At 36.3% G+C, this 72,089-nt stretch overlaps 1 long non-coding RNA gene and 2 other non-coding genes across 3 annotated transcripts; 1 reads left to right on the top strand and 2 right to left on the bottom strand.

The window, feature by feature from the left end:
- Positions 1-4,762: 4,762 nt before the first annotated feature.
- Positions 4,763-8,398, bottom strand: LOC141684810 (uncharacterized). Its single transcript, XR_012560696.1, has 4 exons — positions 8,120-8,398; positions 7,352-7,422; positions 5,732-5,799; positions 4,763-4,940 (listed from the first exon to the last, which is right to left on the bottom strand). It is a non-coding gene; the product is annotated as an uncharacterized LOC141684810 (long non-coding RNA).
- A 30,097-nt stretch (positions 8,399-38,495) lies between these two features.
- LOC141688714 (small nucleolar RNA R71) lies at positions 38,496-38,602 on the top strand. Its single transcript, XR_012562147.1, has one exon. It is a non-coding gene; the product is annotated as a small nucleolar RNA R71 (small nucleolar RNA).
- Positions 38,603-52,650: 14,048 nt separating this feature from the next.
- Positions 52,651-52,757, bottom strand: LOC141688085 (small nucleolar RNA R71). The gene has a single exon (XR_012561552.1). It is a non-coding gene; the product is annotated as a small nucleolar RNA R71 (small nucleolar RNA).
- Between the last annotated feature and the right edge of the window lie 19,332 nt (positions 52,758-72,089).

Genomic DNA, 72,089 nt, shown 5'->3' with positions numbered 1-72,089 from the left:
TTGAAGGTCACTTCATTCATCCAATTTTCCTAATTTCTTACTTTCTTGTCTCCTCAGTCTATCCGCGTCTCCTTGTTTATCCTTCGGACTATCTTAAGGTTTCCTCGAATCCTCCCAACTTAAAAGGGATAAAATATATGTATCTTACATGCCTTCATCCATCAGCTTTAACTCATGGTGAATCACTCTCATCCTGACGATTACATACTTTTCTATTTCTATTGCTACGAGTTTTAAGGGTTTCCTCATATCTAACTCCCTTATCATTCCTACAACTCTATTGCCTTTATATTCCTTTCTACTTCAGTTTCTTTTTATCTACCTCTCTCTTGCAATCATTTCACGAACCCACTAATCATTGACTTCAAATATCACGTTGTTCTGGGATTCTAGTCCTCAGAACAAATCTTGACAACTTTTACAATCTTAGATTCATAATTCATCATATTCGTCCACCTTTGTTGTGGCTCTTAAAGCTTTTACACTATCTCCATAACCTTGGGATTTACTTTCTCGAAAAAAATTTTGACTAAACTTTTATCAGTTTATCATAACCTCTTGCTCCGTGCCTTTCTTGGTCTTTCACCAGTGGGTGGTCTCTCTCTTAGGAGGGTAAGTGACAAAAATAGTCTTTTGTGATTCGTCAATCATTTAGAATCTCAAATGATTCCTGTATTTTCTTTAGCCAGGCTCTTGCCTCGGCTGGGTTAGCTATTTCCTTGGAACTCTGAGAGCTTAGTGACTTAAAGGTCCTGAAAGAATTTCACACCACATTGTTTCCTCAAGGTGGTGGTTAGGGTAAAAGTATAAGTTTTGTTTTAGGCAGGTCCATGGATTTCCCAATAGGAGTACCATCCTGGTTCTTCCTATCTTGCTCGACTTCTGTTTTCTCAGTCTAAATATTTCTTCCTACTCCCCATAATTGGGGTCATCTTTTAATTTAAAATCCTCATTTTCCACTTCATTATATTCTGGGTTCCTTATATCTTAATTGCGACCTCCCTGATTATCACATTCAAGGTTTTCCCCTAATCTTATTCCTCGTGGGGGCATAATGCTTAGAAAAATTTTGAGAATCTCGGGATATTTGTCTTACTTACTTTGCTTAAGTCTTTCCCTCGTTCAATCCTTGCATGATTGCAAATTATGAATTCTCAAGTTCTATAAACTTCACGACACTCTCTTAAGTGTTAATAATGCAATTAACAATATGAACTTATCACAAACAAACTGATCTGAACTGAAATTAACAAATATATACTTAACCATTTGTTCGAGGGTACAACAACTAAACACATTAAAGAGAATTACATCATTTGATCTGATCGCTTCTATCCCAAAAGTACTACCATAGATAATCATCTAGTCATCAAAACTAATCATTCATAACTTAGGCTAATCCTCCAAAAGCGGTGCTACATGAAACCCTTGTCTGATCGCTCTGGCTCTGCACACTACCATGGATCAAGAAATGCGGGCACGCACAACATCCCTAACCTGCTCCATCACAGAGGTGATGAGGTCTAAGATAGTCGCAAGTAGAGCTGGATCAACCTGATCCTCAAGATGGCCTCTAGCTATAATTCGGGTGGTAGCCTCAATCCTGTCCATGCTATGAGCTAATCCTGCCGGAAGTACCCCGCCCTCAATTCTTGGTGCAGTAAGTCAGTCCAACAGATCACTTCTAACATTACGGGCCTCAGACAGGCCACCCAAAGTCATATGATAATTAGCGATAAGAGAAGCCTGAGTGGTAGCATCTAGCAGTCCATGGGGTACAAGTGGTGCAGACCCAGGAGATCCAAATGGATAACCTAGCACGGTATCAGGTGACAATGGTGCAGGAGATAAAGGTGGCATTTCCTCAGTAGGTGCTGGGCTCTGTACAGGGGAGGGAACAGGAATTGGTGGAACCTCATGGATGTCTACAGGAACCTCTGGAAGAGGGTCCGATACTGGTATAACCGGTGACGTGGAAGGCCCCACTTCTTCTATCCTCATTATCCTCTGTGCCCTTGGTAACTCTTCATCCTCTAGTGCCACCCTCGCGGCCATTCTAGCTCTTGTAGTCGCCCTGACTACGGTCATCAATTCCTCAACAGTCCTCTCTTTATTCCCGTCAGGACCCTCCACGAGATCCTCCTTAGCAACAATCCCTTCTAGGATAACATCCTCAACTGCAACATTCCCAACATGAATCTCATCCGGTCCCTCGCTAGGGTACTCTATCGGATTCACAATTTGATCTCCAACATGTAATAAAACATCCTCATGCTGATGCTCCTGAACCTCAGGGTTCGGTGCCCCACTACCCTATATGATAACGAACTATGTTACTACCACGATATTTATAAGGGTTCCCATAAGGGTTTTAACTGTCAGTACTACATTAGGTAGCCCGACTATGAACTTGTAAAGAGTTCTTATTATCTTAGTGAACTAATTATCATAACGCCACATCATCTCTGAGGTTTATAACGCTTGGCTCTGATACCATTTCTGTAACACCCCCAGATCCGGGGTCGGGGATCCGGGTCGTCACGAGTTCCATTTCCCTTAATAATACTTAATCTTAACAATCAACCAACTGCTGCGTACTGTGACCCCACAATATACACACACACACCACAAGTTATAGTCCCAGAGATGAATACCAAAAATAACACAAGATATTTTATTCCACAATTAAAAGCCATTACATCTTAAAAGGGTTCTGAATAAATTTACATATTCCTTACCATTATTACGATTCATATTATACATAAGTCTGGTTCATCAATAGTTGAAAACCTAGCCTATTGGTAGCTCCTACCTCAGCTACGGCGGCATCAACGCTTCCAGAAAACTGCGGAACGTTTCCTAACCGCTTGCGAATTGGGAGCTTGGTCCTGTTCATCCTTTCTATCTGTTGTTGTGTGATAAAAGAAGAAAGCAAGGGTGAGCAACAAGCCCACCGAAATAATATGCATAATAATTAACAATATATGAGCATTCTCATAGTATTCATGAAAGTCTTGGTCAAGAAGAAATGAACCAAGTTTGACCTCTTAATGCGACAAAGTCGCAAAATATTCAGTATATATACTTATATACTTTTCAAAATCTTTGAAATCTTCTGCCATGTATAATATACACAGAGTTCCAGTTTATAACTGTATAAAAATTTTGTTGCAAGGTGATCTCATATATCTAACCTTGTCTCAACGTTTTTCTGAAAATCTTTGTCATGCATAAGATAATCATTTACTAGATATAAGTTAAAAAGATGAAGTTACAAGATACTCCAATATACTTATATCCTTTCCGAATACTACTTGAACTACCACCGTTCAAGGTATAAATAGTTCATCACATATATGAAGCTACAAGGCATAACTTGTATAGAATCAATCTTTGAAATATCATTCAAAAGAAATGAAGTTACGAGATAGTTCATTTGATGGAAACATCATTTTGAAAACTCAACCCTGCCAACACTCAACAATCGCCCAGCCGTAGCCTTTCTATCGAAGTGCTCTGGGTAGTGTTGCAGAAATATCCAACTGGATGATGAACTCATTACGGGAGTTTGCCGCGCCAGGAATACCAATTACGATGATCAGTCATAGTAGTGCAACCCCACCATTTTTTACATGTAGAGGAGAACCTGTCGGATTTACTTGTCAACCGAACACTTGACTCCTAAGGAATGTACCGTCTTAGTGGAACTTCCAGGCCATTTGGGCCAATATAATAAGGCTGGGCCTGCGCCACTCGACCACTTACGCCACTCCTAGTTCAGATGAAATCCATGACTCTGAAACGTAAAGCTCGTCCCCCCTTTCCCCAAGTAGAAACTTGTTGATACGGCTCCACCAAGAAGTCGTATCTAGTTGGAAAGGAAAACTCACCGATATTTCCCAGGCGATGCCTGTTAATGGATTAACTTGTTCCAAGTATTTTACTTCCCGAGTGTTGGGTAAGTAATCAAAAACTCTTTGATCAAAATAGCAACCTTGTTGCGAATATAAAACACACCACAGAGCCGGATCCCTCAGGTTTTGAGCGAGTATTTAAATCCCCTTCGAAAGGAAGATCTTAAATATAAAAATGAGTTTTGGGATCCGCTCTAATCTTTTAAAAATCATTTTGAAGACTCGGAAACATTTTTAAGAATGTTTGGAGTAATGTTGATTTAAAGAAATAAATCAGTCCCGATGTGTTAGAAAGTATCTGAATATTATTATTTAAATAATATTCCCATAAGGATAATCTTTATAAAAATAATTGAAGTAGAAGTTTTAAAACTCATACTTGAAATGAATAATAAATAACCAAAGATATACTTATATGAAAGTACGATCTTTATTTAAATAATCGAAAATAAGTTTGATTATCAAACATCATTCTTTAATAAAATAAAGAATATTATTTAATAAATAAGTGGAGTCATAAGTCCTCGAATGAATATTCAAAATAATATTCATTAAATAAAATAAACGGAGTCATAAGTCCTCGAATGAATATCCTAGATAATATTCATTAAATAAAATAAAGTTATCGAATAAACCTTATTCGATTAATAGTTTTGAAAACTATATCCACATATATATATAAATATATATATATATTATACTCGGGAACATCGACTCCCGGTTTTTAGAAAATGTTCATCTTTGGGTCCCCTATACTAAGGGTATACGCAACTACTGCTTATCTCTAGCATAGGTATTATGCAACTTATAAGCAATGGAATCAACAGATATATATCAAGATTACGGAACAGACATGCATATATACCGTATCACATGCTCCAATATATCGCAAGATTTGCTAATAACAATCATGCACTTATCACAAGATAATACATATACATATATACATCACAACAACAGTATAACGGGTAGAAAACTTGCCTGAGCGACTGGGGGTGATAAATGGCTTGGGACGAGTCTGGTAACCTATAAACAACATATAAGTTGGAATTAAACCAAAGTCGCTTATGAATCTATACTTTAACCAATTAGACCCTAACGTTCGCTATTGCGCTTAACGATTCACTTAAGTCGCTCGAGTACCCTCGGCTCCACCATTTTTAATAAACTAACCATTAAGAATTTTAAGGCGATTCTTTCGCGAGTACTCTACCAACTGCCTAATCCACTTTACATAATTGTTTCATACTCCAATTAGTCACTTAAGGGCCTTAACCAAGGTTTCAAAGTAAGGCAAGGGGTAATGGTTCGTTCGCGAAACGCCGTTACTTAAAACGGTCGTTTCTCCTAAACCGTACATCGGATTCAAGCGAACCACATATCAAAACGAAGCTCGTAACATGAACTATCTAATCATGTAAATGGTCAAAACCTAACAGTGAGTTCATGGGTCCTGATGTTAAGAACAAAAACAGTCTAAAGTAAATCGGGCATTATGACGGCTATGTTTACGCGATTACCAAATTTTATCCTACTCCAAATCAACCACAATTCAATCACAATTCAACCATACAACCAAACTCCATCCATACATCACTACAACAGCACCAACACCTCAAGTTTTCCAATTTATATTATTTTCAAACATGAACTAAAACTATTCTTAAGTTCATTAACTAATAACCAAGATTTATAACTCCAAAAATATCACAAAACCAACTAATCTCTACATATTCAATCACCATGCTTCTCATGAACTATCCTACTCATAATAAGCTCTTAATATTCAATAACAATGCTAGGTTAAGAGATTATACCTTCCTTGGTGAGTAAGAGTAACTAAGGAGCTTGGAATCACCCTTGAAAGTCCTTACCAAAGCTTAATCTAACCAAAAACACAAGATCAAACAATTTAAATTTCTTGAAAACACTATTCACTCTCTTCTTAAATGATTTATTGAAAGAGATTGTGAAGGAATTTGGAGCTTAAACTCCTAGGATAGCCATAACTAATCACAAGGAACCTTGGATAATTATCTTGCAATTTAACAATGGTTGGATCTTGGATTTTGAAATTTTTTTCTTTGAAAAACAAGAAAAGCCGAGAGCTTCTCTTGAATAATGAGAGTCAACTTTGTTTTTGTGTTTTTTGATTTGTTTGGCTTGGTTGATCCACTTTTGTTTTGATTTATTACCTTTTAACCATGGTGAATTTTGTGTGGTTTATAATCAACCAACCTTCCTTCCTTTTTGGTCATGCTTAGGTCATCATTCTTATGTCATCTTCCCATGCTTGTCCTCTTCTTATTGGTTTGATGACATCATCCTCACTAACCTCTTTGATTAGCTCCTAATTACTTGGCTAATGACCGCAGATCTGTTATACGGTTCGCTTAACTTTCATTTTCGTTTATTGTTTGAGGGATCATACCCAGGATCTTATTACTTGGGTTCCCTTAACCTTTCTCAATACATTATATTCCTTTTATGATCCCCTCTTATAATTCTTGAATTTAAATCCTTTTTATCATGTTCCCTTATACTCCATTCTTTCGGTATCTGGTGGATTTTCGGGAAAAATCAAAGTGTTTGAATTTGGATTTTGACGATCTTTACATACACTTATATCCCATATAAAGTACTAATAAGATCTCAGAATAACAATAGAAGAACCTTTACATAGTGTTACATGGAAAGTTTTCTTATTCAGCATATCAGCAAAACACTATTCATAAGGGTTACTAAAAGTTCAAAAATTTTGGGGTTATTACAAGAGCTGTAATCATGATATCAACATTTTACAATGAAAATCGGAGATAACTAGATATCACTAACTAGCATGCTTTATCAAAACAACATAGCAGTGTGTTGTGTAAATACCAGAGTCCAATTTTAGCATGTTAATCACATTTATAAAACCGTTGTATCAACTACTTATTCCCTTACGGGAATCACAAATCCAAATCAGATACGTAGCGGATATGTGAAGACAGCTGATCAGGCTATCAACACCAGATGGCTCTAACTGCCATCCCATTTACCTGTTCTGGAACTCAGAGACTAGCTAGGTCTCTGATCTGCTGGACTAATCGGTTTTATATTGCGCGCAACCGAATTAGCCTCTTATGCCACCTAAATAGGCCTACTCTGGCCCCAATGTATCCCATATCTGACCGTTTTATCCAATTTTCAAAATATTTGTACCTATCTCATTTCAAAACCATTAATTTTACAAGCACACATATAAAATCCAGCTCGAAATTTATTTCATTCGAGATAGGTACCTTTCGAAGTTACTTTTCCCCAAAATAATTTGAAAACAGTGATTTATAACTACAAGGGATACGTAACTTAAAACGTTTCTGTTCCATTACGAAAATAAAGCATTTAGCTATTCATATGTACTGAACCATAAAAGAATGGTCAGGGGTACTTGCCTTGCAGTTATTCGGAGACTCTAATTTATTCTTCTAAATTGACTTCTTCCCTCGAGATGTTGGACTCAGATCTACAGAATAACACAACCTAGTTAGTCCTGTTGACATGCTTTATACCCTCAACCCTATCTGATATAATTTAAATACCCCGACTCGTATCTCATAATATTATTTATACTTATTCATGTATCGCGATTACAATAACATTAGCGATAATATAATAAGATACATTTATTCAAGTACCACTTAGCTACATAATGAATCAAAATTAGCTTTTTACATCAGAATGTAAAATATATAGATACATTTACATAGATAATAACCAAGTTTAAAAATATAAATAAATTTTATAAAAATACGCCATTAATTTTCAAAATAATTTTCCGGAAAAATTGGCAGCATCTCACTTAATTATAAACAACCAGTCGATATAAAATCGACATCAATATCATACAACATCAATTTCAGCCATCCAAATACTACTTATTCAACAACACTTATTTATACAATAATAAACAAAATCCCCAAGTCATTACTAACTTAAAATCTACATATCAACAGACCACTAATACTCATGTACTCCCTTCACAGCCCCGCAACCTAAGAAATAATGACTACAAACAATCACCGAGTCAACCGTTGCCATTTCGCCCCAAACACCCCAAAATACTTTCGTAAAAATAAGAAACCGGGCTGAATTTGGTTTCCCAGAGACCACACAACATACATTCCCACTAATTGCTTACATGTTTTCATGTATCTATCTACCTGATGGGCTGAAAAGATAAACGAGAAGGAAACTGGAAAAAAGAAGGCGGCTCGGAATTGGGCAGAAGGGAGGTTAACCGGAAAAAAAATAGAACGACGGAGTGGGGGAGGGAAGGGAAGACAGAGGCGGAGCTTTGTAGCGGAAGAGAAAGAGGTGGGTGTTTTCCGGAAAATCGAAAGAAAGAAGAAGTAGGGAAGTGCGGGTGTGGTGATTGTAAAAAAAAAGAATGGTGAAGTGAGAGAGAAACTGGGAGTGAGAGAGATATAGAATTTTTTTATGCTTTATCTAATAAGTAAATGTGACATTCTAACATGCTTTCTAATCTAACATGTAGCTGTGGTAATTGACACGTATCCATAATTAATTGACACGTAACACTTAAGACAAATACGTAAGTTTTGTGGTTCGGTTTGTCTTAAAATTTGAAATTAACGAACTGAGATGCATGAAAAACAATTCCCAAAAATTACAAAAATAATATCAAAATGTCATAAATATCCCGAAGTTTACAAATACATAAGTTTTGAAATTTTTAAAACACTTTTTAAGGTGCACTTTAACCTGCTTTTTAACAAATAACGAAATGACGTACGGATGAAACGAATCCTGAAAATTTCCAAAATAATTTTAAAATTCTTAGAATAATACGAGCTTAATAAAATATAAGTTTCATGATTTTTGAAAATTTCCATAATTAAATATGGATTTTACCATTAAACACACTCAGAAAATCATTTAAAAATGAATAATTAATGAAATATTAATTTCTCAATTTTATAAAGTCCTAAAAATAATTATTAAAATTATAAAATTATAAAACCAATTTTAGAAATAATCCAAGTATTTATGGAATTAAAACTAAAATAAAATCACTTTTACAAGCGAAATAAAATCATATAACTCACTAATAAATCACACAATTCAATCCCACATATCAACAGATCATAAATAATTAAATAACAATCAGTAACTGCAGCCAAAACTAATACACACCTTTATTTAATTATTCAAATCTTTATTACACTTTTAAATATTAAAGTAAAAAGAAAAATACACGAGTCGTTATATCCTTTCCCCCTTAAAAAGATTCTGTCCCCAGAATCTGACTTAACTAAACAGATGAGGATATTTATCAAGCATGTCTGACTCTAATTCCCAAGTAGACTCTTCTACTCAAGGATTTCTCCACAAAACTTTTACTATAGGGATCGACTTATTCCTAAGGACTCGTTCCTTACGGTCTAGGATTTGAATCGGTTGTTCCACATAGGACAAATCTGGTTGAACCTCAATCGGTTCATATTCTATGACTTGATTCGAATTAGGGATATAGGGCTTCAATATAGATACGTGGAACACATTATGAATGTGCTGCCACTGCGGTGGTAATGCTATCTCATAATCGACCTTTCCCACTTTCTTCAAAACTTCAAAGGGTCCTATAAATCTAGGGCTAAGTTTACCCTTCTGACCAAATCGTACTAACCCTTTCCAAGGTGATACTTTTAGTAATACCAGAGCTCCTATCTCGAAGTCCATATCTTTCCTATGCAAATTTGTATACTTTCTTTGTCTATCTTGGGTTGCTTCTAACCTTTTCCGAATCAACACTATGGCGTCTCTGGTTTGCTGAACCAACTCAGGACCTAACACTTTCCTCTCTCCTACCTCATCCCAATACAACGGTGTTCTACACTTACGTCCATACAAAGCTTCGTAAGGTGGCATCCCGATACTGGCATGGTAACTGTTATTATACGAGAACTCAATCAAAGGTAGGTGTTCATCCCAATTACCTTTAAAATCCAAAACACAGACTCTCAACATATTCTCGATGGTCTGAATCGTTCTTTCACTTTGGCGGTTTGTCTGAGGATGATAAGCGGTGCTCATATTCAACTTTTTTCCCAGGCACTCTTAGAATTTACTCCAGAACCTGGAATTAAATCTTGGGTCTCGATCTGGCACTATAGACACAGGCACTCCGTGTTTGGTAACTATCTCATCCAATTATAACTTAACTAGCTTTTCCAACGAATATCTTTCATTGATCGGAAGAAAATGCGCTGACTTAGTCAATCTGTCAATGATTACCCAAATAGCGTCGTGATTCGCTCTCTTCCTTGGCAATCCCACTACGAAATCCATAGCAAGCTCTTCCCATTTCCATTGGGGAATCTCCAAAGGTTGTTGCAATCCACTTTGTCGTTGATGCTCTGCTTTCACTGTAATATCCGGGATATATCGTGTAATTATTTTTGCTATTATATAATTATTATGTGTGTTCAGTATCTATTCTGTGAGTTAATTGTTACGTGTTATCTGTACTTGAATATTCAAAAAAATAATATTAATTGAGTATTTTAATTTTTATATGTCCAAAATAAAATATAGATAATTGTCATATCTCCCTAATTATTTTTATGTTAGTTTATGGATTTATAAGAATCATATGAAATTTCTAAAATCTTTTTCCGGGTAATTAAAATCTATTTTATAAAAACGGGAACCAACCGACGTCAACCGTTGTTACGTTTTTGGAACCCGAAACTCTTTCGAGAACTCCTTCCTAACCTAATTGTAATATTCCGAGCATATTCCATGTTTCGACTTTTTCGATCCGGCGTACGGTTTGTCCTGCGCGGGTCCCGGTGCAACATTTTCGATACAATATTCGTTTCGGTAAATCAATAAAACCCGTATTTTCGATAAACGGGAGCTTTTTATTAAACTATCACAATTATCACTTCGTAATACGTGTAACCAGGCGCTGAGACCAAGACCGCAGTACAAATTGTACTGATTTGGATAATTATCCCGAAAATCGATACCGTTTGGATCAGTTTTTACAAATAAACATACCGTTTTATATCCGGAATGATCCAACGGGATACTAATTTTCCGTAATTATAAATAGCCTTTTACCGTAATTTATTTCGTATCAAAATCAATTGCAGACAGATAATTATATAATTTTCAGAGAAAAACCCTAAGTTCCTAAAACTGTTCTAAGAATCAAACAAGCATTTGGAGGTGTTATTGAATTCGGTTTGGAAAGCTCGAGTAACCAATCTGAAGGTCTTGAAGGGCTCTACCAGATTCTGTAATCCATACACCTGCAGAAATCAAGGTTATTTTTCTAAAAATTTAATTATTTTTGAATTTATTTTATTAAAAATATGAATTTTTGTTCGGATGATTGTTTGTATGATTTGATGATTGCATGTTGTAGAGCTTGTTTTCCTGATGATTTTCATATGTCATACGTCTGATTTGGAGTTCAATAACATGTTCAAATTTGAGTTTGATTTTCGAATTTTAAAATTAGGGTTTATAACCCGTATGAATGTTCTTAATTGAAATTTGGGGGTTTCTTATTCTATGTTAGATTGATGTTGTGTTATAGTGGGTTATGTTCTCTGTGAAATTTGCAATCTAGTCGTATAAGTTTCATGAACCAACGAGGTCTGTAGAGAAGGGAGTTGTGTTTTGAATTTTTCCGATGTTCGCCGGAAACTGGAAAATTTTACGGCCAAATTCCGGCCAACTCAGGGATTGTTAGGATGAATTGATTGCATGGTTGTGTTCCTGGTGTTGTGTAGATGTGATCTGGAGGTGATGGTGGCCTGAGCATCCCTGGAACGTGTTCTCCGGCCATCCCCGACTGTTTTCCGGCGACCCCCTGGAAAATTACAGTTTAGTACCTATAGTTTTGAAAATGATGCAGTTTGGTCCCTGTAGTTTCCAGACTTTGCAAAAATTGGATTTCTGTTTTAAAAATGTTTAAAAATCATATTTTCTATTTATTTTTATTATAAAAATTCGTTTTTAATTTCTGAAAATTCTAAAAATTATTATTTTAATTTTGAAAATTATTTTTAATTCACAAATAAATCTAAATTAATTAGTTAATTAATTTCAGTTAATTTCTAATTGATTAATTGGTCAATTAATTCGAAAATTAATTGATTAATTGATTTAATTAATTATTAATTGATTTTAATTAATTATTTAATTAGATTTAATTATTTAAAAATGATTTAAAAATTCTGAAAAATAGTTTCGAGCTTTAAAATATTATTCTAAATTATTTCCAAGGCTCGATAATTATTCTAAAATTATTTCCGAGTCAGAATTGGCCAACCGAACCCTGTTTATTAACCCGAAATTGATCCAACGACCCGTTTTAATTCCGAAAAATGTTTTAAAAATCATTTTAAATACCAGAAAGCCTATTTATGACCCGAGACTTCTTTATAAATAATATATCATTGATTACGTGATGTATTATGTGCTATATGTGACTTGTTAATTGACTATCAGTCTATATATTCGGTGTTTACTTGATTATTGCATAACTTTCAATCCGTTAATCGGATTTGGGTAAAACGAAGGGTAGATAGAAGTATGTGTTGAATAGAATTCCATGAGTAAATTATTGATAGATGCTTATGATATGTGAGCAGAAGAGGCAAGACGTAGAAAAGGGAAACAGAGAGTTAAGGAGTAAGACGGTTGTGATTGGAAGCGAGTCCAGTGTAGTAAGCTAATATCAGGCAAGTATTCCGAACTTTCTCGAAATATTGTAATACGTGATAGTCTTGTTGATATTGCAAGTGCTTTGAAGCACTGAAACCTAAACCCTGATTCCAGTTATTGTTCTTGAGCCATGAACCTTATTCTTTCTAGACCATTGATTGTTGTATACCCAAACACGAACCTCAAGTATACGATACTACTCCACAAATACATGCAAACAAAATCCCAAACACTGAACTGAATTACTTGTACATTCAATCATTGTATCCTATGCATTGAAAGCCCAAATCTTTGAAACCCTGAAATGTTGATTTCTTTGTTATCCAATTCTTTCATTACCCAGCACCCAAACTTTTAAATTACCTTATTGATCCTTACAAGGATTGAAACCCTTTCAATGTTAAACACTCATTGTTGTTAATGATTCTGGTTATTGTTTATTATTGCATATTCTGTTATTATGTTAGAATTGGATTGTTTTTATAAAATTGTGGACCAGATTTGTGGTCAGACCATATAATGGTCAAGTTAGGCCAATGTGTGCCTTGGATCCAGTAGTTAGAGCAATGGTGTGTGCCTTGCTCGGGGTTAGTGCATGACTGATCAGCAGCCTAACCTTGGTTTTTAAATTAAAAGTATAATATCCAATTCTAAATCATAATCCAATGTTCACTTGATATCATAATCATATTCACCTGATGATCATTATTCTCAGTTTTGTCATTGTGACTTGCTGAGCTAGTTAGCTCATTTGTGCGATGTTGTTTATATTCTTTCCAGTTAAAAAGGAACCAGTTGGTAGCGAGGATCCCCAGTCCAGCGCGAGAGCTAGGGGTTCAGGTTGAGAAAGCTGAGCTAGTAGGCTTCTTTTGGGATAATTTAAGTTTGTAAAAGTTTGTAATAATGTTTAATACTCAGTTTGAGTTTGAAATAGTTGGGATTTGAACGGTTTGTAATATATTAGTGTGTATGGCTTGTGTGCATACTTTAACCTGTTGCGGTCCGTGGTGGTTGGTAAGTAGGGTCACTGCATATATTATTATTATCTTTATTATTGTTATAAGCAGGTTATAAATAAGGTGTGTGTGTGGACCCCAAACTTCTGACCCGGGTTTGGAGGGCGCCACAGGTTTGGACCAAAACGGGACCGAACCGAATAAACCGAATAACCGAATAGTCATTTTTTCTTGGACCGAACCGGACCGAAGTTATATTATGGACCAGACCGAACTGAACCGAAATAATTCGGTTCGGTCCGGTTTTGGACCGAATAGACCGAAATTTTTTTCAAAAATAAAATTACATTATAAATTAAATCATAAATTGTAAATTTTAAAATATAATTAAAGTAATGTGATATGTAGAGTTCTAATACTCCATAAATATAATTACAAATTAAAAATTTTGATTATAATTTTTAAGATATATGTAAAATATATATAATACAAAATTATAGTATTTATGATTTGGTTTATTCGGTCTATTCGGTCCGGACTGAAATATTTGTGAAAAGAACCGAACCGAACCAAATTTTATTTCGGTCTATTCGGTTCGGACCGAATAAACCGAATTTCTGAAAACTTTAGGACCGAACCGAACCGAATTAGCATGGTTCGGTTCGGTTTTTCGGTTTCGGTTCGGTTTTGCTCAGCCCTAGGTTTGGTATCAGAGCTACAGGTTATAAGTCACTGACACAAGCCTAGGTTGACGGGAATGGGTAGAGGGATAGAATTAGAAGTAAGGTATAGGATGATAGAACGTCGAGAGGTTGAGTGTTATGGTATAACCGGTATTAGTATAGTTTGCGTCGTGGTACGAGATTCTTATATTACGATATGATTTCAGATAGCAGAGATGGCCGACTCTTTTATTCCCGTATTAGCTGATCACTCAGAGCCTTCAGTTGGAGCACCAGCATCGGATCCACGTCCTGTTATTCCACCAACATTGGCTATTCTACCTCCACTGGTATTGCAGCCCGTACCATTGCAGGCTATTCCACCTCCAGGCATGAGGCCACCTGTCAGAGGACCCCCACCAGCTGATTCAGATTCCACTGGGCATTCAGTAGTGAGTGCCCCATTCCAGTCTATATTGCCCCCAATTCCTTATTACCGGTATGAGGCTCTTCTATTGGAGCGTGATTCCTTGTTGGCTTAGATTAGAGAGTTACAGCATATCATCAGGACTACAGATGTTGATCATGGTGTGAGGGAGCTTTGAGAGGAGATTCATGTGACACGGAGGGTTCTTGAGGCTAGTCTACATGGAGCTACACTACCTGGAAGAGGCCCTGATGCACTGCTGGGCTGGGCTACTGAGGTGATGGAGGACTTTGAGAGGCTGGCAGGACCAGAGTTTCCTTGGAGCTGAGTTAGAGATTCTGAGATGGAGATGCTGAGCAGTGTTGTTATGATTATGTAGTATGTACAGTAGTGTGTAGTGTGTATCAGTAGACTTTTGAGTTGTATTTATAGACTAGTGATGTTGACTAGTGAGTAGGTTATTGTACCCTTTTTGCTTTTACTTTCGAAGCGTCTTTACGCTTGTACTACCTAAAACTTTTGATCTATATATATTAGTACCTTTTTCCTTTCCAACACTGTCATTTACTTTATCGCACCTGTTTTACTTTACCTTATTTATTGCACCAGTAAACCCTGTGATACCATGTACCCTGTTTTCCATAACTGTTTATATTCTGTAAAGAAGCATGCAATTTACTTAGTTACAACTGTTTTCAAAAAGAGATATTCCTGTTTTACAAAACTTTTCTTTTATACAAAGATTTGATTCAAAAGCTAAATAAATTGATTGATTCTTTACAGAAAATGCCTCCCAGAAGAAATACCCGCACCAACCCCCAGAATGAAAAAACCAACAACAACAACAACAATAACAACCAAGATGATACAAACCAGAATGTGAACCTAGGACCCATGGACCCAGCAATAGCCCAGATTCTTCAAATCTTGGCCCAACAAACTGTTCACCTGGCACAACAATAGCAGAGACAGACCAATCCCTAGGTAACTTTCAAAACTTTTCAGGTAGTAAACCCACCAGAATTCAAGGGTTCCTTAGAATCAATTGAAGCAAATGTGTGGTTAAAGGAAATAGAGAAGGCATTTGCCTTGGTAAAAGTGAAAGAGGAGCAAAAGGTTGAATTTACAAGTTACTATCTGAAGAATGAGGCCACCTATTGGTGGGAGATGGTGAAGACATTAGAAAGCACATATGTTATTACTTGGGAAAGGTTTAAGGAATTGTTTTTAGAAAAGTATTTTCCTCAGTTTGTTCAGGATCAAATGGAACTGAAGTTTTTAGAATTAAAGCAAGGGAACATGTCGGTAACAGATTATGAGGGGAAGTTTGAGGAATTGTCAAGGTATGTGCCGTCGTATGTTGATACTGATAGAATGAAAGCTAAGAGATTCCAGCAAGGCTTGAAGCCATGGATCAGAGGGAAGGTAGCTATTTTTGAATTGGATACCTATGCCGGGGTTGTACAGAAAGCTATGATCGCAGAGACAGAGAGTGAGATGTTCCAGAAAGAAAAGGAAAGCAAGAAAAGGAAAGTTGAGGGAAGTGAGGGTCAGTCACAAACAGGGAAGTTTCCAAATTTTAAGAAGGGCAAGTTTCAGCCAGGGAGAAATTTTAATTTCAGGAGACAAAATGCAGGAGACGGAGGCCAGGGCAATCGTCCAGCTAATGTGAATCAGTCGAATCAATTGAGATTAACTTTTCCAGATTGTCAAGTATGTGGAAAGAAGCATGGAGGAGTTTGTAACAAGTTGAATGTGGTATGTTTTAAATGTAACCAGAAAGGGCACTACTCGAGGGAGTGCCGAAATCAGCCAGCAAGAGAGCCAGCAAATAAGGATCAGCCTATCCGGAATCCAGCAGTGAAGGTTCCAGTCATTGGATTTACATGCTTTAAATGTGGGAAGCCAGGACATTTGGCCAGGGATTGCAAGACACCAACCCCAGTCAGTAATGCATTGAGGATTATGGGATCTACCCTAACAGTGAATGAGACTCTGAGGGCTAGAGTTTTTGACATGTCGGTGAAGGATGCGATCCAGGATGCGGATGTCGTGGCAGGTACGCTTAATGTGAATTCTTTATGTGCCAAAGTGTTAATAGATTCGGGAGCAACTCGATCGTTTGTTTCACAAGATTTTGTTAGTAAGTTAAATTTTCTAGTTGGGTATTTAAATGAAATAATGACTGTGGAATTAGCAAATCAAGAACGTGTAACTGTTAACCAAGTTTGTGGGAATTGTGAGATTGAGATTTCTGGTAGTAAGTTTTGTGTAGATTTGATACCGATTAAGTTAGGAGAATTTGACGTTATATTAGGGATGGATTGGTTATCTAAGCATGATGCTCAGATAGATTGTCGAAATAAGAAAGTAATGGTAAAAACGCCAGACGAAAGAATAGTAACGTTCAAGGGACAAAAGCAGGTAAAGAAGTACTTAACGATGATTCAAGCCAAGAAGTTACTACGACAAGGATGTGAGCATTTCGTAGCATATGTGATCGACAGAAGTCAGGAGCCAGCAAAACTTGAAGATATTCCAGTTGTGAAGGAATTTCCAGACGTGTTTCCCGACGAGTTACCAGGACTTCCTCCAGATAGAGAAATTGAATTTGCAATCGACTTAGCACCTGGAACCGAACCAGTATCCAAGGCCCCGTATAGAATGGCGCCCGTTGAGATGAAAGAGTTAGCAAAGCAATTACAAGAGCTGTTAGAGAAAGGAGTAATCAGACCCAGCGTATCCCCATGGGGTGCACCGGTATTATTTGTCAAGAAGAAAGATGGAAGCATGAGACTGTGCATCGACTATAGGGAGCTCAACAAGTTGACAATCAAGAACAAGTATCCGTTGCCCAGAATTGATGATTTGTTTGACCAATTGAAGGGAGCCAAGTATTTCTCCAAGATCGATTTAAGATCGGGATATCATCAACTGAAGATTAAGCCTGAAGATATACCAAAGACAGCTTTTCGAACAAGGTATGGACATTATGAATTTCTAGTAATGTCTTTTGGATTGACCAATGCCCCGGCAGCGTTTATGGACCTGATGAACAGAATTTTCAAGGAATATTTGGACAAGTTCGTTATAGTATTTATAGACGATATTTTGATCTATTCAAAGACGGAGGAGGATTATGCGGAACATTTAAGGACAACTTTGGAGATTTTAAGGAAAAAGAAGTTATATGCTAAATTGTCGAAGTGTGAGTTTTGGCTACAGGAAGTTCAGTTCTTAGGACACATAGTCAGTAATGAAGGGATCAAAGTGGACCCGGCAAAGATCGAGGCAATTACGAATTGGGAAAGACCGAGAACACCCACTGAGGTAAGAAGTTTCTTGGGATTGGCAGGATATTATCGACGATTCGTTCAGAATTTCTCAAGAATTGCAACACCATTGACAAAGCTTACACGAAAGAATGAAAAGTTTATATGGAATGACAAGTGCGAAGAAAGTTTTCAGAAATTGAAGCGGAGATTAATCACAGCACCTGTTTTGTCACTTCCAGACGATCAAGGGAATTTCGTAATTTATAGCGATGCTTCTTACAAAGGATTAGGATGTGTTCTTATGCAGCACGACAAGGTGATTGCGTATGCGTCAAGGCAATTGAAACCACACGAACAGAAGTACCCTACTCATGATTTGGAGTTAGCAGCCATAGTATTTGCTTTGAAGATTTGGAGAAATTATTTGTATGGAGAAAAGTGTGAGATTTTCACGGATCATAAAAGTTTGAAATATATATTTACCCAGAAGGAACTTAATATGAGACAAAGGAGATGGTTAGAATTGATCAAGGATTATGATTGCTCGATTAATTATCATCCCGGTAAGGTGAACGTTGTAGCAGATGCGTTAAGTCGGAAGGAAAGGTTAAATGTGTTATCCGTACCTGAAGAGATATATAAAGAATTTCAAAAATTAGAATTGGAGATTAGAATTTACAAGTCTGAGGAAGCAAAAGTGTACAGTATGATTTTCTAACCGGAGTTATTGGAAAAAATAAAGAAATGCCAGAAAGAGGTAATGGATCAAGATATAAATAGTTTGGTAGGTGAGGAATTATGCACGCAACAAGATGATCAAGGTATTCTTAGGTTTTCTTCAAGAATTTGGATTCCACCAGTAACGGAGCTGAAAAATGAAATTTTACAAGAGGCACATATTTCAAGATATTCCATCCATCCAGGGAGTACCAAAATGTACAGAGATTTAAAGAAGAATTATTGGTGGCCAGATATGAAGAGGGAAATTGCGGAATGGGTTAGCAAATGTTATACCTGTCAGAGAGTTAAAGCAGAGCATCAGAGACCAAGCGGATTGCTACAGCCATTGGAAATTCCAGAGTGGAAGTGGGAACATATTACCATGGATTTCATAGTTGGATTACCAAGGACAAGGGCTAATCATGATGCCATTTGGGTTATAGTAGATAGACTTACCAAGTCAGCTCATTTTCTGCCTATAAATGAAAGATTTTCGCTCGACAAGTTAGTTCATATGTACTTGAAAGAGATCGTAGTTCGTCATGGAATTCCAGTGTCTATCGTATCTGATAGAGATCCAAGGTTTAATTCAAGATTTTGGAAGAGTTTTCAAGAATGTTTGGGAACAAGATTGAATATGAGTACGGCCTATCACCCCCAAACGGATGGTCAAAGTGAAAGAACGATCCAGACAATCGAGGACATGCTACGTGTTTGTGCTATTGATTTCAAAGGAAGTTGGGACGAGCATTTACCCCTGGTAGAGTTTGCCTATAACAACAGTTATCACGCCAGCATTGGGATGCCACCTTATGAAGCCCTTTATGGACGCAAATGTAGATCTCCAGTATATTGGGACGAAGTAGGAGAACGCAAAATACTCGGACCCGAATTGGTGCAGCAGATAAAGGAAGTTGTTGAAATTATCCAGAAAAGATTAATAGCCGCACAAGATCGTCAAAGGAAATATGCAGACCAGTCAAGAAAAGACATGGAACTTAAAGAAGGAAGCTTGGTATTATTGAAAGTATCACCGTGGAAAGGACTAACGAGGTTTGGGAAGAAAGGGAAGCTAAACCCAAGATATTTCGGACCTTTTGAAATCCTAAAGCGTATTGGCAAAGTAGCTTACGGGTTGGCGTTACCTCCGTACATGGAGCACATTCACAATGTTTTTCACATATCAATGCTTAAGAAATATAATCCAGACTCCAGGCATGTAATAGAATATGAGCCAATAGAACTTCAAGCAGATTTATCATATATAGAGAGTCCGATAGAGATTCTAGAGGAAAGAGAGAAAGTATTGAGAAATAAAGTGGTAAAGTTAGTAAGAGTATTATGGAGAAACCCAAAGGTTGAAGAGTCAACCTGGGAGTTAGAAAGTGATATGAGAGAAAAGTACCCTCATTTGTTTTCTTAGAGATTCTGAGGACAGAATCCTTTTAAGGGGGAAGGATGTAATATCCGGGATATATCGTGTAATTATTTTTGCTATTATATAATTATTATGTGTGTTCAGTATCCATTCTGTGAGTTAATTGTTAAGTGTTATCTGTACTTGAATATTCAAAACAATAATATTAATTGAGTATTTTAATTTTTATATGTCCAAAATAAAATATAGATAATTGTCATATCTCCCTAATTATTTTTATGTTGGTTTATGGATTTATATGAATCATATTAAAATTTCTAAAATCTTTTTCCGGGTAATTAAAATCTATTTTATAAAAACGGGAACCAACCGACTTCAACCGTTGTTACGTTTTTGGAACCAGAAACTCTTTCGAGAACTCCTTCCTAACCTAATTGTAATATTCCGTGCATATTCCATGTTTCGACTTTTTCGATCCGGCGTACGGTTTGTCCTGCGCGGGTCCCGACGCAACATTTTCGATACAATATTCGTTTCGGTAAATCAATAAAACCCGTATTTTCGATAAACGGGAGCTTTTTATTAAACTATCACAATTATCACTTCGTAATACATGTAACCAGGCGCTGAGACCAAGACCGCAGTACAAATTGTACTGATTTGGATAATTATCCCGAAAACTGATACCGTTTGGATCAGTTTTTACAAATAAACATACCGTTTTATATCCGGAATGATCCAACGGGATACTAATTTTCCGTAATTATAAATAGCCTTTTACCGTAATTTATTTCGTATCAAAATCAATTGCAGACAGATAATTATATAATTTTCAGAGAAAAACCCTAATTTCCTAAAACTGTTCTAAAAATCAAACAAGCATTTGGAGGTGTTATTGAATTCGGTTTGGAAAGCTCGAGTAACCAATCTGAAGGTCTTGAAGAGCTCTACCAGATTCTGTAATCCATACACCTGCAGAAATCAAGGTTATTTTTCTAAATATTTATTTATTTTCGAATTTATTTTATTAAAAATATGAATTTTTGTTCGGATGATTGTTTGTATGATTTGATGATTGCATGTTGTAGAGCTTGTTTTCCTGATGATTTTCATATGTCATACGTCTGATTTGGAGTTCAATAACATGTTCAAATTTGAGTTTGATTTTCGAATTTTACAATTAGGGTTTATAACCCGTATGAATGTTCTTAATTGAAATTTGGGGGTTTCTTATTCTGTGATAGATTGATGTTGTGTTATAGTGGGTTGTGTTCTCTGTGAAATTTGCAATCTAGTCGTATAAGTTTCATGAACCAACGAAGTCTGTAGAGAAGAGAGTTGTGTTTTGAAGTTTTCCGATGTTCGCCGGAAACTGGAAAATTTCACGGCCAAATTCCGGCCAACTCAGGGATTGTTAGGATGAATTGATTGCATGGTTGTGTTCCTGGTGTTGTGTAGATGTGATCTGGAGGTGATGGTGGCCTGAGCATCCCTGGAACGTGTTCTCCGGCCATCCCCGATTGTTTTCCGGCGACCCCCTGGAAAATTACAGTTTAGTACCTATAGTTTTGAAAACGATGCAGTTTGGTCCCTGTAGTTTCCAGACTTTGCAAAAATTGGATTTCTGTTTTAAAAATGTTTAAAAATCATATTTCATATTTATTTTTATTATAAAAATTCATTTTTAATTTCTGAAAATTCTAAAAATTATTATTTTAATTCTGAAAATTATTTTTAATTCACAAATAAATCTAAATTAATTAGTTAATTAATTTCAGTTAATTTCTAATTGATTAATTGGTCAATTAATTCGAAAATTAATTGATTAATTGATTAATTGATTTAATTAATTATTAATTGATTTTAATTAATTATTTAATTAGATTTAATTATTTAAAAATGATTTAAAAATTCTGAAAAATATTTTCGAGCTTTAAAATATTATTCTAAATTATTTCCAAGGCTCGATAATTATTCTAAAATTATTTCGGAGCCAGAATTGGCCAACCGAACCCTGTTTATTAACCCGAAATTGATCCAACGACCCGTTTTAATTCCGAAAAATGTTTTAAAAATCATTTTAAATACCAGAAAGCCTATTTAAGACCCGAAACTTCTTTATAAATAATATATCATTGATTACGTGATGTATTATGTGCTATATGTGACTTGTTAATTGACTATCAGTCTATATATTCGGTGTTTACTTGATTATTGCATAACTTTCAATCCGTTAATCGGATTTGGGTAAAACGAAGGGTAGATAGAAGTATGTGTTGAATAGAATTCCATGAGTAAATTATTGATAATGCTTATGATATGTGAGCAGAAGAGGCAAGACGTAGGAAAGGGAAACAGAGAGTTAAGGAGTAAGAAGGTTGTGATTGGAAGCGAGTGCAGTGTAGTAAGCTAATATCAGGCAAGTATTCCGAACTTTCTCGAAATATTGTAATACGTGATAGTCTTGTTGATATTGCAAGTGCTTTGAAGCACTGAAACCTAAACCCTGATTCCAGTTATTGTTCTTGAGCCATGAACCTTATTCTTTCTAGACCATTGATTGTTGTATACCCAAACACGAACCTCAAGTATACGATACTACTCCACAAATACATGCAAACAAAATCCCGAACACTGAACTGAATTACTTGTACATTCAATCATTGTATCCTATGCATTGAAAGCCCAAATCTTTGAAACCCTGAAATATTGATTTCTTTGTTATCCAATTCTTTCATCACCCAGCACCCAAGCTTTTAAATTACCTTATTGATCCTTACAAGGATTGAAACCCTTTTAATGTTAAACACTCATTGTTGTTAATGATTCTGGTTATTGTTTATTATTGCATATTCTGTTATTATGTTAGAATTGGATTGTTTTTATAAAATTGTGGACCAGATTCGTGGTCAGACCATATAATGATCAAGTTAGGCCAATGTGTGCCTTGGATCTAGTAGTTAGAGCAATGTTGTGTGCCTTGCTCGGGGTTAGTGCATGACTGATCAGCAGCCTAACCTTGGTTTTTAAATTAAAAGTATAATATCCAATTCTAAATCATAATCCAATGTTCACCTGATATCATAATCATATTCACCTGATGATCATTATTCTCAGTTTTGTCATTGTGACTTGCTGAGCTAGTTAGCTCATTTGTGCGATGTTGTTTATATTCTTTCCAGTTAAAAAGGAACCAGTTGGTAGCGAGGATCCCCAGTCCAGCGCGAGAGCTAGGGGTTCAGGTTGAGAAAGCTGAGCTAGTAGGCTTCTTTTGGGATAATTTAAGTTTTTAAAAGTTTGTAATAATGTTTAATACTCAGTTTGAGTTTGAAATAGTTGGGATTTGAACGGTTTGTAATATATTAGTGTGTGTGGCTTGTGTGCATACTTTAACCTGTTGCGGTCCATGGTGGTTGGTAAGTAGGGTCACTGCATATATTATTATTATCTTTATTATTGTTATAAGCAGGTTATAAATAAGGTGTGTGTGTGGACCCCAAACTTCTGACCCGGGTTTGGAGGGCGCCACATTCACCGTTTGACATACATGACACTTACTTACCCAATTGGCAATATCCTTCTTCATTCCTGGCTACCAAAAGCTTGTCTTCAAGTCCCGGTACATCTTAGTACTACCAGGGTGGATAGAAAACCTAGAGTTATGCGCTTCGTGAAATACTTCATTCTTCAATTCCGTTACATAATAATCCAAACTTTGGATTGAAATCTATATAACCCTTGATTATCCTTTTTATTACCCAACTCTTCTCCTGTCAAAGTATCCAACTCTTGTTCCATAACTCCTTCTTGACACCTTCTGATCTTTTCCATTATTGTCGGCTGGAAGGTAACTTCGTATAGTTTCTCTTGATTCTCACTAGGTACTCGGACTTCAATCTCCATTCTTTCCAAGTCTTGTGCTAGTTCTTCCGCCATCTTAATCATATTCAACCTTTCTTTTCTACTCAAAGCATCAGCTACCACGTTGGCTTTACCTGGGTGATAACTAATCGAACAATCGTAGTCCTTAATCAGTTCTAACCATCTTCTCTGCCTCATGTTCAAATCTTTTTGCGTGAATATGTACTTCAGGCTCTTATGATCTGTATAAATATCACATTTCTCTCCGTACAAGTAATGACGCCATAACTTCAGAGCAAACACTATAGCCTCCAACTCAAGGTCATGAACCGGATATTTATGTTCGTGAGGCTTTAACTGTCTGGAGGCATAAACAATAACTTTATCATGCTGCATTAGCACACAACCTAATCATTTCAAAGAAGCATCACTATAGATCACAAAGTTTCCCGTTTCATCTGGAAATGCTAACACTGGAGCCGTCACTAATCTTCGTTTCAATTCCTGAAAACTTTCTTCACACTTTTCTGTCTAAACGAACTTCTCATTCTTCCTGGTCAACTTGGTCAATGGGGATGCAATCTTCGAGAAATCTTTCACAAACCGTCGATAATATCCTGTTAACCCAAGAAAACTTCTTATTTTCTTCGGTGTCTTCAGTTGCTCCCACTTTGATACGGATTCAATCTTTACCAGGTCTACTTCGATACCTTTCTTACTCACTACATGTCCAAGAAACTGTACTTCTGTCAGCCAAAACTCACACTTGAATAACTTTGCATACAATTGCTTTTCTCTTAACTTTTGAAGGGCAATATGTAGATGCGTTGCGTGATCTTTTGGATTCTTTGAATATATGAGGATGTCATCAATAAATACAATAACAAACTTATCCAGATACTCCTTATATACCCTATTCATCAAATCCATGAAAGCCATTGGCGCATTCATCAATCCAAACGACATCACTAGAAACTCGTAATGGCCATACCTTGTTCTGAATGCAGTCTTGGGGATATCTTCAGGCTTTATCTTCAGTTGGTGGTAGCCAGATCTTAAGTCAATCTTTGAGAAGTAACATGCTCCCTTAAGCTGATCAAACAAATCGTCGATTCGCGGCAAAGGATACTTATTCTTTATTGTCAACTTGTTCAGCTCTCTGTAGTCAATACACAATCTCATACTTCCATCCTTTTTCTTCACAAATAGCACTGGAGCACCCCACGGAGAAATACTGGATGAATAGTAACTTTTGCTGACAATGCTGATTAAGAAAAATTATCAGACCACGATATATAGGGTACTGTTATGGAAATTCTAAGATCGTATTAGTATTCCATAAAGAAAATAAGTGTATGTAAAAGCCGTCGGATTTCGAAAACGAGCACTTTTATTTTTCCCCAAGATTTCCACCAGACATTAAGGGATTTAAGAAATTAATATTAAGATGAAGGATTTTAAATTCAAGGATTATAAAGGAGAATTAATTTAGGTATTAAAAATACCAAGAAGATTTTATCAATAAAACCATTAAGGTATTTAACCAAACGATCAACGAGATTGAGTGATAACCGGACAAAGAAATGAATAATGACTCTTGTAAATACCTTTGCAAGTGGCAAGGCAAGTGGATGGTTGATCAAACAAGAAACCAAGTGATAGTTAGGAAGCAATGGCTAGTTAATTATATAGTTAACTAGGGATGATCTCATCTCACCACAAATCACCAACACATGGCAAATGGTAAGATCATCTTCCACTAACTCCTTTGTTTATTATTCACCTAGCAAAATATCAAGACAACCCATCATTATCCACCACATTATTCCACCAACACAAGAAAGCAAAAGCATTTCCTCCCCCATTTCCATTACTCTCGGTCAAAACAGAACCAGCACATTAAAACTGCTGTATCTCCTTCATTTCTCACTCAAATGTTGTGTTCTATAGCTCTTTGGAAAGGTATTGAGATGGCCTACAAATCTTGTTCACAAGTATTGTCCAAATAAGCAAGGTAAGACCCTCATTTTTACAGTTCTTTCAATCGGACTTTTAGAAACTTCAAAACCTAACTTTGTGTTCTTGATTTCTTTGGAAAGATCAAGCTTGTAGGAGGCTCCCTAAGGCTTCCTAGCAACTTAACACCTCCCAAGGAAGGTATAAACTTCAAAACCTAGCCTTTAATTTATTTATTATTAAGTTTAATGGTTGGTTTTGTGAAATGAGAAGCATGGATTGTGATTATTAGTAGTTTGGTTTGATTTAGAAGTGTTTTGGTAATTGAAACTTGATTATAGTTCATAGGTCTTGATTGTGGTTGTTTGAGTTAAAAAACTTGGAGGTTATGGACTGATGTGGTATGGTTTAGGTGAAGTTTTGTTGTATTGATGGTTATGAGTTGGTTGGTGGTTAATTGGAGTAGTTTAAACATTGGTAATCGCGTAAACATAGCCGTCGTAATGCCCATTTTTATTCAACTCTTAGTGTTCAGGAAAGAAAATTTAACAAAAAATCTGTAAAATTGCCATGTTTAGCTAGAGCGTGTCGTAAGCTTCGTTTTGATATGTGGATCGCTTGGTTCCAATGTACGGTTTTGGAGAAACGACCGTTTTAAGTAACGGCGTTTCGTGAACGAATCTTTACCCCTCGCTTTACTTTGAGACCTTGTTTAAGTCCCCTAGAAGACTAATTGAATTACGAAACAATTATGTAAGGTGGATTAGGAAGTTGGTAGAGTACTCGCGAAAAATTCGCCTTCAAATTCGTAACGATTAATTTATTAAAATTGGTGGAGCCGAGGGTGTGTAAACGATTAACGCAAATCGTTAAGCGTATAAGCGAACATTAGGGTCTAAGTGGATAAAGTCTAGTTTCTTAAGTGACCGTGGTTTAATTCCGGCTTATGTTGTTGTTCATAGGTTACTGGACCCACTCTAAGCTTAAGTCTACCCCGGAGCACTCAGGCAAGTTTTCTACCCGTTATACTGTTGTTATGATGTATATATGTATATGCATTATCTTGTGATAAGTGCATGATTGTTATTAGCAAATCTTGCGATATATTGGAGCATGCTGATATGGTATATATGCATGTCTGTTTCGTAATCTTGATATCTAATTGTTGATTCAATTGCTTATAAGTTGCATAATACCTATGCTAGAGATAAGCAGTAGTTGCGTATACCCTTAGTATAGGGGACCCAAAGGTGAACATATTTCTAAACTAGGAGTCGATGTTCCCGAGTATAATATATATATATATATTTATATTTATATATATATACAGATATAATTTTCAAAACTATTAATCGAATAAGGTTTATTCGATAACTTTATTTTATTTAATGAATATTATTTTGAATATTCATTCGAGGACTTATGACTCCGCTTATTTTATCTAATAAATATTATTTTGAATATTCATTCGAGGACTTATGACTCTGCTTATTTTATTTAATGAACATTATTTTGAATATTCATTCAGGACTTATGACTCCGCTTATTTTATCTAATGAATATTATTTTGAATATTCATTCGAGGGCTCATGACTCCACTTATTTTATTTAATGAATATTATTTTGAATATTCACTCGAGGACTTATGACTCCGCTCATTTTATTAAATAATATTATTTATTTTATTAAAGAATAATGTTCGATAATCAAACTTATTTTCGATTATTCAAATAAAGATTGTACTTTCGTATAAGTATATCTTTGTTTATTTATTATTCATTTCAAGTATGAGTTTTAAAACTTCTACTTCAATTATTTTTATAGAGATTATCCTTTATGGGAATATTATTTAAATAATAATATTCAGATATTTTCTAATATATCGGGACTGATTTATTTCATTAAATCAGCATTACTCCAAACATTCTTAAAAATGTTTTCGAGTCTTCAAAATGATTTTTAAAGGTTAGAGCGGATCCCAAAACTCGTTTTCAAATTTAAGATCTTCCTTTTTGAAGGGGACTTGAATACTCGCTCAAAAATCTAAGGGATCCGGCTCTGTGGTGTATTTTATATTCGCAACGAGGTTGCTGTTTTGATAAATGAATTGATTACTTACCCAACATTCGGGAAGTAAGTCCATCTATTTGAGTCGGCATAAGCAACATGGGCTCAGTGGGCGTCCATGAAAGTGTAAGTGGCTCAGTGGGAGTCCATCAATGCGTAAGTGACTGAGTGGCAGTCCAGCATAGGTCCTAATGTGGCCAGGGTGATGACCAGTGGGGAATTCGTCCATCTACTAGTAGAAAAGGTTACTTATTGGTATCTTTGCCTGATCAGCAAGATATCAGGTTTATGCCAAGGTTTTCTTCTTTCCAAATTCATTGGATATTATAATTCTGTTTATATTTTTCATAACAGAGGTTTCCGAGGAAAGTATGAGATATATATATAGGTGTATATATATATATATATATATCGGGACTTAATGAAGTATCTCGTAACTTCATTTCTTTTGAATGATATTTCAAAGATTGAATCTATTCAAATCTTATCTTGTAGTCTCATCTATGTGATGAACTTTTGAACTGGTTATACCTTGAATGGTGGTAGTTCAAGTAGTATTCGGAAAAGATATAAGTATATTGGAGTATCTTGTAACTTCATCTTTTCAACTTATATCTAGTAAATGATTATCTTATGCATGACAAAGATTTTCAGAAAAACGTTGAGACAAGGTTAGATATATGAGATCACCTTGTAACGATATTTTATATAGTTATATACTGGAACTCTGTGTGTATTATGCATGGAAGAGGACTTCCAAGATTTGGGAAGTATATATGTATATATATACTGAATATTTTGCGACTTTGTCGCATTAAGATTTCAAACTTGGTTCATTTCTTCTTGACCAAGACTTTCATGAGTACTATGAGAATGCTCATATATTATAAATTATTATACATATTATTTCGGTGGGCTTGTTGCTCACCCTTGCTTTTTTCTTTCATCACACGACAACAGATAGACAAGATGAGCAAGACCAAGCTCCCAATTCGTGAGCGGATAGGAAACGTTCCGCAGTTTCCTGTAGGCGTTGATGCCGTTGTGGCTGAGGTAGGAGCTACCAATTGGCTAGGCTTTCAACTTTTGATGTACCAGACTTATGTATATTATGTATTCTAATAATGGCAAATAATATGTAAATTTATTCAGAAACCCTTTTGAGGTGTAATGACTTATAACTGTGGAATAAAATGACTTGTGTTATTTTTGGTATTCATCTTTGAGACTATAACTTGTGGTGTGTGTGTATATTGTGGGGCACAATACTCAGTAATTGGTTGACTATTAAGATTAAGTATTGATAAGGGAAATGGAACTCATGACAACCCGAATCCCCGGCCCCGGATTTGGGGGTGTTATATACTGGGTCGAATGACTCCCTTGTCCAATAATTTCTTAAGTTGCTTAGCCAATTCTTTCATTTCCATTGGGGTCATCCGGTATGGAGCCTTTGAAACTGGTTCAACTCCAGGAATCAAATCAATAGAGAACTCTATCTCTCGATCAGGTGGCAATCCTGGTAACTCTTCTGGGAAAACATCAAGGAATTCTCTCACTATGGGAATCTCATCCAAAATAGGGGTCTCTTTCTTCGTATCCACCACATGAGCTAAATACGCCTCACACCCTTACCGCAACAATCTCTTTGCTTGCATTACTGAAAGGAACTTTATATCTTGTCTCTGTCCTTGATAACTGATCCTTTTATTATCTGGGGTGTACATAACAACTCTCTTTTTCTTACAGTCTGTATTCGTCTTATGTAAAGACAGCTAATCCATACCTAAAATAACATCAAAGTCTCCCAACTCGAAAGGTATTAAGTCAACAGGGAACATATATTCTAAAATTTCTAGGGAACATCCAGGACAAAATTGACTTACAGTTACTTTATCTTTATTGGCCACTTCTATGGTCAAAGGTTCTTCTAGGTCTTCCAACATCAATTACATTTTATTCACACAATTCACAGATATAAAAGATTTGGACGCTCCCGAATCAAACAAAATGTTAACAGGTACGGAATTAAAAGTTAGCGTACCTGCAACCACATCGGAGTCATGAACTGGAGACTTTTGGGTCATCTTAAAAGTCCTAGCTCTAGCAGTACTGGTTGCTGGTCCTTGGGACACACTCCTTCCAGCATTACCTTGGGTCACTGACCTGCAATTCCTAGCTATGTGTCCCACTTTGCCGCAACTAAAGCAAGTAACCCCTTGAATCTCAGACTTACACTCCGTGGAGTAGTGACCTTTCTGTCCATACTTAAAACAATTGATATTCTCTCGGCACTGTCCACTGTGCTTCTTCCCACACGTCTTATAATCACCCACTGGCTTACTCATCCTTGTCGGGGCAGAGTTAACTGAAGTAGTACCGGGTTTCGTCTGGGGAAAATTCTGCATCTTAAACCTCTTATTCTTACCCTTTCCAAACCAACGCTGGAACTTCTGACTCGCTATTCCTGATTCTGACCTAGAAGGTCCACTTTCAAATTTCCTCTTCTTCTCACCCTGCTCCTTTGCAGCCAACCTCTGATCACTCTCTATCACTAGGGCAGCCTGAACTACCGAAGTATATGTCTTGAGTTGTAAGGCTACAACTCCACTCCTTATTTCTGGCTTCAACCCTTGTTGAAACCGCTTCGCTCGTTGAGCCTCCGAACTCACATATTCCAGTGCTATACGGGCCAACTCCGTAAACTTTGTTTCATACTCCGTGACACTCCAATCTCCTTGTTTCAATTCCAAAAATTCCATCTCCATTTGACTATGGAGACAGTCTGGAAAGTATTTCTCCAAAAACAACTCTATAAATCTGGCCCATGGAACTGGACATTCTCCTTCTAGAGCTCGCATAGATTCCCACCAATAATTTGAATCATTCTTTAGAAAATAACTAGCATAGTCCGTTTTTAAATCCTCACTCACCTTGGTGAGCGCAAACGCCTTTTCCATCTCCTTTAACCATATCCTGGCAGCAACAAGATCTACTTCTCCTTTAAACTCTAGGGGCTTCACTGCTTGAAAATACTTAAAACTAACACCCTGATTTGCCCTCCTCATCTCATGCTGCTACTGGATTTGTAGTTGCTGCTATTGGATTTGTTGTTGTTGTTGCTGTATGAGCTGTTGTTGATGTTGTTCTTGTTGTTGCAATTGTTGCTGCTGCTGCTGGAATTGTTGTTGTTGTTGGGCCAGCTGTGTAGACTGCTGACGCAATAAGTTCATCAATTCACTCATGGAAGGATCCCCAGCAGATCCGTTATTGGGTTGAGATTTTCTCTTTGGTGGCATCTCCTGAAACATAACAGTCATATATAAGAAAATGGATTGCTCCAGACATTTTATATTTATGCATCAGGAGAGCGTTGCCACTAAGACAATATTCTCATCCCCAGTTTAATTGGATCCGTCCTCAGTGAATGATTATAATCTAAAAATTCCAGCAACAGAAACAACAATAATAATAACAACAATAATAGCAACGCACAATATATAAAAATTGAGCAATAGAATAAAGCATCTACAATACAATAACCAACAGAATCCAACTAGTACAATTGAAAAGCCAACCGAGAAGAAACCATCCGAATACACACCAAAATTGGCTGTCATAGCAGCCTCGCCTACTACAAACTATCACAACATAATATACATATATAAAGTAAACAACTACAGAACTCCTAGAAGGCAACTCTGAGCTCTGTATCTCTCTGTTGCAACTCTGTCTAGCCACTACCACTGCCACCAATGGAACCTAGCTCAAACACTAGCCAGTTCACTAGGTTCTGATATTGCACAGCTCTAAACTCTGAGCTAATGAAACGGTCAACAGATCTGGCCCTCTCAACCGCCATCTGGGTCAATGCTCGCACACGGGCCCACACCTCAGGGGAAGGGGCAGAAATGCCCTGGAAAGGTGCAATAGGTATCTGATCAAACTGAGCAGCCAACTCCGGACTCTGATCTTTGATAAAGGAAGTATTCACCGCTCGGTGAACATGATAAGGGATCGGTGAAGAAGTACCACTAGGGGCCACCGGAGGTACTGGAGGTCTCATCATGGAAGAACTGGGACCACAGTCGGGAGGGAAATCCCTAACAGCAGACACAAACCTACGTACCCAACGGGGACGAGTACCAGGTCCAGGGATGTCTCTCGGTACAAAGGAAGGGACTGGGGGAGGAGGCATAGGGGTCTCCTCTGCAACAACATCCAGGGGTCTCTTAGAATCTGAGCTATCCGAATCAGAGGGATTCTCCCGGGATGGAGAACTCGAAATCGCAATAGGCCACTGTCAACATAATAAATATACAGGGAAAACACAACCAGGTCCAGGCAATTCTATCAAAACATTTAATAGATGTCAGGGTAACGCCGTCGGAACCCTCGACTGACTCTAATGGTTTTCTCCTCTATATGAGTTGCTGACTCACACCTAAAGACTCACGTTATCACCTACTCGACACAATCCCTAACCTGAATCAGGGACTTGAACCTGTAGTTCTAATACCAACTGTGACGGCCTCAACCCCGGGGTCAGGAGTTGACGTCACCAAACACAATTACCAACAATATAAACAACAAGATTATTATTAAAATATACTAACTTGACCCCAAACCAAGATCCGATCCAGGTTCAAGTATGGTTCGGATTCACACTATTACAAACCCATTTATTCAACATCTAACACACTCTAACTTTATTCAGTAACTCATCAGACCTCATGGCCTGATACAACTACCTCAGAGGAGCCGATTCCAGAAGGGGCGGGAACACGGGTCTTTCTGACTGGTCTTCTAGGCATCTGCGAGATATACATAACAGTTTGCAAGGGTGAGCATAATCGCTCAGCAGCATCGACATATGAATAACGGAATAAAAACAGTAATGTAACAATAATAGGAATAGAGCTGTAATCATGATATCAACATTTTACAATAAAAATCGGAGATAACTGGATATCACTAACTAGCATGCTTTATCAAAACAACATAGCAATGTGCTATGTAAATACCAGAGTCCAATTTTAGCATGCTAATCACATTTATAAAACCGCTGTATCAACTATTTATGCCCTTACGGGAATCACAATTCCAAATCAGATACGTAGGGGATATGTGAAGACAGCTGATCAGGCTATCAACACCAGACGGCTCTAACTGCCATCCCATTTACCTGTTCCGGAACTAAGAGACTAGCTAGGTCTCTGACCTGCTGGACTAATCGATTTTATATTGTGCGCAACCGAATTAGCCTATTATGCCACCAATAGGCCTACTCTGGCCTCAATGTATCCCATATCTGACCGTTTTATCCAGTTTTCAAAACATTTGTACCTATCTCATTTCAAAAACATTTATTTTACCAGCACACATATAAAATCCATTTCGTAATTCATTTCATTCGAGATAGGTACCTTTCGAAGTTATTTTTCCCCAAAACAATTTGAAAACAGTGATTTATAACTACAGAGGATTCGTAACTTAAATCGTTTCTGTTCCATTATGAAAATAAAGCATTTAGCTATTCATATGTACTGAACCATAAAAGAATGGTCAGGGCTACTTGCCTTGCAGTTATTCGGAGACTCTAATTTATTATTCTAAATTGACTTCTTCCCTCGAGATGTTGGACTCAGATCTACAGAATAACACCACCTAGTTAGTCCTGTTGACAGGCTTGATATCATCAACCCTATCTGATATAATTTAAATACCCCGACTCATATCTCATAATATTATTTATACTTATTCATGTATCGAGAGTACAATAACATTAGCAATAATATAATAAGACATATTTAATCAAGTACCACTTAGCTACATAATGAATCAAAATTAGCTTTTTACATCAGAATGTAAAATATATAGATACATTTACATAGATAATAACCAAGTTTAAAAATATAAATAAATTTTATAAAAATACGCCCTTAATTTTCAAAATAATTTTCCGGAAAAATCGGCAGCATTTCACTTAATTATAAACAACCAGTCGATATAAAATCGACATCAATACCATACAACATCAATTTCAGCCATCCAAATACTACTTATTCAACAACACTTATTTATACAATAACAAACAAAATCCCCAATTCATTACTAACTTAAAATCTACATAACAACCGACCACTAATACTCATGTACTCCCTTCACAGCCCCGCAACCTAACCAACAATGACTATAAACGATCACCGAGTCAACTCGAAACCATCCAGAACTCGCCCGAGCTAACTCAGTGTCAACCGCTGCCATTTCGCCCCAAACACCCCAAAATACTTTCGTAAAAATAAGAAAACGGGCTGAATTTGGTTTCCCAGAGACCACACAACATACATACATAAATTCCCACTAATTGCTTACATGTTTTCATGTATCTATCTACCTGATGGGGTGAAAAGATAAATGAGAAGGAAATTGGAAGAAAGAAGGCGGCTCGGAAATGGGCAGAAGGGAGGTTAACCGGAAAAAAAACTAGAACAACGGAGTGGGGGAGGGAAGGGAAGACAGAGGCGGAGCTTTGTAGCGGAAGAGAAAGAGGTGGGTGTTTTCCAGAAAATCGAAAAAAAGAAGAAGGGAAGTGCGGGTGTGGTGATTGGAAAAAAAGAATGGTGAAGTGAGAGAGAAACAAGGAGTGAGAGAGATGTAGAATTTTTTTATGCTTTATCTAATTAGTAAATGTAACATTCTAACATGCTTTCTAATCTAACATGTAGCTGTGGTAATTGACACGTATCCATAATTAATTGACACGTAACACTTAAGATAAATACGTAAGTTTTGTAGTTCGATTTGTCTTAAAATTTGAAATTAATGGACTGAGATGCATGAAAAATAATTCCCGAAAATTACAAAAATAATATCAAAATGTCATAAATATCCCGAAGTTTACAAAGACATAAGTTTTGAAATTTTTAAAACACTTTTTAAGGTGCCCTTTGTACCTGCTTTTTAACAAATAACGAAACGACGTACGTATGAAACCAATCCTGAAAATTTCCAAAATAATTTTAAAATTCTCAGAATAATACGAACTTAATAAAATATAAGTTTCATGATTTTTGAAAATTTCCATAATTAAATATGGATATTACCATTAAACACACTCAGAAAATTATTTTAAAATGAATAATTAATGAAATATTGATTTCTCAATTTTATAAAGTCCTAAAAATAATTATTAAAATTATAAAATTATAAAACCAATTTTAGAAATAATCCAAGTATTTATGGAATTAAAAGTACAATAAAATCACTTTTACAAGCGGAATAAAATCATATAACTCACTAATAAATCACACAATTCAATCCCACATATCAACAGATCATAAATAATTAAATAATAATCAGTAATTGCTGCCAAAACCAATACACACCTTATTTAATTATTCAAATCTTTATTACACTTTTAAATATTAAAGTAAAAAGAAAAATACACGAGTCGTTATAGACCACATGAAATATGTTGTTCTTCCTTTGCCCAAGAACTGCTCCAACTGCATAATCACTTGCATCACACATTATCTCAAAAGGTTCATTCCAATCAGGTGCAGTTATGACTGGTGTCGAGATTACACTCTTCTTCAATGTCTCAAATGCTGCAAGGCACTCGTCATCAAATTTAAAAGGAACATCTTTCTCTAGTAAACTGCACAATGACTTTGAAATTTTCGAGAAGTCTTTGATGAAACGCCTGTAGAAACCCGCATGACCAAGAAAACTGTGAATTCCCTTGACAGAAATAGGTGGGGGAATATTCTCAATGACCCCTACCTTGGCCTTACCCACCTCAAGACCCTTACCAGAAACCTTGTGCCAGAGAATTATACCCTGATGCACAATGAAGTAACATTTTTCCCAGTTGAGAACTAAATTGGTTTCAATGTACCTCTTGAGAACATATCCGAGATTTTACAGGCATTCATCAAAAGAATCGCCAAAGACTGAGAAGTCGTCCATGAACACTTCCACATTTTGGCCAATCATGTCAAAAAAGATTGCCATCATACATCATTGAAATGTGGCTGGTGCACCACACAGACCAAAAGAAACGCATCTAAAGGCGAACGTACCGAATGGACAAGTGAAGGTGGTTTTCTCTTGATCTTCTGGAGCGATACAAATCTGATTATAACCCGAATACCCATCCAGAAGACAATAGTACTCATGACCAGCCAACCTGTCAAGCATCTGATCAATGAAGGGTAAGGGAAAGTGATCCTTCCTAGTGGCCTTGTTTAGCTTCTTGTAGTCCATATAGACTCTCCACCCCGTGACTGTTCTTGTAGGAATAAGCTCATTCTTCTCATTTGCTACCACAGTAATACCACCTTTCTTTGGTACACATTGAACTGGGCTTACCCATAAACTGTTAGAGATAGGGTAGATGATCCCTGCATCTAGCCACTTTAGAATTTCCTTCTTCACTACTTCCTTCATTATTGGATTAGGTCTTCTTTGCTGCTCGACTGTAGGTTTGCTACCTTCTTCTAGCAGAATTTTATGCATGCAGTAAGAAGGGATGATCCCCTTGATATCTGCTATAGTCCATGCAATTGCCGATTTGAATTCTCTCAGAATTTTCAAAAGCTTTTCCTCATCGCTACCTGAAAGGTCAGATGCAATAATGATAGGCAGAATAGATGCATCACCTAAAAAAACATACCTCAAATATACATGTAAAGGCTTAAGCTCAAGAGTGGGAGCTTCCTCAATAGAAGGCTTGAGGAGTTTAGGAGCTTTGCTCAATTCTTCTATTCCAAGAGATTCAAAAGGCATATCGATCTTCCTTTTCTAGGGAGAAGCATTCAAATACTGCAGTTACCTATCACCTTCGTCATCTTCACTGTCTAAATTTCCCAACAAGGCTTTTTCTAAGGCATCAGACCTTAGCATTTGATCAAGTTCCGATGTGACCACCGAATCGACCAAGTCGACTTTTAAGCACTCCTCATTATCAATAAGAAATTTCAGATCATTGAACACATTGAATGTCACATCCTGATCCAACACACGCATTGTAAGCTCACCCTTCTGTACATCAATCAAGGTCCGACCAGTTGCCAAGAAAGGCATTCCCAAGATTATGGGAATCTTCTTATCTTCCTCGAAATCAAGAATGACGAAATCAGCAGGGAAGATGAGTTTATCCACCTTGACCAAGACATCCTCCACAATACCCCGCGGATATGTAATAGAACGGTTGGCCAATTGTAAGGTCATGTAAGTTGGTTTGGGATCAGGTAAGTCTAATTGTTTGAAGATTGACAAAGGCATCAGATTGATGCTAACTCCCAAGTCACATAAGCATATGTCAAAAGACACTTTCCCAATAGTAAATGGAATATTAAAGCTTCCTGGATCCTTAAGCTTCGAAGGCAACTTCTGCTGCAACACAACATTGCATTCCTCCGTGAGAGCGACAGTCTCTAAATCATCTAGGTTCACTTTCTGAGAGAGAATACCTTTCATAAACTTTGCATAACTAAGCATCTGCTTGAGAGCCTCAGCGAAAGGTATGTTGATATGAAGTTTCTTGAACACCTCAAGAAACTTCTCGAATTGCTTGTCCAGCTTTTTCTTCTGCAGCCTCTTAGGAAAAGGCGGTGGAGAATAGATCTGTTTCTCCCTTGTATTACCCTCAGGCAGAGTGTTCTCAACAGTAGTCTTCCTTGGTTCCACTTCTTCATCCTGTTGCTCTACTTCTTTCTCAGCTCCAGCTTTTTTAGTCAACTCTTGAGTTTGATCGGTATTAGCAACCCTTCCAGACCTCAAAGTGATTGCCTTTACCTGCTCTTGAGCTTCCTTCTTCCCTGGCACTTCAGTGTCACTAGGTAGTGTACCAGGTTGATGATTTAGCAAGGCATTGGCAATTTGCCCAATTTGATTTTCCAAGGTCTTGATAGAAACAGCTTGGCTCTTGCACATAAGCTTCAACTTCTCTAATTCAGATTTTTCATTAGCTTGCTGCAGCTGGAGTTGTTGTTTTGGTGCATACTGCGGTTGCTGAAAACCAGGGGGGTTGTACTGCTTAGCTGAATAACGATGATAAGGCTGTTCAACTGCATTCTGAGCATTGCTCCAACTGAAATTAGGATGATTGCGGTTGTTTGAATGATAGGTGGCTGGCACAGGTTGCTGTGATCGCTGGAAGTTGCTCACGAACTGAGTTGATTCATTTGAAATTGCGCACTGTTCAGTCTCATGGGCACCAGCACAAAGCTCACAGACACTAGTGATTTGATTAACTCCATAATTAGCCAAAGTGTCCACCTTCATTGTCAACACCTTAAGTTGGGCAGCGATAGCAGTTGCTGCATCCAACTCCAGAATTCCTGCAACTTTTCCCTGAGTCAACCTCTGGGTAGGATTCTGGTACTCATTAGCAGCCATCAGTTCAATAAGTTCATAAGCTTCATCGTAGCTCTTAGCCCACAAGTCTCCTCCTGATGTTGCATCAAGCATGGGCCTAGAAGTAGGACCCAATCCATTGTAGAAACAGTTGATAATCATCCAATCAAGCATGCCATGGTGTGGGCACTTCCTTAGCATCTCCTTATATCGATCCTAAGCCTCACACAGAGATTCTCCAGTTTGCTACGCGAACTGGGTTAGAGCATTCCTGATTGCTGCATCCTTCGTCATGGGAAAAAATTTAGTGAGAAAATTTTGAGCAAGATATTCCCAAGTTGTGATAGACCCGGTAACCAGCACTTAGCTTTGCCCTCAAAGAGAACGGGAAGAGTCGCAGCTTAATAGCATCTTCAGTTACACCATTAAACTTTAAGTGTCGCAGATCTCGATAAATCCCTGATGTGCATGTTGGGGTCTTCGATAGGAGAACCCCCAAACTAAACTGAGTTATGTATCATCTGGATCGTGCTTGACTTGATCTCAAAAGTGTTAGCCGCGATGGCTGGTCGAATGATGCTAGACTGAATGTCATTAATCTTAGGCTTAGAATAGTCCATCAAAGCCTTCAGATTCTCTACTTGATCACCCATAGCTACTACAATTGGTTCTTCAACTTTCTCTTCTCCTTCTACCTTCTTTTCTTCCTCAAAAACTTCCCTACGAATTACCACAAGTTCTTCCTCGGTTTTATCTAGTGTTCTCTTGCGAGTACGCCAACGCGTATGCATACACCCTCGCTAAATCACCTGAAATAAAATAAGGAAATAAATAAGTAACAATGTCCGAGTCAATGAACTTTAACGACCACTGATGGAAAGCACATAAACTAGTAATTAACACTGCAGTCCCCGGCAGCGGCGCCAAAAACTTGTTAGTCGCTAAACACGCGCTAATATTACATGCAAGTATACGAGTTCGCAAGTAGTATAAGATATAAATCAGATTCGATCCCACAGAGACTGTATTGGTTAACTATCTAAATTATGCACCAACGCAATAAAGTATAGTTATTATTCAATGCTAAGATAATAACAAACGAATTACGCTAACTATTATAACTAATAGAATAAAATAGACTGAGTTAATATATATGACAGACATGGGATTCTAACTTCATTAAGTACTTTATTCAATAGCTTTATTATTCTCAACCTTAACATGCAATGGTGATGACACGAATCAGATAACATGAAACTGATGAACGCCAACTTTCGTTGCACGAGTACCATTCTACCAGACATCCATAAAAGAGATAGAAGCTGAATAGGCACCAATTATATTGAGAACCTATATGTCTATAGAATTTGACAACATAACAGTTTACGTACAAGTTATCTATCTTGATTACATAGGGCAAGTAAGATAGATAAAATTACCTACGAATCATGCATAATAATACATGAACCTATGCTAGCATGGCAAGTTCTAAATCCGTAAATTCACTTTCGCTTCATTAAGAATTAACACACTATCTTATATGTTCACGACGCTCACAAGACAAATAAGCACAAACATAACTAGGATATCACACAATCACCACACACTAAGACATCAAATAAATTAACTAAAGAAATCCATATATAAATCCGCTAGAACTCCACGATAACGATTAGCCCATAATGGAACTCATCGCCAATGTGGGTTCTAATGAAAACATGATATGGCAAACGTAGTCTTTATACAAATAATTAAAACCAAAGTACACACAAGAATATAGGTTCAAACAAACAAGAAATAAGCATCCAAATTACAACTCAAAACAAAGATTCACAAGAATAAACTAGATCGTCTTCACCTTTGTTGAATTGTGCCAAAAGCTCTCTTGTCGTCTTCTCCCTCCTTGATGTCTTCAAAACTCTGAATTTCTGAATTATATCTTAATATCTCACTGAAAAACAACCTAAGTTATGTTTATATAGGAGTCCATGCACCCCAGGAGTCCAGAATTCGAATTGCACAAGAATCAAGATTTTTAACTCCCGACCCAGCGCGGGCGCGCTGACTTTCTGTTCCCTGGCGTGGGCGCGCGCAACATCAGCGCGGGCGCGCCGACCTTCTGCCAAAAAACTTTATTTTTTCCTTCTTTATTCCTTGCAGCTTCGAGCCAATCTTTCAAGCTTTTATTCCAACACATTCTAAACACCATATTAGCATCAAAACATTCACCTGATTCTCAAAGTAATGTCTGAAATGCAAAAACACTTGAAAACACGTTAAAACACAAATAACTTGAGTACAAATACACCAACTCAAAGCTTATTAGATCATAAATAAGTGTCATAAATGCCACTTAACACTCACACAAGAGGCCAATAATATCACTCCTAAAATAGGAGGGTTAAATCCCGTCTAGATCATTCATATTTCTCATACGATTCATAACATACTCAATGTCCATTTTTATTATTACACGGTCAAGGATAACTTTTAATGGAATCAATGTATATTAATTCTCGTATATAAATATAATGACTTTAGGTTTAAAGACCATTATATCATTATCACTGTAAGAATTACTTATGACATAACAGATATGTAGAATCTCACATTGGGTCTGTCCAACACCATGCACATTTACATCTGCCTGTATTTTTGACTTTGGTATCACTATACCTATGATCAATGAGATTTGATCATCAGGCAACAAACACACCAATCTTAATGCATTATTATTGTCCCTTAATAATAATACTCGACTAAGGACCTTTAGGAATATTGATACTATTCTTATAATTTCATTTCTAAGTCACGTACATAGAGATATAAAATTCATATCATATTCCAAGGATATTTATTAATCCATCAATTATATCGCGGTAAATTAAGACTTAATAACTTATAAAAGGAATAATCATTAGAACATGAATATTAATTAACCATATGTCTTAAACTAAAACATCATAGTGTTGTCTCTAGGGAACAAACACTAATAGAAGGTGCATTTGGAACTACCACAGGGTCTTCAGTAAAAACTGATAAAACCCCTGTGTTTGTGTTGGTGTCATCAAGGTCTACCCCCAACATGTAGCCTCTCACCAACTAAATTTTTGTCCTGGGTGGTGAGCATAGTTTCTTGAACCATATCACATTATGTTGGTAACATTTGATAATCAGATTCAAGTGTTTGATTGAATGAACACGAAATTTGAGAAATTATATTTTGAATTTCAGAATTGAGTGTTGGTAGCTCCCCTGAGTAGAAGAGGGAGCTTCAAAATATGTTCTCTCTTTGTGTGTGCCATCCTTATTTCTTCTTTCATACACATGAATTTATTCGAATGTTGGTGCAGACTCTTTACATGATGAATTTGGGTGAATGCTTTGTTCAATAGAGACACCTTGTTGAGAGGATGCCTCTAGAGTCTGTTTAATTCCCTGTTTTACAACTTCATCCTGTTGGGAGGGTACAGAGGTGGCTTGAGTGGTCAACTCAGTTTTTTTTGCCTTTTTTTGGTTTTCTGACCAGGTGAGACTCAAGTTATGTATTTTCCTCACCACTCTCACTAATTACTTTCAATGGTGCCTGCCTCCTCTTCTTTTTACTCACTTTAGCCTTTTGAGAGGATGAAGTGGTTGGTTTCCTAGCCTCTAGTGGTACAGAAGGAAGGGTCTCATCTTGGTAAGGCCCATGTTGATTGTCCTGTGTTTGTACTTCCACAGTGACATGAGCCATTGATGCACTAGATTCAATATTAGACCTCATGTCAGGCATAGGGTAAGGGTAAGTCCTGAATCTCTCCAACATAAATGGAGCGATTCCAAGACTTACAGGTACCCTGTTCTTTATAATGAGTGAACCAAATAGAACTTTGGACACTTGTTTAGAATTGCATATTTTAGTTCTATCTATACCATTAAGCATATGAATGTCATGCACTTTATGATTTAAAGCAGATATTATAAATCTAGGAAGAAAAATTTCTTTACCTCTTGCTGTCAAAGAAATTATAAGACTGGTGCTTAGCTCTTCTATGATGAGATGACCTTCATTGAGGTGTCTGTTGTGGGCCATTGAGAACACCAACTTCTGGACAACACTTGAGATGTTGTCATACCCTGTCTTTATGAAAGTGAAGGCCCTCACAATAGAATCAAACAAGAAAGACCATTCCCTCATTAGATACTTCTTGTTCAGGCTAGCCAGGTTGATTCTTTCACTATAGTTGATGAAGTCCATAAACTCAGCTAGCTCATCCTGTGTTGAAACCTCCACCAAGTTGTCAGTTGGGATGCCCAAAGCTACATTGACATCATCTTCAGATTCCACTTGTTGACCTCTAATGGAGCAATTAACCACAATAGATACAACCTGGTTTCATGCACTACAGTCTTTACCACAGTCGTGTTCCAAAAATCCCCTAGAACATCTAAGTATAATACTGGATTTGCTGTTAGAACACCTACAAAGTAAGTTTCAGAAAGAAACTTCACAAACCTCTTGAAATTGTCAGGAGCTTGATTTGCATCAGTAAAAGCAAGATAATTGGTGCCCTCCTTTGGAATGAAAGGTGTAATTGTGTTTGATGCCATTGGAATAGTTTGAATTAGAGTGGGAAAGAAAATTTTGAGAGAAAGAGTTTGAAATGAGAGAAAATATTTTGGATTTGGAAAAATTAGGTCACTTAGAGATCTTGAAGGCGTAAAGAGGTGTATGTCGAGATGTCTGGGTATTTATAGTAAAAGGTAAATGACTTATCGAGAACTCAAAATAAACGTTTGGAATTTGCTTATCGGGAAGTCATATTGAGAGAATAGATACATATCGATATGTCATTTTCTTGACTCTTATCGAGAACTAGAAACTGACTTATCGAGATGTCAAATAAATACTCAGTTTGTCCAGGATGGACTGAAATATTCCAAATTATAATTGATTAAATCAATATAAAATAGAACGAATTTATTTCAAAAGTAACTTACTAAAAATAATTTATTAAATAAAATTATTTCAGTCTGAGTTAAAGATAAGTTTAAATTGTACTTGTAGAGAACTCAAAATAATTCACTCGAGATCTCTACAATACTTATCGAGAAGTCATTGAGTGACTTATCGCGATATCCATTCGAGAAGTCTGGTAATGACCTTATTCGAGAAGTCATTCGAGAACTCATAATAACTTATCGAGATGTCCACGAGAAGTCTAACAAAGTCTTATCGAGAAATCTATCGAGAAGTCAAAATAACTTATCGAGATGTCCACTCAAGAAGTCCAAAACTGACTTATCGAGAACTACTTCGAGAAGTCTCAAAATGACTTATTGATAAGCCATTATACTTATCAAGACCTCACTTTCTATGTACTTTTGCTGCTTTTCAGGTCTGTCTTTTATTAACTTCATATATTGAAGATATATATTAACAAAGAGACAGTTTACTTGGAATTCAAAAAAATTTAAGTTGACAAAAAAATGAAAAAGAAATATGCAAAGAAATATGAACTATTTATAATTCATATTTCAGTTAATTTCCAATTAATCAAATAAATTTTGATTTATCAAAAATTAATCTTTTACAAAACATTAGCTGAGTTCTTGCCTTTAGGATGAAGAATTTAGCATACCAATTTCACCTACAAGTCTAGTGAAAGTAGCTTCATCCAAAGGTTTAGTAAAAATGTCAGCTAATTGTTTTTCTGTTCGAACAAAAATTAGCTCAATGTTACCATTTGCAACATGTTCTCTAATAAAATGGTACCTTACATCAATGTACTTTGTTCTAGAATGATTAACTGGATTAGCCACAATAGAAATAGCACTAGTATTGTCACACATAATTGGAATTTTGTTTAACACTAGGCCATAATCCATTAGCTAATTTCTAATCCAAAGCACTTGAGCACAACAACTTCCAACAGCTATGTATTCAGCTTCAGCTGTGGAAGTTGACACAAATTGTTGTTACTTTCTAAACCAGGATACAAGTCTCTGTCAAAGAAATTGACAGCTTCCACTAGTGCTCTTCCTATCAACCCTGCATCCAGAAAAATCTGCATCTGTGTACCCAATAGCTTTAAATCATATTCCCTTAGGATACCATAATTCCAAGTTTGGAGTCCCCTTTAGGTATCTAAAAATTCTCTTCATAACCATCAAATATGATTCCTTTGGATTGGATTGAAATCTTGCACACAGACATGTTGCAAACATAATTTCTGGTCTACTAGCAGTTAAATACAGCAAAAATCCAATCATTCCTCTATAACCTGAAATGTCTACATTTTTTCCTTTCTTATCTTCATCCAACTTAGTAGGTGTAGACATAGGTGTAGATGCAGGTGAACAATTAACCATACCAAACTTCTTTAATAAATCCTTGACATACTTAGTTTAGCTTATGAAGATTCCATCACTCATTTCATATTCACTCTGCATGAGTTTTGAGAATCTTTGACATAGCTTTTCATCAGTATAACCAAAAATGATATCATCCATATAAATTTGAACTAAGATCATTTCTTCACCATGCTACTTGTAGAAAAGAGTCTTGTCAATAGTAATGTTTGATCAAAAATTCTGACAATATGTCATACCATGCTCTAGGTACTTGTTTTAGTCCATATAAAGCCTTGAGTAATTCATATACAAAGTCTGGAAACTCTGTATCTTCAAAGCCAGATGGTTGTTGCACATAAACTTCTTCTTCCAACTCACCATTAAGGAATGCACTCTTTACATTGAGTGTGCAACAAATACAAGAAAGATCCTTATTACTTCAAATCTTGTAACTGGAGAAAAAGTTTCATCATAATCAATTCCTTCTTCCTATGAGTATCCTTTTGCAACCAACCTTGCTTTGTATCTTGTTACAATTCCATTTTCATCCATTTTATTCCTGAACACCCACTTTGTTTCAATTACACTTCTGGTCTTTGGTGCAGGAATCAACTCCCAAACTTTATTTCTTTCAAACTGATTTAGCTCCTCTTGTATAGAAGATATCCAATCAGGATCAATTAAAGCTTCCTCAGTTTTTTTAGGCTCAATTTGTGAACGAAAACATGCATGAAGACATTCATTTACAGTTGCACTTCTAGTCCTCACTCCAATAGTTGGATCACCAATAATTGTTTCTCTTGTGTAACTCCTATCCCATTTCCTGGTGTGAGTTTGTTGACTTGAATTTTCTGCATTTTCTTTACAGTAGGCTTTTTTCAGATAAGATTGAGTAGGGAGATTTTCCAAGATTCTTGTTAATGAGATATCTGTTTTGACTGTAGCATGCAGTGTTGACAGGTTTCTCCCAAAAACTTGTTGGCAGTTTGGCATCCTGCAACATTGTTCTAGCAGGCTCTACTAGTGTTCTATTCTTCCTCTCAACTACCCTATTTTGCTGAGGTGTTCTAACAGCTGAGAACTCTTGAACAATGTCCCTGTCTTTTCTAGAATTCTGTTAAAGTTGCATTCCTGAATTCTGTGTCATTGCACTCCTCAATCTTTTCACACATTCCTGATCTTCAGCCTGCTTTTTAATCTTCTTGATGTGTTCAATTATAATGTGTGGAGTTTCATCCTTAGAGTGCATAAATTCTACCCAAGTGTATCTTGAGTAGTCATCCATCATCACAAGTGCATACTTCTTTCTTGAAATTGATAAGATATTTGCTGGTCCAAATAAGTCCATGTGAATAAGTTACAAAGGTGCACTTATAGAATTCACAATTTTACTCTTGTAACTATATTTCTTTATTTTTCCTTTTTGACAAGCCTCACAGACCTCATTTTGAGCAAACTCCAGATTCAGCATGTCTCTCACTAACTCCTTTTTGACTAGAGTATTGATTTCCTTGTAATTCAAGTGAAAGAGCTTTTTATGTCACAGCTTGCTTTGTTCTTCAGATGCCTTGGTGTAGAAGCAACAAATTCCTTCCTTATTTGCTGAGTGTAAATCTGCAACAAACTGGCTTCCCTTTCTTACTCCTTTCAGAGCAACTTCACTAGTCTTTTTGTTGATGATTAAGCATTCTCATTTGTCAAATGCAACATTGAATTATCTATCTATGAATAGAATGACACTTAGAAGATTTACTACAAACCAGCAACCAGTGCTACATTTTCAATGACAACATTTTCAGAAATTAACTTGCCATATCCCATTGTGAAACCTTTGTTGTTGTCTCCAAAAGTCACTAATGGGCCAGCCATCTTCTCAAACTGTTATAGCAGGGCCTTATCACCTGTCATATGTCTTGAGCATCCACTGTGTATGATCCATATGACTTTCTTCATTTTGCCCTGCACACAATGAGGTTTAAGTGTGTTTAGCTACCCAAGCAGTGTTGGGTACTTTCTTCTTGTTAAAACAAATTAGGTAGAAGTAGAATTTGATGATTCAGAAAGAATAGAATTCATTGATTGATGTGCATTTTCCTTTTTAGATGAGGACTCAATATTGACTTCATAAGATCTAATCTCAGCTTGTGGCAACTTGTCATTACTTTCATGTTGCAGGGTATGCAATCAAACTTGTCACAGAATGAGTAGGATCATCAACCTTTGCTTCATTGTACTTACATGCTCCCAATATTGTCTCACTAACAACCTTTTTACAAAGGTGAGTTAGGTGATTTGTAGAGATACATTTCTGACACTATTTCCTAGGATCATCTGCAACATATGCAAAGTTATTGCTTATGTTTATCCCAATCTTCCTAATTCTATTTTTTTTCTTCTTTCTTGCATTCTTAGTCTTAACCTCCTTGATTGGCTTCTTGGGAGTTTGATCCACCATGGGTTTCTTCTCAGTTTTAGAAGGTGGAATTGTTTCTGTGCATTTCTTTTTTGTTGTCCTCATCATCCAGTTCTTGTTTATGATCAACTTCTCTTCACTGAAATTTACTTCACATGCTTTGAGCAGAGGTGAACCAACCATTCTCAACATAGCTGGGACATTTTCACTTATAGTTGTTTTTCCCTTGTCACCTTCAACTTTCTTATTGTTGTCCAACGCATTATAATTCAGGCCAATAGTTATGTTTGCACATGGCTTGTTCTTCTTATGGTATTGACCAACTAGTTGAGATGTATTTCTGAATGACTTCAGTTTCACCTAATTCTTCTCTATCTTTTCTCTTAATACAGCTTCTATTTCAGTAGCACACTTCAACTTGTTCTTTAGATATTCATTCTCTTGCTTGACTGTCTCAAGCCCACAAGCAGTAGATCAAACTTTTGTTTCTCACTCTCAAGCTTCTCATTAGCTTTTGATAACCTACTGACCTCCTCAGTAGCTGATATCATGCTAGTAGGGATATGGAAAATTTATATGCTCATCTTTTCAACGGTGTCCTTATATTGACTTTCATTTAAATCAATAATGGTAAGAGTTGGTACTTGTGTTTTTGATGAGGATGACTCTCCTTGCTCCAAGGCCATGAGTGTATAGTTTCCTACTTCCTCCTCATCATCATTATATAAATCATCCCAACTCTTTCCTTTTACAATATAAGCTTTACCCTGTTATTTTCTTAGAATAGCCTCATACTCTGCTTCCAATTCAAGGTAAGCCTTGTCCTTTTTCACCTTTTTAGGCTTCTTGTATTTTGTAAAAAAATGGCCCAATTTATCACAGTTGAAGCACCTGATCTTTGACTTATCAACGAATCTTGGTTTGTAGCCATTTTTGCTGCCAGGTTTATACTATGCCTTCGCCTTCCAGCTGCCATCCTTGTTGGATGTTCGTCCCTTATTTTTGAAGAACTTTGGCTTCTTTACTCTAATATTAGAGAATTTCCTTGCTAAGTAAGCCATGGACTGATCTAACTCATCCAGTTCATTTAAGGTATAAAATTCATCCTCTTCAAGTTCAAGAATAACTTGCTTATGTGGTTCCCTGTTGTTGGGTAATGAATACAACACAGGGGGTGAATGTGTTTCCAATATTTTAATGTATTTTTGAACTTTTAATAATGGTGAACAAAGTAGTCTATGTTGTAGAGATAATGTGTTTTAACAGAATAATTAAAACATGCATATGAACACAATTATCTTTTAAAACTCACTTAATTTTATATTAAAATCAAGCTAGTATTTGCTACAAATTTTTGGGTTCTTAGTATGTTAAAAACTCAGCTTCTCTCTTGAGAGTTACAAGAAATTTCATATCTATTTGTTACTTCTAAATAAAGCATCCAATGTTTACTTTATAGAATAGTAAACACTGGTTTTTACACAGCATGCAACAACATGTACTAAACCCTACGCTTGAATAACCAAATCTTTCTATTTCTGGATTAGTGTATCTTTGTTAATCTTGCACGCCTGTGACTTTACTTTGCCAGTTAATCTTGGCCTTTGATCTTGTACTCTTCAAGATACTTTTGTAGACTTTTTAAATCAGTGATTGATTTGTTTGTTGACTGTTAATCTTGAATATTAAACTGATCTGTATTCTGTACTTGAACTTTTATATCGAGATCTCCAGTTAGTCATGTAGAGAACTAGAAATCTCGATAAGTATAATGACTTATCGAGATCTCTAATCAATCTATAGTTGTTTTGACTTATCGAAGTCTCTGAGTTCTCTATATGAGAATTTGGCTTGTTGAGATCTCTCATCTTAATGTCTTCACTTTGGCTTATCGAAATCTCTGAGTTCTCTAGTGACCAATAGATTTATTGATATTTCAGAGATCTCTGGTGACATTATGACTTATCGATATCTCAGAGATCTCTAATGATATTTTGACTTGTCGATATCTCAGAGTTCTTTAGTGAAGAAATGACTTGTTGATATCTCTAATCTTCATGTCTTCAATTTGGCTTGTCGATATCTCTGAGTTCTCTAGTAGCTTTTCTTGACTTCTTGATAAGTCATTTTGAAGTTCTTGAATGACTTCTCTATAACACATAGTCCGTGACTTGTAGATTTCTTGACTTCGAACGTTTTTCATAAAACAGATTTATTCAACTCCAAGCTTCTTTACACTTTCTCTGAGGCATGATCTTCATGATCTTCTTCCAGAGCTTATTCTTAGGCTTGAAACTATTTACAGAAAAATAGTCCAGCCTAATCTATTTTCATTTTTACAGACTTAAATGTTATAATACAAAATGCAAATTTAAATTATAATACAACTTACTTAGGGTTGTCAAATTGACTTAGTCTTGTTATAGTACATGCATGTCTTGCACAACAATCTCCCTCAATTTGTGAGAAGATTGCTAAATTCATGCCTATTAACAAGACTAACCCCAAGTTATAATGGACAAATAGATTTTTCATAAAAGTTGACACAAGTATTACATTCATACATTAAATGATTTCTTGAGTTTAACAGATACACACATCAGACAAATACTGTATCTCCTATTTCTTCTCTAATGAGGTCCATTAAGTATATAAGAATTTCTAGTTCCTCTGTTATTGGTGTCCCTCTTAGAGCTTCCACAAGTTTGAGTCTGTCAGGTTTTGGATAGCCACTCAACAAATCAATCCTAAATTTTGAGAATATGCCAGCTTTGACATTTAGAAATCTTCCATCCTTGGAAATTCTACTCATCCCTTTTGCTTTGAGTTCTTTTGATCTTTGAATGAAAATTTCTATTTCCTCATCATACTTCCTCTTCATCTCCTCATATTCAGCCTTGTTTCTTGCTCTTCTTTCCTCCATTACTATCAACCATTCAGCTAAAACAGATCTCCATGCCCTGGTTGCAGTATCCTTATCCTTCAGTAAGCTTATCACTCTCTTGATTTCTATGGGTGAAAAAGTGTCCGCTAAGTTGCTTCCATGAAATGTGAAAGACCCATCTTCATAGTAGATTCTTACTTCCCTTAATGTTACAACCCAAACTCTGACTATTTCTTCATCTAGTTGTTAAAAGTAGTCTTCATTTGAGATGCACCAGTTTAGAGGTAGAAAATCAATTTGCTTGTAACAATTCCAAATGGCCCTCTCAGTAACTTGCTCTTTCTTAGGTTTCCTCCCAACAGACTTGTAGTGAACTTTAAGTGATGGCTTGACAGAAGGTGGGTTTGTGATTTTCTTAAGAAATGTTTGGCTTGAGGTGATTGGTATTTTCAGAAAGTTGTTTGCTTGTATAAGTATTTAAGCTTTGAAGTTTGAGGTAGTTTGGTATTTGAGTTTGTTGGCATAGAGGGTTGAGCTTGGTTAATTTGGATTTTTAAGGTTTTTTGTTGTTGTGGTTGTGAACCATCCTCCTTTTTCTTAATTCTTCTTTATTCACCTCTCTTCTTGTCTTCTCCCTTCTACTTATTTTGCTTTTTGCCCTTGTCAACAGTTGCTTTTGAGGATTGACTTGGATTTGAGCCAGAATGAGGTTGATCACTTGGCTTCTGCTCATCATCATCCTTGTCATCCTTAAAATTATACTCTGTGGTAGGCAACATAGTGTCTACATTTTGAAGGTATCTCCCCAAGATTCTGATCATTTCCTCATCTTCAGGCTTCTTGTGAATTTTGGTCTTTAGATCTGTTTCAAAGGTCATAATCAGTCACAAATTATTCCCTACACAATTCTTAGGAACTGTGAAGTATCTACATTTTCTGGTTTATGGACAGATGTAGGCAATCCCCCTGCTTGGAAAGATATAGGCTTCAGAAAAGCAGCTATCTGAGCATTTTTGAGTTCCTTTAGCAGTTGGGTGTCCTCTAGAATCACTCTATGCACTTTATCAATCATCACATCCAGCTCAGATGCTCTTAATTTCTGAATATTGGTGAGAGACACCTGGAGACATCTGTCTAGACCACAGTCATTCACATTAGCTATGATTCTCTTTTCCAGAAAGTTATCAACCTTGACAATCACCACTCTCACAAAGTTGATATTGTTGTCCAAGGCTTTATTGTATGTGACATAGTTGTTGTGGAGAGACTCCCTTAATACTGACAGAAGTTCATTAAATTTATCATCTTGACAAGGTCCTTCTATAGCTTTTTAGAATATGTCTTGTCCAACATCTTTTGAGGATTGAGCTTTAGAAGAGCTTGTGGTTGATTGGCTAGGCTCCTTTGACTTGACAACATCCCTAGATTGTTGAATCCTAGCTTCTATCTCCCCTAAGTCTTGGAAATGGGCATGAGCAGGGGAGTTGGCAATTCTGGCCTCACAGACTCAGGAAGTGCAGGCAGTGGGATATTGAGCTTTCCCAAGATGGCTCCCAAAGCAACATAATTTTGCATTTGTAAGTGCTTGTGGGAGTCCACCAATGCTTGAATGTCTGCCTATTAACTCTTTACCAATGTAGTGAAAGCATGCACTTGAGTTGTGAGTTGGTCATTGGATGTTTGCAGAGTGGAGAATTGACCTTGAAGTACTTGAATTTAGAGATTAGTTGATGTAGAGGCAGGTTGTTGAGAGCTTGAAGGAATAGAGGGGCCAAATGTGTCTTGCACAGCTTGTTTGATACCCTCTATCAGAAGTGCAGAAGGCTCATATCTGCTTTGGTGACGCTGGTTCAACTTGAGCTTTGTGTCATTTGAAATTGTGATTTGTTGTTGAACCACTTCATAGAGAGCAATGAAAGATTTTCTGAGATTTTTGACATCTTTTTCCATAGAAGTCAGATCTAGCCTTGACATTTGGTCAGCAAAATGTTTAAACTTTGAGGTGATCTTAACTTGAGAAGGTATGATCTCATCCATCTTCTCTTTTACCAGCTTCCTTATCTTATCTTCATGACCAGTCAGCTTTAGTTCTAGAGCTCTACCAAATAAGTGAAAATCTTTGAGTTGAGCTTTGTAAACTTCAGTGACTGCATCATAGACATCCTGTGGAGTTAAGGCCTTGGCATTACTTCCAAGAATAGTGACATTTCATCCCTAAACCTAGCCAAGACCTGATCCATCTCAAAAAAAAATCTTTAGACAACCATGCATCTACATTCCCATCTTAATTTACATCATTCATAATTTTCTCCTTCTATTTTTCAACTTCTTCATTATATGTTAGCAGAATGGCTTGATAGTCCCGGTTGCTCATATCTGAAGTAAGTAGTCATAATGAGATGTTGGCTAATCCAGAAATCTTCTTAACAAGAAGATCATCCACATATTTATAGTTTGAGAATCAGTTGTCTGTAGCCATTGTGAGATGAGATGTGGTTATTGGGGTTGGGAAGTTGCTGTGAAGCTAAGACTATTCCCATTCTTAAAGATGTTATGAAGCTAAGACTATTCCCATTCTCTCTGAGGGATAAGGCTAAGAGCTGGTTACACTCTCTACCAGCTGGTTCGATTACTACTTGGGAAGATCTTTCTCAAAAGTTTATCACTAAATTCTTCCCTATGGCAAAGGCAGCTGCAATTAGGAATGCTCTTACTCAATTTGCGTAGCAATCAGGAGAATCGTTATATGAAGCTTGGGGGCGCTACAAGGAGACGCTTAGGAAGTGTCCTCATTATGGAATGCCTGATTGGATGATCATCAATTGTTTTTATAATGGTTTGGGAGCACAGTCCAGACCCATGCTCGATACAGCATCAGGTGGAGCCTTATGGGCTAAGAGCTATGATGAAGCTTATGATCTAATTGAACTGATGTGTAATAACCCCAAAATTTTCAACTTTTTGTAACCCTTGTGAATAGTGTTTTAGCTGAATGAGAAAACTTTTCATGCCACACTATGTAGGGGTTCTGTTATGGATATTCTGGGATATTATTAGTACTCTATGTGGTATATAAGTGTATGTAAAGATCGTCAGAATCCAATTCCCGATCACTTGGATTTTTCCCGGAAATCCACTAGATACGGAGAGAATTGAGTATAAGGTAACAGGATAAAAAAAGGATTTAAATTAAAGGATTATGATAGAGGATCATAAAAAGAAATATAATGTATTGAGAAAGGTTAAGGGAACCTAAGTAATAAGATCCCGGGTATGATCCTTCAAACGATAAACGAGAACAAAAGTTAAGCGAACCGTATAACAGATCAGCGGTCATTAGGCAAATGATTAGGAAGTTAATCAAAGGGATTAGTGGGGATGATGTCATCCAACCAATAGAAAGAGGACAAGGAGGGGAGGATGACATCATGAGGATGACACAAGCATGATATGGGAGGGAAGGAGGTGTGGTTGAATGAGAACCACACAAATTCAAGGGCAACAAGGTAATTGACTAAATCAAACACAAAAACAAAGCAACCAAGCCAAGTAAATTCATTCTTCATCAAAAATCAAAAAGAACCAAGGCTTGTTCTTGAAGAGCTCTCGGCTTTTTACTATTCAAAAGGCAAGGAAATTCAAAAATCAAAGATCCAAGCTTCCTAAATTGGTGAGTTAATTCCCTAATCATCTTCATACTTAGTTAGGGCTATATCATGAGTTTAAGCCATCAATTCCTTCTCCATCTTCTTCATTTAATCAAATAAGAAGACTATGAATAGTGTTTTCAAGTTTTTAACTTGAAGTTTTTCTTGTTTTCCTTGAAGATCCAAGCATTCCTAAGACTTCTCAAAGCTTCTTAAGGCTTCCTAGCTCCTCCCACCACTTCAAGGAAGGTATATCATCTCCAAACCCTAGATTCCTATGTATTATAAGATGATTTTGATTAGTAGGGTGATTTTGTAGCTTGATGTTGTGATTTAGAGTTTGGGATTTGAAATGGTAGTGAAATGGAATGGTAAATGTAGTTGTTTTGATTAAAAGAACTTAAGTATGATTAAAGTTAAGCTTAGGCATAAGTATGAATGTTAAAATTGAATTGGTTGGGGTTGTTATGATGTGATAAGGATGGATGTTGGTTGTATGTTGGATTTGAGGTTGAATTGGGTTGGTTTTGAATGGTTTTAAATTGGGAAATCGCGTAAACATAGCCGTCGTAACGTCCGATTTTCTTTAGACTGTTTTTGTGCATAACATTAGGACCCGAGAACCCCCTGCTAGATTATGACCACTGCCATGTTTAGATAGCTCATGTTACGAGCTTCGTTTTGATATGTATTCGTTCGATTCCGATGCACGGTTTAGGAGAAACGACCGTTTCAAGTAACGGCGTTTCGCGAACGAAACTTTTCCCCTCGCCTTACTTTGAAACATAGGTTAAAGACCGAAAAGGGTTAATTAATGTATGAAACATTTATGGTAAGTGTGTTAGGCAGTTGGTAAGACACTCGCGAAGGAATCGCCTTAAAACTCGTAAAGGTTAAATTATTAAAAATGGTGGAGCCGAGGGTACCCGGGTGACTTAAGCAAATCAGTAAGCGCAAAACAAGCGTTAGAGTCTAAGTTAGTTAAAGTATAGATTTACAAGTGACTTTGGTTTAATTCCAACTTACTTGTTGTTTATAGGTTACCAGACTCGTCCTGAGCCTTTTATCACCCCAAGTCGCTCAGGCAAGTTTTCTACCCGTTATAACTGTTGTGGTGATGAATATATGTATTTGCATTATCTTGCGATAGATGCATGTTGGTTAATTAGCAAATGTTGTTATATATTGAAGCATGCTGCTATGGTATATATATATGCATGCCTGTTTCGTATTCTTTCCATATATATATCTGTTGATTCAGTTGATAATACCTATGCTAGAGGATAGCGGTAATTTGCATATACCCTTAGTACAGGGACCCAAAGGTGAAAATATTTTCTAAAACCGGGAGTCGAGGATCCCGAGTAGATTTTGTATATATGGATATAAATATATATATATATATATTTATACTTATATATATATATATGGTCATAGTTTTCAAAACTATTAATCGAATAAGGTTTATTCGATAACTTTAACTTTATTTTATTATTGAATATTATTTCGAATATTATTCGAAGGCGTATGACTCCTTTATATTAAATGAATATTATTTTGAATATTCATTCGAGGACTTATGACTCCTTTTATTTTATTATCTGAATATTATTTGAATATTCATTCGAGGGCTTATGACTCAGTTTATATTGTTTAATGAATATTTTTGAATATTCATTTGAGGATCTATGACTCCGATTATTTGCTGAGATTTGTTCTTTATTTTATTAAAGAATAAGGTGTAAATAATCAAACTTATTTTCGATTATTCAAATAAAGATAGTACTTTCATATAAGTATATCTTTGGTTATTTAATACTCGTTTCAAGTATAAGTTTTAATACTTTTACTTCAATTATTTTTATAAAGATTATTCTTTATGGGAATATTATTTAAATAATAATATTCAGTCATTTTCTAAATATTCTGGGGACTGATTTACTTCATTAAATCAGCTTTACTCCAAACACTCTATAAAGTGTTTTTGAGTCTTCAAAATGATTTTTAAAAGATAGAGCGGATCCCAAAACTCATTTTTATATTTAAGATCTTCCTTTTAAGGGGATTTAAATACTCGCTCAAAACCTGAGGGATCCGGCTCTGTGGTGTGTTTTATATTCGCAACAAGGTTGCTGTTTTGTTAAATTAATTGATTACTTACCCAACACTCGGGAAGTAAAATTCTTGGAACAAGTTAATCCATTAACAGGCATCGCCTGGGAAATATCGGTGAGTTTTCCTTTCCAACTAGATACGACTTCTTGGTGGAGCCGTATCAACAAGTTCTACTTGGGGAAAGGGGGAACGAGCTTTACGTTTCAGAGTCATGGATTTCATCTGAACTAGGAGTGGCGTAAGTGGTCGAGTGGCGCCGGCCCAGCCTTATTATATTGGCCCAAATGGCCTGGAAGTTCCGCTAAGGCGGTCCATTCCTTAGGAGTTCAGTGTTCGGTTGACAAGTAAATCCGACAGGTTCTCCTCTACATGTAGAAAATGGTGGGGTTGTACTACTACGACTGATCATCGTAAGTGGTCTTCCTGGTGCGGCAAACTCCCGTAATGAGTTCATCATCCATTTGGATAATTCTGCAACACTACCCGTAGCATTTCGATCGAAAGGCTACTAATGGGTGGTTGCCGAATCATTGACAGGGTCAAACATTTTTATTGGTGTATCCATTGAATGAAGTATCTCGTAACTTCATTTCTTTTCAAAATATTTCAAAGATCAAATATTTTCAAGTTTTATTTGTGGTCTCATCTATGGGATGACCTCGTGAATCTTATTATACTTCGAACAGTAGTAGTTCAAGTAGATTTCAAAAAAATGGTATAAGTATAGTGAAGTAATTGGTAACTTCATCTTCTTTTAAAACTTATATCCAGTAAGTAATTACCTTACTCATGATAAAGAATTCTAGTAAGTATCCATTTAGATACTTGTATTATTGTTATCACTATATATTATCTTGCGAGCTGTAAGGCTCACTCTTGCTTTATTTCTTCATCACACAACAACAGTTAGGAAAGATGGCCAGACTCCAGCAGACCCAGCGCAAGCGCGTAGGAAGCGTCCCGCGTCTTCCCGATGATGTTGTGGCTGCTATAGCTGCAGAGGTAGATCCATTGGTAGATCAGGCATTCTATTTTGAGAATCAAATTATGTATAATTATAACTTGTGGCAGATAATGGCAATTAACTGTAAATTTATCAAGTAATCATTTTGGGTTGTAATAACTTTTAAATTGTGGATTCAAAGACTTGTACTTATTTAAATTTCATCTCTGAGACTATAACGGGTTGTGGTGTGTGTTAGTGTGGGGTCACAGCATAAGGTTATTATTATTAATTAAGTGAAGTGATATTGTGGAAAGAAAGACCGTGACGACCCGGATCCCCGACCCCGGATCTGGGGTGTTACAAAAAAGGGCTTAGTTAGAGGAATGCCTCTAGTGGAATTCACAAGGGATGGGCTGTGTGATGCTTGTCAGAAAGGAAAGCAAAAGAAAGCATCATTCAGTAAGAAGCTTGAATGCAATTGATGAACCATTACAACTGCTACACATGGATCTTTTTGGACCAGTCAATGTATTGTCAATTTCAAGGAAAAGATATTGCCTAGTGATTGTAGATGATTTCTCAAAGTTTTCATGGGCTTATTTCCTTGGATCAAAGGATGAAGCTAGTGAAATCATATCAATCAGTCAACAATCATCCAGATTTCAAAGTAAGGAATATCAGGAGTGACAATGGAACTGAGTTCAAGAATCAACCATGAAGTTGTTCTGTGAAGAAAATGGGATCATGCATGAGTTCTCAGCTCCAAGGACTCCACAACAAAATGGTGGTGTGGTGGAAAGGAAACAGATCACTAATTGAAGCTGCAAGAACAATGCTTGAAGAGTCAAAACTCCCAACATACTTTTGGGCTGAGGCTGTTAACTGTGCATGTTACACTCAGAATATTTCTCTAATTAATCAGGCAAAAGGCATGACTCCCTATCAATTGTTCAAGAGAAGAAAACCAACTTTAAACTTTCTGCATGTCTTTGGTTGCAAATGCTACATTCTAAGGAATCAACCTGATCACAAAGGGAAGTTTGATGCAAAGGCTGATGAAGGAATATTTGTTGGTGTATTCTGCTGGAAAATCATATAGGGGTCTACAATCTAAGAACCAACATTGTCATGGAATCTGTGCATGTTGTGTTTGATGATAAAAAGATTGATCTCAAATTTGACAACATTGAGATATATGTGATGATAGTGAAGATGAGAATGATGGAGAAGGCACCCTCGAAAAGAATTCAAAATCTGCCTTTGGATAAGCACATAATGCTGCATCCGTTGAAAGTCATAATTTACTTCCGTTGATAGAAGCAATGCAGCATCCGTTGAAAGACAAAGTGCATCATCCGTTGAAGTTCATAATGAAGCATCCGTTGATCACAGTCTGTCAACGGATAATCATTTTCACGTCATTCAGTTGATAGAAACTCCCAATTCCTTTCAAAGGATCAGCAACTCATAGGGAGTTTCAACCAATCAACACTCTATCTCACATCATGACAATACTGAGGCAACCTCATCTAGAGCTCATCTACCCCCTCAAAGGAAATGGACCAAGAATCACCCTTTTGAACTGATCATTGGTGATGCTATATCTAAAGTGCAAACTAGAAGAGCTACTCAAGATGAATGTCTGTATAGTAGCTTTCTATCACAGGAGGAACCTAAGAGAGTGGAAGAAGCTCTATTGGATCCAGATTGGATTTTAGCAATGTAAGAGGAGCTAAACCAATTTGACAGGAACAAAGTATGGAAGCTGGTACCCAAGCCAAAGAACAAGAGTTCTATGACACAAAATGGGTATTCAGAAACAAGATGGATGACAAATGGCATTGTCATAAGGAATAAAGCCAGATTGGTTGCTAAAGGCTATTCTCAACAAGAGGGAATAGATTTTGATGAGACATTTGCTCCAGTTGCAAGACTTGAAGCCATCAGAATCTTTCTAGCCTATGACAGCCATGCCAATTTCAAGGTCTATCCAATGGATGTCAAGGAGTGCATTTCTGAATGGGGAATTGGAGGAAGAAGTTTATGTAAGCCAACCTCCAGGATTTGAAGATCCAAATTTTCCAGACTATGTGTATTATCTGTTGAAAGCACTCTATGGACTAAAGCAAGCACCTAGAGCCTGGTATGAGACTTTGTCAAAATTTCTTCTCGAGATAATCACTTCACAAGAGGTACTGTTGACAAAACTCTTTTCTTTAGAAATGTTAATGGCTCTACAATACTTGTTCAAATTTATGTAGATGATATTATATTTGGTTCTACAGATGATAAGCTTTGTAAAAAGTTTGCTAAGTTAATGCAAAGTAAATATGAAATGAGCATGATGGGAGAGCTAACTTATTTTCTTGGTTTATAAGTTAAACAAGTTAGTGGTGGAATTTTCATTAGTCAAACTAAATATATTTATGATCTTTTAAAGAAGTTTGACTTAATGGATTGTTCATCTGCAAAAACTCCCATGGCCACTGCCACCAAGCTTGAATTAAACAAGGCTGAAAAGTCTGTAGACATTTCAAGTTATAGAGGCATGGTTGGCTCACTTTTATATTTAACTGCTAGTAGACCTGATATAATGTTTTCTACATGTCTCTGTGCTAGATTTCAAGCTGACCCTAAAGAGTCTCACTTAGTGGCTATTAAAAGGATTTTCAGATATCTCAAAGGGACTCCAAATCTAGGAATTTGGTACCCTAGAGAGTCTGGTTTTGATCTAATTGGCTACTCAGATGCAGATTATGCAGGTTGCAAAATAGACAGGAAAAGCACAACTGACACCTGTCAATTTCTAGGGAATAAGCTTGTGTCATGGTTCAGCAAGAAGCAAAATTCTGTTTCAACATCAACAGCTGAAGCTGAGTACATTGCTGCTAGTAGTTGCTGTGCACAGATATACTGTGGATGAGGAATCAACTATTTGAATATGGACTAACTGTTGACAAAATTCCTATATTCTGTGACAACACAAGTGCCATTGCCATTACTGAAAATCCAGTGCAGCACTCAAGAACCAAGCACATTGACATCAAATACCACTTCATAAGGGAACATGTGATGAAAGGTACAGTGGAACTTCATTTTGTTCCAAGTGAAAAGCAGATTGCAGACATATTTACCAAGCCACTTGATGAATCAACATTCACAAGATTAGTAAGTGAGCTAGGTATGCTTAATTATTCATAAATTCATGTCCTCATTATAATCTGCTTTGAAGCCTGAAATGAATTTGTGGCAAGAACAAAGTTGGCTTTAAGTAAAGTTTATTCTATCAATGGATATTCCCTATCCGTTGAAAGCCAAAATTGTTCTATCAACGGATGTTCATTATCCGTTGAAAGACAAATACATTTCTGGTAATTTTATCCTTCAACGGATAAAAACTAGTGTTAATCTTCAACGGATAACTATTTACCTCATCCGTTGAAGTGTCACATCAGTTACTTTAAGTGAGTCACAGCCGTTGATTCGTTTACTTAACCGTTGATACATATATACACAGTTGTATGTATTTGTATTAAAGGCTAGTTTTCAGAATTTTTACAGTTTTCTTTATTCTCAAACGGCTGTAATTTACTTAAAAGTATCATTTAATCATTTATTTACGTTTTAATTCGAGAAAGTATAAAAGCCCATTGAATTCTTATTTTCACTTTACGCTTTCTTGCAATTTTTACTCTCTTTCTCTCCCAAAACTCTCAATCTTTTCTCTGCAACCTCTACTCACAACAATGGCACCAGTAGTCAAGATTATGTCTCAGTCTGGCTTTGTTTATGAAAAGAACAATTTCGTAGCCTTGGTGGAAAAGAATGAAGCCACTCAGATTATCACAAGATGATGGACTTCATCAAGAACTGCAAACTAAGCTATGCAATGCTGGAAGCCCCAACTATCTATTGTGAGGTAATTGAGGAGATTTGGACAACTGCAGAGTTCAACTCCACAGATATGACCATTGCTTTCTCTCTCAAAGGTAAGGATTACTGTATTAACTGTGATGATATACAGTCTTGCTTTAAGCTACCTGAGAATAATGCCATGACACCACACACTGATAATGATGTATCTGCTATGTTAGATTCCATAGGCTATTCTTTTGATTCTGCTAGTTTAGGGAGCATTAGAAGAAAGGGCCTTAGGAAAGAATGGAGTTTTCTTGGAGATGCCTTTATCAAGGTTTTCTCTGGGAAGATTAGCAATTTTGATGCCATAACTTCATCTCTTAGTTAATATGCTCTATATGCTAGTTTCTGATAGGTACTTTAATTTTAGCAACTATGTCATGCTAGAATTAGGTTCCAGGTTAGGTAACAAAGCTAATAGACCTCATAACATCTACTATGCTAGATTCTTTATGTTATTGGCTAACCATGTTGCTGAAGGTTTGGTCATAACTAATGAGAGCAATAAACTCAAATGCTGGGCACAAGAGAAAAGGGTCCTTGCAGACCTTTTGAGAATTAACCTCAACAGCCAGGTGCCATTGGTATATTTACCAATAATGAATGCACCTCAGGTAAGTGAGGTAAATACTTCTGCAACTCCTACCTTCTTCCAACCCCATTGTTTCTTTGCCTTCTAGTGTGGCAATGGAATCTGTGTCTTTGTCCCAACAGATTCCTACCAAAGCCACCAAAACTAAAATTCCAAAACACAAGTCAAAGAAAACCACCTCTGTTGTTTCTCAAAAGACAACAGTTGTAACAACTACCATAAACCCTGAAGGGAGTGAACAGGGTGTGAGTGGTGAGGGGAGGGGTGAACATCAAGAAACCCCCCAGGATAAGGTGGGAGAGGTGAGTGGTACCCTAGCCAGCCAAGCCACAGTTTCTCAAAAGACTGTGGTGGTTCAAAAGGAGTCAAACACATCCCTAGTTGCATCCTCCCAAAAGGATGCAGCTATTGAAAATAGTCCCCAACCAGGGACACAGAACAAAAGAGGGAGGGACACTGAAGCCACACATTCACCTATCAAAGCCTTTTCAAGAAGAAAGAAGGCTAAAACCCTAGTTTCAACACAGGGGGCACACACTACACAGATACATCCACATGTATCTTTGCCTTCTCAAATTCAGCTTGATGTGGCTCCAGCAAATGTGGAGTCACAGCCCCTATTCTCTCATAATAGACACACATCAATCACCAAATTCTCCATCACCATCTCTGGATGTGGATATGATATTCACATCAATTCCTGATTCTCCCTCTTTAAAACTCAGGGAGGAGCCCCACTCAAATCCTGGTGATCATCATCTTTTAGATGATTTGTTGGATCATCAGCCAATTCTTTCAGACTTAGTTGAAGAATCTGTGTCACCTCACTTAAAATCAATTCACACAGATTCAACAATTATGTCACTTTCAAATCTACATCTTTTCCTTCTTCAACGGATATCTCTCATCCGTTGACAAGTGGTTGTTCTTCGACGGATAAGCTTAACAGCAGTTATCCGTTGATATCATCAGTTTCCACTTCAACGGATACTCCCTATCCGTTGATGGTCTCTACACATATAACTGAATCAATTCCAAGTGTAGAAGACATGGTTACTGTACAATCACTTCTAGGATTGAGGGAAGGGAGTGATAATTTGAGTGAGAGGCTGGGTTGCTCCCAGGCAAAAGGAGAGGTTGAGAGTCAAAATATGCATGCTATTTCTTCCAGCATGGCAAAAGTGAGTGAGGGGAGTGCCACCTTAGTAGGTGAGGGTGAGGGTGTGAGGGTGTGTGTGAGCCAGGGGGAGCCCCTGATGCAAGAATATAGAGAAAATGAGAGAAAAGCAGGTACAGAAGCTATAAGGGTGGATCCAGCCATTGCTAGTGAGTCAATGATTGTGGATGATGCTGAAAAGGGAAGACAATTTCAGCAACATTACAAAGCTGAAATTGATAACATTTCCTTGGATGCTGACACTTTTACTCATCCTGTTTCAGCCTATCAACTGTTGGCTGCTCAGGGCAATGTGGAGGCAGAGCAGACTTTGAACATAGTGCACACTTCAGAATCTCTTCAAAGAGATAAAGCTGCTGTTAATAGGATGCCTTCTCAAGCTGGTGAGCCATCTGAAGAATTTGAAGTAAATTCTAATGATGATGACTCTATTTCTTTGGATGGGAGCATGAACTTAGGGGGAGATGCAGGCCCAAGTTCTGTTCCAGATTTACCTGAATGGGCATGGACAAAGAAATCTACACCAGGACAGTTTGGTGTAGCTTTGGTCAAGCAAGTTATGGCTATTCAAAAGGCCCTTCAGGAGACTACAGATGCTGGTACCAAGGCTATTCTTCAAGCTCATCTAGACTCTCTGCATCTCTTGCAGTTGCAGCACTATCAGACAGAATTTGAGTGTGGATGAACTCAAAAAGGATATTGCTGATCTGAAATCCTACAATTCTGAGAAGTTGGATTCAGTCATGCCTTATGGTACAATGCAAGATTTGTTGCTGAGATTGAGGAGAGAATCTGATGCTGACAAGAGGCTGGCCAAGTTGGAAAACAGAGTTCAAGTCATTGAAGACTCTGTGGTCACCATTCTTCAAAATCAACAATCTCAGACAAATCTACTATTGCAGCTGGCAAAAGCACAAGGCTTGACCCCTATCCTTGATGATAACAAAAAGGGGGAGAATAAAGGGGAAGGGGAAGGAGAGCCATCAACAAAAGTTCAAATATCTAAAGTGCTAGTTCCTGCCATCACCACTTCTCCAACACTTCAAATCAAAGGAAAGCTTGATGGAATTGATCTAATCCAGATAGCAGCAGCTGAGATGAAAGTCAAAGAGCAAAGGAGGAAATTGATGAAAGGATGCAACAAATTTTTGGTTCTACAACTTCAAAATCACAATCTGTGAAGCATAGCACAAAGGTGGAGCCAATCATTATGGAGCTCAAGCCAGTAAGGAGGAATAAGGTTGGAGAGACTTCTTCCAAGAATCTGAAACCTATGGTTCTCAAGCCCAACAACAGATCCAATAAGGACTCTACTAAAGAACCCTCTAAGCCTTGCTCAGTTGAAAGGAGTGGATTTTCCTCTTCCAAAGCCTGATGAAGACAAGGTTTTGGGTGGTAATATCATGAAGCACAAGGAGACCAAGGATGTGGTTGAAAGAATGAACATGGCTATTATCTTTAGAGAGGGAAAGAGTATCTGTGTGATACAAGGACATCCCAAATTCTCAATAGCCAAGAGGGAAGAAGCCAGAAGGTTGAAGGAAGAAGCTAAAAAGCTAAAGGCTGACAAAAGAGCACAAGCAAAGCTTGAAAAACAGCTAAAGTCAAGTCAAGCTGAAGAAAAGAAAGAAATTGAAGACAAGGGTGAAGATGTAGGTATGGGGGACATGCTTAGTGATGATGTGGAAGAAAGAAGTAAGGAAAGAAAGGAATGGCAGAAAGGGAACATAAAGAAGGCCAATGCAAAAAGGAAGATTGTAGATGAAACTGAAGAAACCCAATCAAAATCCAAACCACTACCTTCTATTCCTGAACCCATTGTGCCTGACCCCTTCATAAACATCCATGGTGAAACAATCACTCCTAAGGAAGGAACCAATTGATTGGGACACCATCAAATTGCCCACTTTCTTAACCACTTCTCCACCATCAAAGAAACAGAAAAGAAAAATCAAATCAACACCTCCTCTAACCTCAATCAAATTCACTCAGAAGCCTAAGCCTAAGCCACAAGCCTCAAAGGATGATTATGTTCACATTTGTGACATAAAGGAATTTACAGACATTGAACTCTATCTGGATGAGCTGGAGGAAGTAAGGGGAATAGATGCCTACAGACAGCTTCCAGAAAGACTAGTGTTCAAATATAAAAGGAAGTGGGGAAAGGACTTGGCCTCTTTACAGAATTCTGAATGAAGGCTATTCTACCTTGGTTAGATTCTACTCAGCTATAAAAAGGGATTCTGGCTTTACCAGGACTGCCAAAACTGAGATTCTCAACAAGATTGTCAGCATAAGGAAAACTTGGTGGGAGCCCAATGCCTTGCCTAGAACATTACTCATCCCAGAGAGAGGAATTACAGTTCATAAATCACCTCATTGGTTGATGGAATTCAGAGACAATAAAGGAGTCATAAGATTTTTCAGACTTAAAGATCAGCTCAAGATTGCCAGTAATGAAACTCTCAAGGATATGCAATCTAAGTTGGACATCAATGAAGAAGATGAAGCTGAATTCTACAGACAACTCCAACTCCAAATAGAGGAGAATGACAGGAGGCTAGGGAAGAAAACAAGGGATCAAAGGAAAAGAAATTAATCTACTTAGGCTAAAGGAGCACCCTTGGAAACAATGTAATTCTTCAATTCTATCTCAGTCTACACATTTTTGCAGCACTTTGAATTTCTACTTTATTTTAGTTCATATGTTTGATAAGTGTTTTGTTATCATCAAGTTAAACCCAAATTTATGCCTACAGTTATAGTAGACTTAAATATGGGGAGATTGTTAGGAATATGTGTATTAGTTTGATGATAAGTTTAAACAAAAAACTTAATTAGAAATCTAGTGTTTGTAGCCTCAACGGATAAGACCATTTTGGCAATCCGTTGAAGGAGTAGCTTTACTTAGAAATAAGTTTAGTATTGTAGAACATTTCATTCTCTGTATTTAAGTTGTAATTCTTAGATGTTGTAGGAAATTATCAGTCATGTTGACTACTAGTGGATATGCAAATAGGAGGGCTAATTGTAAATATTTCATGCCTTGTAATTTTGTATAAGTGAAGTAGTATCAACTGATATTAAAGGCCTTCAACGAATGAGAAACAAAGCTTCAACGGATATCTCTAAAGCTTCAACGGATAACATCCATCAACAGATGAGTGCTTCAACGGATAAAGCTTCAACTGCTAATGCATCAACGGATAAAGCTTCAACGATTCACAAGGAAGTATTCAAACAAGGAAGTATTCAAAGATTCACAGCTAAACCTAAATTGCATTGGATAGAGAAATGAAGAAGAAACATGTGAAGAATCTTTTAATTGTATTTTACAGTTTTGTCTTCACTTGTAAACTTGGTGATATATAAACCAAGTAGCAGCTAGTAATTTGAGTGTGAATTTTCCAGAGCTTTTTAGAAAAATCCAGAGAGAAAATCATCTAGTTTGTACTAGGATGCAGCTGTGATTTAATTTTTTGAATCACAGATTTTCTGAAATAACACATCTCTGGTGGAACAACAAATCCACCAGAAAAGTTTTTAAGTTCTTTGTGTTCTTTACAATTGTGTTTGAATATATATCTGTCTGTATTAGCTTCAAGCAATCCACACACATTTGCTCACTAAAACACTTAGCCTTAGAAACTGCTCAAAACTTGAAAAAGTTTTGAGATTTACATTCAACCCCCCTTCTGTAAATCTCATTGCTAGTCCACTGGAAATAACAGGCGGTGGCTTGTTTTTCCGGCTAAATTCCTGGCTGATTTACTGATGATTTGATCGATTTGTTGCTATATTCAAGTTCCCAGTGATCTGTTCTTAAATTCTGCAGTTTATGGCATGTTTCTGGGGAGTTTCCGGACGCCGAAAAAGCTCCATGGCGGCGGCCATGTAGTCCGGCCGGTAGGAGGGTGGGGAAGACAACAAAATTACTGTTTGACCCCATGGTTTGCATAATTTTTTATTTTGGTCCCTGGAATTTTCAGAAAGTTCAAAAATCATATTTCTGTTTTAATTATTTACAAAAATTGTATTTTGTTTTTATAATTAATTTCAGAAATTGTTTTAATTATTTTTAAATTCCAAAAATCAATATTTTTTAATTCTGAAAATTATTTTTAATTTTAAAATATATCTTAATTAATTAAATAAATAATTTTAGTTGATAATTAATTATTTAATTGATTAAATAATTTAATTTGTTATTAATTAATTTTAAGTGATTATTTAATTAGATTTATTTTTTTATTTTTTATTTAAAAATTCTGGAAAATAGTTTTGAGCTTTAAAATATTATTTTAAATTATTTTCAAAGCTTGATAATTATTATTTAATTATTATAAAAGTCAGATTCGGGTGTTTGAACCCTATTATTTAATTATAAAATGATTCAGACCCGTTTTAATTCCGAAAAATATTCAAAATTTCGTGTTAAATACCTGGAAAATCATTTTAACCCCGAATCTTCTTTGAAAAATTATTTTGATCAAATATCTTGCGTGTTATGTGCTACGTGCTATCTGACTGATGTGTTATATGCCTATATGGTTATTGTTTGACTGGCTTGGTCATAACTTTCAATCCGTAAATCGGATTTGGGTAAAACGAGGGGTTGATAAAATCTTATGACGTCTATGTGACGATTAGAATAATATGAGATTAAATATTGATAGATATCTGTTGCGATCTGTGGTTGTGTAAAAAAGGGTCAATGTAAATAATATTTTATATACATGTTTATATATGGTGTATGTGTGTGTTGTGAGTCCCAAACTTCTGACCCGGGTTTGGAGGGCGTCACAGGTTTGGTATCAGAGCTACAGGTTATAAGTCATTGAAACAAGCCTAGATTGTCGGGAATGGATAGAAGGTTAGGATTAGGATTAAGAAATAGAAAGATAGGACGTTAAAAGATTGAGTGCGACTATATAATAGGTTTTGGTATGATTTGTGATGAGATTCGAGATTCTTATTTATTGACACGATTTTCAGATAGCGGCGATGGAAGATTCATTTATCCCGGGATCGTCTGATCATTCGGAGCCTTCAGTCGGAGAACTATCATTTGATTCACAGCCCTGCTCTTCCACCAGAGTTAGCCATATTACCTCATATTATGACGGTTGCACCTTTTTAAGCTTTTATTCCATCCCCTGATGTGAGACTACCTATTCGAGGATACCCACATGCTGACTCTGGTTCTACCAGATATTCAGTTATGAGTGCATCTTTTCAGTTTACCCTACACCTTATTTAATACCATCAGTTGAAGACCCGTCTTATGGAGCAAAAGCACCTATGAGGATAGATACGAGAATTACAGTATATGATGAGTATACGAGATATTAATAAATATGAGAAGGAACCTAGAGAGAGGATTCATGTGTTCCGAAAGATAGCTGCTACCAGCTTATATGAAGCTACTAGTAAGTATGTCACCCATGATTATCTTGTGGAGTGAGATAGATGGATTTTAAAGGAGTTTTAGAAGATTAGAAATTAAGAATTTTCTTGGAATTGGATGATGGTATTATGATCAAACATAATACGTATAGTAGTAATGTGATGTGATATTAGCTGCTCTTGTTTTATAAAATAGATTTGATGATTACTGGATAGACCTGTTATATTTAGTAATCGTAAGAGATGATGATGGAATGTTACCAGTATGGAAGACTAGAAGTGAAGTTACAAAAATAATATGCAACAATAACTGGAGTTTTTGTCGACTAATGAAGGCAAAAGTGACTCAATAATAGGTAGAAGATATATGGAAATGAATGGGCTCTTATCTGATTGTTTCCCTAATTTGATACCATGTAGTTGTTGAGAAGGACAACAATCAACTCATATAGTAGTGACGACCAGGTGTATAATTTTCAAAATTTTAAACAATTTTCAAAAGAGATTTTCTTAACAAAATTTTTCTAAAAGTCCTTTAAACAAAACAAGTTTAAAACTTGGTTGTCAAACTACTACTTGAGTTTCTGTTTTGTTATAAATTTAGATTATCCATAAGAATACTTGTTCTAGAATTACTATTGTTAATTCAGAAGGTCAAGTAGACCCGCTATTACAAAAAAAAGTTTCGATTGTTCTCAATGGAGGAATGTAAGTTTTGTTTGATAATGTTAATAACAGACTCAGTGTGCGGAGACACTGTTTAATTCCTGAGATGATTGGAGTTTAAAGAGCTCGTTGATTGAAAAGAAGCCCGAGTATGATCAAAGAAGACTGGGAAAATTTCCCGACTTTTCTAAAAGAAGAATATTATTAGCAAAAGAATCGATATATTGAATGATCAGTAGTGTAAGTGAATTTAAAGTTATGATTTTCAATCTCGTAAGAGTGTAAATAGGGTCGAAATATAAAATATTGAACATGGAAGCGCGATGCTAAAGATACAAGACCTAATAAATGGGAATTTAATTTAATGATAGATTTAAGAAAGCATTTCAGAGAACTTTCTAAAGTTAATATATGACTCGGAATAGGATATATTGATCGGACAAGCGTTGAAGCTGTAAATAGATGAAATGTGGATGGCGACCAATGATATCATTATTTTCTATAATACTATAGATCCTTATGAATCTTAATAAATTATGAACTTCTTTCATGATCAGCTCTATGAGGTGATAAGAAAATTGTTTTATTCCTTTCAAAATCATTTTCCCTCTCAAGTCTTGTTTTCTGATTGAGACAAGCGGTGTTATGGTGTGACTCTTTATCGAAATGACAAAGAGTTTGGTGGGATGCTACCTGATCATGTGATGTATTCCATATAGTATAAAAGATTGGCCATCTTGAGTAAAAATATGGTTGTCTCATTCATATCTAAATCATCATTCATTCTTTCTTCTTCAGTTATAATTTATTGATTTATGGAATCCTTCTGATTGTTTCCTTGCACTGTTTTTCTTTATAAAAGGTTTCCAATCAGAATCATATACATAAATTCCCTTCTTATGTAAGGTCTATTCTTTGAGTGTTTTAAAAGAAGTGAAATGATCCCGTATAGCAGATGGAGTTCCATGTTCAGTACGGATGAATGCAAGCCAATAAATGGTGGACATTTATGTGCAAAGAAAAATCATTAAGCCAATAACGTGGTTGATACGAGGATATTAAATCAAAGGCGGAAATCTGTATACATGATACATTTCAAGTCTGAGATTTTGGAGTGAATTGGAGTAGTTAGTGAACTGTATGAGGTAAATTAACCATAGAAATAAGAAAGTAAAGTTGTGTATACCGGATAAGGCAAATGATTTATAGGACAACAGAAGTGAATGAAGAAATTCATAATAATAATCAGACAATCGATTAATACATTGTGAAGGCGAAGCATACCTCAATCATATGGAAGATACTCGTCATGAAGGTTCAAGATCGAAGAAATTCTAGTTACGAATAAACTTCAAGGGTGTTTCAAGGAACGGTTAGGCTTTCCTACTCAAGTAAGTGAGTTATGGTAAATTTGATGCTCATAACTGAGTCAGTGAAGAAGGTTCAGTATGGAAAGACATAAGTGGAAATGAAGATATGGTGGTTTAACTGCAACAATTTTTAAGAAGTGATGCTTTAAAACCAATTGAATTCTTTCATAAGATTATGATAGTGTTGCTTGAGACCATGTGTTGGTATCAGAAGTTGAACAAGTTAACTAATAAGAACAAATGTATATTGTCAAGGATAGATGAATTGTTAATTAGAGAGCTTGAATTGAAACATGAACTAGAAGAATTCTAGAATAATTTGTAATTGTAGTCAGTAGTGATATTCTGTTATAATAAGAAGATATGAGAAAAGGTATAGTATAATAAGAAATTGTTCGCTATAATCTTAAGTTGGACTAAAAATATGGGTGGTAATGGTTAGTATTATATATGGTGGTGAAATGGTGAGTTTAGAAGGTGACAGTTGATTGTATACTTGTGGGTTGATTGTTGGTTGTTTGATTGATTGTTGGTGTCGGCTTGAATCCGACTGGTAGTCAATAATATAAAGGAGATGTTGCCCAAATTTTCAGAAAATACCCTACTTTTTAAATATAGAAAGCATACTTCCATGTGATATTGATATTCCTGTTGATACCTCCAAATTATTATGATCTTGCTTCTTGAATGAGGTTGTTACATCCAATCCGACTATATATAATTGGTCTTTGATTTTATTTAGCCAGTCATCACTTGGTGTAATTGATCAATTAATTGAGTTAATTGGTTAATTTTACCAATTAATGGTCAGTTAGATGGAAATCGATTCCAATTAGATTAAGTTAAATTTTGATGTGATTTTCAAATCTGAAATCAAAGCAATGAGGAATTTAAAGAAAGTAAAACATCAGTAGAATTCAGAAATTGCTGCAAGTGTGTGAGGTTTTATAACTTGGATGAATATGCCCTTTATAGTAGACAAGAGAAATAAAAAGTTATTTCTATAGACAAGTAAGATGAATGTTTCAAGAACTAAAGATTTAAGATAGGCAAAGAGAAGGAAGGGAGGAAAGGAAGAAGGGAGGTGGAAAAAAGAAGAGATTAGTAACTACACCAATATGGATTTTGTTAGACAATCAAAGAGATTTTATCATCTACAATAAGATTTTATTAAAAGACATGAAGGTATACTAATATAGAATGACGATGTAATGAGAATTTCTTCAAAATACCAGAAAACTCACGAATACAAGTATCTGACGTATTCTAGAAATTAATAATGATAGTAACGTATATGAATTGAAAGATTTTGTTCTAGAGTTAGCCACAAGAGTGGTTTATTTGATGAAGAACTGAACTGTACTATTGGAAGACTCACTTATGTTAAGAAGAAATAATGAACTATGAGAATAAAAAACTTAAATAGGAAAGAAAGTGGAATCAAAAGGATGATAAATAAATATTATAAGATGCCATAATATAGATAAGATATGGGTATTATGTGGGACATAAGTAAAGTGAAGAAATTGATGAAACAATTGTAAATTGAAGTGGGGAATGCATCCCACGAGTCCGATTAAGTATCGAGGGCTAAAAGAAAATATCTAGTAACTAGACATGAAGAAATGGAGGGAAGCGTTAATTAAATCATTGTTGATAGGTAATCTCAAACCTAGTCATTCTCTTTTAATAGATGGTTTATCCACTAAGTGGGTTAGTTGCTTCTTAAAGAAATGGTGGTACGTCATCAGATCCAGGAATTGATTGTAAATGATCAATATTATTTGATTGGAAATTTTCCAGATATATATAGAATACGATGAATTATGTCGAACCAGAATAGTATATACCACTCCTAGATGAACGAACATTATGTAAGGTAGAACTAAAAGATAGGAATTTGGATAAACATCGTAACTCAAGGGATTCAAGTACTCCAAGAATATGATACAATAAATAGATGTCAAAGAAGACTTTCTGATAATATAGTATAAAGAAAGAATAACGTTTATATGTGACTAGACGTCAAGGAAGAGCATTGGAGTCAGTTTCGTATGAGAACTCCCTGGAACTCAAATAAATGATAATATATACGGGTTAGAATATGCGTGTGATACCTCCAGGTTAGTATATTTTCTTCTAAATAGTAAGAGATTTTCGCTCGGCCAATATACTCGATTACGATTCAAGAAAATTAAGGTATGATGATAAATTTGTGCGTCAATCATATCCAGTCGATATTTCCTCGTTAATTCTTAATTCTTGGAGTAATTTCGAGAATGTTAGAAATCCAATA

The sequence above is a fragment of the Apium graveolens genome, chromosome 9 (genome assembly GCF_009905375.1).
Source record: "Apium graveolens cultivar Ventura chromosome 9, ASM990537v1, whole genome shotgun sequence".
Classification (NCBI taxonomy): domain Eukaryota; kingdom Viridiplantae; phylum Streptophyta; class Magnoliopsida; order Apiales; family Apiaceae; genus Apium; species Apium graveolens.
This window is presented reverse-complemented; position numbering and strand designations above follow the sequence as displayed.